At 42.3% G+C, this 72089-nt stretch overlaps 1 pseudogene; it reads right to left on the bottom strand.

The window, feature by feature from the left end:
• Positions 1-21921: 21921 nt before the first annotated feature.
• On the bottom strand, positions 21922-37528 carry LOC134574788 (zinc finger BED domain-containing protein 5-like; annotated as a pseudogene).
• Between the last annotated feature and the right edge of the window lie 34561 nt (positions 37529-72089).

The raw sequence follows: 72089 nt of genomic DNA, 5'->3' as shown, positions 1-72089 counted from the left end.
CAGACAAATTGAACCTCCCCACCCTATCCCAGAACGCCCGAGCCCCACTAGTGGAAGAGGTCACGGTAGAAGAAATGGCAGCAGCACTTAAATCCTTCAAACTCAACAAAAGCCCAGGCCCAGATGGCTACACAGGCATATATTATAAAGAATTCAGCCACATCCTACTACCACACCTCACACGGGTCTTTAACACCCTCTTACAGGGAGAGACGCTACCAACAGACATGACAACAGCCCACATATGCCTAATACCGAAACCTAACAAAGACCACACACGACCAGACCACTTCAGACCAATTTCCCTCCTCAATGTGGACCTTAAAATCCTCACCAAAGTAATGGCCAACAGACTGAACTACCACTTAGAACAGATAATACACCCAGATCAGGTGGGGTTCATCCCCAATAGACAAGCTCTAGACAACACACGCAGAGCCGTAGACCTAATCTGGGTAGCACAGCATAGACGGATCTCTATGACGGTCATGTCGCTTGACGCTGAGAAGGCGTTTGATCGCCTTCTCTGGCCATATCTCTACCACACTCTCATGCGCTACGATTTCCCAAATAACTTCATCACCTTTTTAAAAGCCATATACCACAAACCACAAGGCGCCCTTCTGCTCCCCAACATCACCCCACCACGCTTCACTTTTGCGAACAGAACAAGGCAGGGGTGCCCTCTCTCACCCCTCCTATTCGCGATCTTGCTGAACCCCTAATGCAGGCAATCCGTATCAACCCAGACATTAAAGGATTACAAATCAGGGGGGAAGTCTTCAAAGTAGCAGCGTATGCGGACGACGTCCTGCTAACGCTCACCGACCCCGAAACCTCAATAGAAGCCCTACTGACCCTCATACAAACATATTCTACATTCAGTGGCTATAGACTCAATATCACAAAGTCGGAACTCCTACCAATATACACGAAGCACGATTGGAACACTTACAAAATCTATTCCCATTACGGACCCGCCCGGACTCCATCACGTACCTGGGAATCCAACTTACAAATGACTTGACACACCTATACGAGGCGAATTATAAACCCATGCTTCAAAGGGCCCGTGAGGACCTGAGAAGATGGCAACCACTAGTGATATCATGGCTAGGCAGGGTAACCTCAATTAAAATGAATCTCCTGCCCAGATTCCTCTACATGTTTCAAACCCTGCCTATCCCCGTCCGCAAACAAGATCTTAAAACACTCCAGAGGGAGGTGGATTCCTTCGTCTGGAACGGCCAAAAACCAAGGGTACAAAAGACCACGCTATATGTCCCCAGACAGGCAGGCGGCCTAGGACTCCCGAATTTCACACACTACCTGACGGCAACATGCTTGGCCCAAATACAACAATGGCACCTCCCACCAAGCAATAAACGATGGGTAGACCTGGAACACTTGATATTTGGTTGGGACCATCCGTTCCTATACATGTGGCTACCCAAAGCACAAAGGCCATTGCCACCAACTACATCCCCCGCGATAACACACTCCATAGACTTATGGGACAAAACGAAAGATAAATATGACCTCTCCTCTTACTTATCCCCGATCTCCCCCATCTGGAGAAACAAACTGTTCCCACCAGGACTAACCCCGGCACACTTCGCAAGCTTTGATAACAGAAATATATGCAGATTACAACACCTATACGCAGCAGAGGCAATTATTGCATACAATGACTTACCAGACAAAGACACACTGACCACATTTGACCACTTCAGATATATCCAACTCAGAAGCTTTGCCTCTACACCCATCATCAAACAGGCAGGCACAGGCCCCCTCACACGATTTGAACAAGACAGTATGGAACACCCAATGAGAAAGGGCCAAATTTCAGACCTCTATGTCACCATAGCAACACATCCTACCCAGGTGAAGCTCCCCTACATTAGGGCATGGGGAAAAGATCTAGGCACACTGGAAGACCCCACAGAATGGTCTGATATATGGGAAGCAATAGCCACCACTTCAATATGTGTCACCCATAAGGAACAAGCATATAAAATGCTGTTCCAATGGTATCTAACGCCACAAAGACTAGCAGCTATGAGAGCAACTCACCCCAACCTTTGCTGGAAAGGATGCGGAGAGATAGGCACCTTCCTCCACTGCTGGTGGTCATGCCCTAAATTGAAACCATTATGGCAGAGCATCATAGCCCTGATCACTAGACTGTTCGACAGGCCATGCCCCATGGATCCCTGGCTACTATTGCTATCCAAACCCATTGACGCCTACACAAGAAGGGAAAACAAACTTATCGCAAGAATAACGCTCGCAGTCCGCAGAGCGATCGCAGAATAGTGGGCAACACCACACATTCCTTCGCAAACCACCATCACACACAAGATACAAGATAGCACAAACATGGACAGCCTCACAGCCCAAATACATGAGACAACCACACACTATCATAAGATCTGGGAGCCATGGCTAAACGGAGACACTTCACTACCCTGGTAATAACACTCAATACAAAACATCCCACAAGGGACCTAATCCTCCCAATACCGCACCAACAGAGACACACCCATGCAGCAGCACACCCGCAGCACCTATAGTATGCAAAGTAAGACCTGAAACCCCGACCAGGGTGGGGAGGGGGGACCGGGGGACCGGCCGATGCACCCCTACCTTACCCTACTCCAGACACACCCTGGCTTTTCATACCACTATCCTACAGTCGATAGTACACCCCACTTCCCTTCTCCTTCCATTCTGTACCCCTCCCCAACCCTTAGACCTAGAACAACAAAAAGATATATACAAAGTAAGAAGGTATAAGCAAACAATGTATAATGCAACCAAGAAACAAATACTGCATACCTGCTTAAAATGTATGAATTACACAAACGGCAAAAATATGCCGGACGAAATCTGTACCATTAAGCATACTCCCTTATTTTCTTCTGTACCCCAACCCCAACAACAACAAAATTCTAAATAAAGAATTTATAAAAAAAAAAAGTTATGAATAATGTGGAAAAACTGTATTTCTCTGCCTGTGATAATTACATTAACCCATTGTGTAAGGTAATTGTATCACAGGCAGAGGGGAGGATTTTGTGTGGGAGTGTATGAGTTTATTGTACGTGTTTATTGGTTGTTTTACAAAACCCTGTGGGTGGTACTAATGTGTAAGAATGTGTATATAAGAACAATAAAACCATAGCTCTGTCTGATCACTGCTTGACCCTCAACACGGAGCCTTGTCTTTATTGTATGCTGTTCCAGTTTAACTGCTAGGAGTGTAAACCTATTCGTATGGTTTTTCCTATTTTGCTGTTTACAGCATTTGTATGGTTCCGGTTCGGCCGTTTACGGCATTCATATGGTTTCCTGTTCGGCAGATTGGTGTCTTTGGTAGTTGCCTGTGTATCTGGAAGGGGAATATCCTCGAAACGGCGCTTAACCCCTTTTATGCCCGGGGTGCCGTTACAATGGGTATAGTAAAAAAGCCTAGTATCAGGTCCTACTGACACAAGCACTGCATCCTGCAGGTTAAGGCCCTGGGGAGATAGCGCAGCAAAGTGGACAAAGGCACATGTATGAGTGTGGGGATAGATGCGTGTGATTAGTTGTGTATGAATGTGTGGATGTGATTATGTGGTGTGTGAGTTTGGTGGGGGTGGTCTTACCTCAGTGCACATGGGATTCTGGCCAGCAAACAGCTTCCTGTCCTCCTGCTCCTGTTTCTCCTGGGCCTGTAGTCTGTCTGCTTGAGGGATGGAGGTTGAGGCTATCCTGGCTTCCCTCAGAGCTGCTGCTGCGCTGGATAGTGACAGCAACTCCACGAGCAATCTGCTCTCCTCACCTAAGGTACGGCTGCTGGCGTGGTCCCCCCCCCCCCGCGGCCAGTCTCCTTCAGAGGCCTCCCCTGCGGCCTCTACTGCTGGGGGCCGCACTAGCACCTTACGCCGTCCCCACCCGCCAGTTAGATTGTCCCCAGACACTGTACCTCGGGCCCGGTTAAGGAGTAGGAGCCAGAGGCATCACCAGGACCACGTGTCTGAGGCTCCAGACACACGCCTTCCTACCCGTTGATACGTGTCACAAGTCCTGCATCCTGATTAAAACTGGGCCAGAAGAAATTCTGAGTAATCCTATGGGCCGTGCGCTGGGACAATAGATGTCCTGCTGGGGGGACATCATGCCCGATTCGCAGAATCTCCAGCTGGTATTTCTAAGGTACTACCAGGTGTCTTTTCTGCGAAGGGGTTTTGCCTCTTGGGGATTTCTTGGGGATCCTATACAACCTACCCACTTACAGAGTTCCCCATCTGCTCCCCTCGCCTTGGCCCTATATTTCTGCAAGGTCGGATCTTCCCGGGTCCCCCTCCCAAAAGCCTCTGGGGTATCCCAGCCTAGGGGGTGCCTGTTCTAGTGTAATTGGTGGGGTAGGTGGTCTTACCTGGGTCTCTGCAGTAGGTGGGCCGGTTCCAGCAGCATGGGTATGGGCACGGGTGGTCACAGGTTTGGCCTCTGCGGGGTCCAGCGGGGCATTGGCAGAAACAAGGGGGCCAAATCATTCCCCAGTAAGACATCAAGCGGTAACTCTTTCATAATGCCAACATTCACGTGTCCTGAACCAACTCCCCAATCCAGATGAACGCGGGCAGTGGGTAGCCGGTAGATGGTTCCTCTGGCTACTCTAACGGCTACAGTTTCCCCCATGTGCTCACTTTCCAGGATCAAGTTGCGCTGTAGCAGGGTCAGAGTAGCTCCGGTGTCTCGCTGCCCACTGGCCATTTTCCCATTGACCAGGTTATCCCGGGCAGCTGCATGGACAAGGTCAGCCTCAAGTAAGATAGATGAAGTGTGAAGCAGGCATTGGTGCATGAGGGTTCCCTCCTCCAGGACTGAGACTGCCAGGCAGGATTCATATGGCAGTCTTGCTTCTTATGCCCAACTTGCTTGCACTGAAAAAATCGGAGTGGTTGTGAGTAGTCTTGCTGGGCATACCTGGGCTGCTGTTGGTAGACGGCAGCTGGAGGGGGTGCCACAGGTCGGTAATCCGCTCATGGAGTTGCCTTGACCACAAGGGGCGTCTTGCGTGTGGGCATCAGTGTATTCATCGTCCAACAAAGCTGCTTCAGGCAGGGTGAGAGGTCTGCTATGTCGTATCCACTCTCTAATCAATGGGTTCAGTTTTTCGTAGAAGTGCTCCAGCAACAATAACTGCAGCACCTCTTCCCCAGACACCGCCTGGCATCCATTGACCCAGTGGGATGCCGTGCGATGTAGGCGGCATGCACACTCTGTGTATGAGTCCCCACTTTGCTTGGCATTGTCCCGGAATCGCCTCCGGTATGCCTCAGGTGTTACGGCATACCTGGCTAATAGTGCTTCCTTCACTAGCCAATAATAGCCCGGAAGGCTTCACTGGCACGGCCGAACAGTTTCCAAGATAAAATTGTAACCCATTCGTCCATGGGTACTCTGTGCAGGGCACATTGCCGTTCAAAATCGGCAAGGTACCCGTCGATCTCTCCATCTGTTTCCACAAAGTTTTTAAATGCTGCAAAGTGCACTTTTCTTTTCTCCACTGGCACTGCTGTTAACTCTGCTGCTGCAGCACCTCTTTGCTGAGTCTGGCGCCGGTTAGCATCCACGGCCGCAATGACTTGCATTATAATATCCAGTGGGGGAGTCGGTCCATAGTGAGCCAATCTTATTTGAACGGGCCGGTCAAAACTCACCTCTTTGGGTGTCCTGTGTGGTTCGACAATCCGTTCAGCTCGATCCATCTCTAGCAATTCGGCAATGATCTCCCTCTTTTTGCAGTTACTAGCCGGTCGGGCCCGGTTCTCCAGCAAATCCTTGCGGGTAGAGCAATTTAGTTGCTCATAGTGTGCCTCCATTCGCGTGGGTCGCCTTGTAGCTGCCCTTCTGCCGCTTGCCACCAATTGTAACGGCACCCCGGGTATAGAAGGGGTTAACGCCGCCAAGCTGTTCCCTTTCCCGAATGCGAAGTCCACTACCAAACACTCCTAAGCGCCGAACAGGAAACATACGAATTATCCCCCCAAGTACGAGACAAAGCTCTGTATTGAGGGTCAAGCAGGATCTGTTTAATGTGGGCTACATGCCAGCCTTTTATGCAGGTCTTCCAGCAAGGGACACTCCCATAGGGACCTTGTGGAAGATTGAGACAGTTTTGTGCAGTAACCAATCACATATATTTACAGTAATAAACACTCACACATTAACATTACAACTCCTCCTCTCTATCCTGGAAATAATTGGGTTAAGTGCTAGAAGTAACTCAATTACCTCCAGGGATAGAGAATATCCTCCGTTTTATATCAACAGTAAAACCACATAAAAATATATATTTCCAAATTGTAACGAGTATATACCCCTACACGCAGGATCCAGCCAAACAGAAGACAGTACAGAGGAGAGATACGTCTACCGGACCTTAGAGTGGCCGGACTCGACGTAATAGGAGAAGTACAGAGTCAGGAACGATCCGAGGTCAAGGGCACAAAGAGACAGCATAAACGAAAACTAGCCGGGGTCTGGTACACAGGAATCAGCAAGCCGGCAAACAGTACAGACAAGGATAAAGCGAAAACGAAGTCAGAATACAAAGCCAAGGTCAAATACGGAGAAACACAACTGAACACAACAAGCACTAAAGGGAACTGTAGCAGAAACCACGATAGGGCAAGGAACTAAGGGAAAAGGGTGAGTATAAGTAGCCTTCAAACTAATGTGATTGGCTCCTGTCACTTCCACACCCCCAACAGGTAAGTGTATGGGGTGATTGGCATGACAGGAGCCAATGAGAGCCTTTTTGCAATTTAGGCTCCCACTGTCTCTTTAAGAGCGCGCCCTTAGCTACAGGCGGGACACGTGACCGCATCTCGCGGTCACTGCCCGTCTTCCTGTTAGGAGAGTCGGATGAGCCGCGCGCGGCTCGTGCAGACGCAGGACCGCGCGCGGCTTGAAGAGAGGACCGCGGCCGGCCCCCGGATAAGGTAAGTACCGCTACACAAATATACCGAACAGAATCCCCACATTCAACGTATCCCCAGATAGCTTAGATCTGAGCGATCAATATAACCGAACAGCGCTCAGATCCCATACATGTAGTTCAATCGCCATCGAGCTAAAGTCTTGTACAGGGTGCTTTCGATGAAACAAATGAGCTTCATGGGATGGCTATCTGGGGCAGTTCTGTTCATGCATTGTATGAACCTTGAACGGAACGATGAAGGGTTGGTGATTTCAGTGGTGTTCATGGGAAGCACGTGTCTGAAAGTAGTTCCACAAGTTTGTCGACGAACACCGCTGGGCGTTCAACTGTCCAAGATGGCCGCCGCCACATGTTCGTTCATACGAACGACGACCACCCAGCCGACCATTCGGGAGTTGGAAGTGTCTGCGGTTAACCACAATGTTAATGAGGGCAGAAAGGTTAACGAGCAGCACACTTCCCTGCTGGGTGGCCTGCCATTCAGTAGTTCATTCGTATTTATGTGAATGAAAGCAGAACCATACGAACAACCAGTAAATACCGAACAAACAGACAAAGCAGTGATAATCCAAAGGCAGAGAGGTCTGCCACAGGCAGTTTATGTCTTAACCGGAACAGATAGCAACACTATATCTGGTCATCGGCCTTAACCATTTTATCACAACACCAAAGGGCTAAATTGCCCTAATAAAAGGAGATTGGCCCTAACTGAAGCTAGGAAACTGAAGGCGCACATAGATTTCTATCAAGAAACACACTTCTCATCTAAACACTACCCTATGGGTTACCATGTGGGATACACAAAACTGAAAAGAGGTGTATCAATCTTGATTAGTAAGGATGTTGCCTTTACGTTGCATAAGAAAGTGGGAGACAGGGACGGCAAGTTCCTTCTTCTGCAATGTCAGATAAATAATGAATCTTACACACTTCTTAATATCTATGGCCCAAACAAAAACCAAATAGAATTTATTGACAAGATAATCTCACTTACCAAACACATGCATATGGTAAACTAATAGTGTGAGGTGACACAAACTTTCTAGTAGATAGCACTTTGGACACATCATCGGATACTACATTATCCCGCAAAACTGCCCAGAAACGCTCCAACACGGCAAGTCAAATTAGAAAACGCATACATGAGGCAAATCTCTTGGATGCCTGGTGAGTATTACACCTATCTGTCACGATTCGGGGAACCCAACACGCTAACACACACACAGACACACACACAGAAAGTGTGCAGTACCGGTCCTTAGAGTGGCCGGGCTAAGCACACACAGAATAGTCAGGAGACAAGCCGAGTAAGGGGAACCAGAAAACAGAATAACGAGAAACAAGCCGAGGTCAAAGGGTAGGAGAAAGTCACAAAGTCAGTATAACAAGCCAGAGAGTACGTAACCAGAAATCACACGTTCAGAATCAATACTATAAAGCAAAGACCACAACAGGGCAGGGAGGAACAGGAAAGGTAAGTATTTAAACCATCAGGTTAATTCTGATTGGATAATTTCCAATCAGAATTAACAATCACACGTGGGAGATATCTAAACCTCCCACTGTGATTGAGGCACTGTGCCTTTAATGCCGGGTCAGGTGACTGACCCCGGCGTGACATATCTTGGGCAGTCTTCCAGCGTGCAGCGTCATGCATGCTGCCGCTGGGGGGCGTGGAGGAAGACGCGGGCGGCATCCGAGGCTGGAGGGATGCCGCTCTCGAGCCCACGTGGAGAAGGGGACCGCGGACGGCTGGAGGGTGAGTGCCGCGAGCGGACTGCAGCCTCCCCTTGCACTATCAGAAAAAGATTTCACATTACACTCTCATGTTTACAATTCATACACCAGAATAGATAGAAAAAAAGTTCCCAGAAGAGGGAACCCGAGCTGTTGGATAGTCTTTTAATTACAGAGCTTAAGAGAAAATATAGGCCCAAAAAATAATTGATGATAACAAAAAAAAATAATAATAATAAACTAAAGGGCCAAGCCCCCACCTATAATCAATGCTGGGAAAGATCCTTTAATAATTGCTAGGTATATATATAGTGGGGCTTGTCCCCTAAATATCTATATAATAATAGTAACATCTCTTAATAATGTAGCAGAAATCTTAGAGGTATAGATTAAAGCATAATCAAAAAGTATGCAGAGTAATCATGCACACTGCACATATATCTCCTTATGTTGCTTAGCAGGTAAAGGCACCTTAACCCAGCTAATTACAAAAGCTGCTTAGTTTGGTCGGTGCACCGTACACACAATAATGCAGAGGAGACTTCATACCCATGTGGCTGAAAAAACCTAACAGACTAAAGATCCTCAATCCGTAGCCACTAACTGCTAACTGCCTCTCACTGAAGCTAACTAAACCTAAACAAGTGCTACATAAAATCACCCCACACTACACCAAATAAAATAAAGAAAAAGCGCTTAAAACGCCCGATGCGCGTTTCGGCGCAACTCAGTGCGCCTTCATCTGGGGCTAGCTGAAACGCGCGTCGGGCGTTTTAAACAATTTTTCTTTATTTTATTTGGTGGCTACGGATTGAGGATCTTTAGTCTATTTTAGTTTTTTTCAGCTTTAATCTATACCTCTAAGATGTCTGCTACATTAATAAGAGATGTTACTATTATTTATAACATCTTTTGGTCTATTGTGGACTTAAGGTAGATTCACCTTATCCACTCTTGATATAGAGACAAGTCTGCCGCTACTGTTAGATATTTAGGGGACAAGCCCCACTATATATATATACCTAGATATTATTAAAATATCTTTCCCAGCATTGGTTATAGGTGGGGGCTTGACCCTTTAGTTTATTGTTGTGGCGAAACCAACCTCGCCACTGTGAACTGGAGAAGCCTGGTTGCCCGCCTGCTCCCTTTGGACTATGGCCCTGGGAGATTGGGCCCATTAAAAACAGTGTTCGGTCCTAACAGAGTGCATGTCACTCATTCTGGCCCTTTAATTACTGTGGTAGAAGGATTGGCACTTTTTATATGGCACTTCGGATGCAGCCGAAGTGCCGAAGTTACCGAAGTTGTCGAAGTCGTCGAAGTGACCGGCATCGGACAAAGGACCATGTGGCGGCGGCCATTTTAATGTCGAACACCGCCGACCCTTACCATCGCCTCCACTTCGACACTTCGACTAAAGTTGAAGTACCGGCAACTCTTCGAATGGAACTGTTTTGGGCAAGAAAATGTGCTTGCAGTCGGTCATAAAAGAACTTCCGTCTAACTTTTGATATACTTGAGGGATTTGTATGGTTTTTGAGAATGTTTATGTTTAAAGTATGCTGAGTCTGTATATGTTATTTTTATGGAGATTGGATGTATGGTTTTAGAGTTATAAAAGTTGGGTAGAAAGTATGTTTTAACTGTATGTGTAATTGAGTTTCCTCTCAGGATAAGGGGAGGGATTATGTGGGATGTAACTGTGATATGATTGGTTGTTTTATCCCTCCCTGTGGGCGGTCCTGTATTTGCAACAACTGTAAAAAAAAACAGGCTGGGTGTCCCAGCACCTGTGTTTTTGCTTAACCCTCAAAGTGAAGTGTCGTCTCATTTTTGGGGGAATTGGATTGGATGCTGATTGCCAGGAGTGTAAGCGGATTGTATGCTTTTCCTGTTCAGCTATTCCAGTGTTCGTGTATTTCCAGTTCGGGAGATTGGGGAATTCAAGTGTGTGCAGTTCGGGAGTTGGAAGATTTGTGTAGTTTGGAGTTCGGGAGGTTGGTGATTGCAGTAGCTGCTGGTCTATGGGGAAGGGGATTATCGCCTAAACGGTTTTTATCCTCTTGTGAGCGAAACGGTCCGTTACAATTGGTGGCAAGCGGCGGGATCGTTCCTACAACCAGAAGGACAGCTACAGGTAACACCATCCCCTGGATTTACAAACTGAGGGCAACGTTAGTACCCATACAGCGACCCTATCTACAAAGGAACCAACGTTGTCAGAGCAAGCATGGCGCCCGGCTACACTCAGGAGGAGTTTGACAGAGAGGTTGCCATGCGGCTGGCTTACTTTGGACCCAACCCAGAGGAGAAGTACGTACAGTTTGTGAGGAAATTAACAGCAGAGTACCTGCAGTTCATGGCAGATCCAGCCAAAGGTAACGGCTGCCCTCTCCAGCTGCAGAGTGCGTTCCGGAGAGCCGGAGGTGCCGGCCTTCTGCCCCAGCGGCAGTGTGTACCCCAGGGAGCCGAAGGTGTAGTCCTTCCTCCCCAGCGGCAGTGTGTGCCCCAGGGAGCTCAAGGTGTTGTAACTCCTCCCCAGCGGCCGTGTGTATCCCAGGGAGCAGAAGGTGCCGTCCTTCCTCCCCAGCGGCAGTGTGTACCCCAGGGAGCTGAAGGTGCCGTCCTTCCTCCCCAGCGGCAGTGTGTACCCCAGTGAGCCGAAGGTGTAGTCCTTCCTCCCCAGCGGCAGTGTATGCCCCGGGGAGCTGAAGGTGTTGTCCTTCCTCCCCAGCGGCAGTGTGTGTCCCAGGGAGCAGAAGGTGCCGTCCTTCCTCCCCAGCGGCAGTGTGTACCCCAGGGAGCCGAAGGTGTAGTCCTTCCTCCCCAGCGGCAGTGTGTGCCCCAGGGAGCTGAAGGTGCCGTCCTTCCTCCCCAGTGGCAGTGTGTACCCAAGGGAGCTGAAGGTGCCGTCCTTCCTCCCCAGCGGCAGATTGCCCTGCAGGGAGCAGAGACCGTCAGTCTCGCACCCCAGCAGCAGGACAAAATAATGAAAGGGGAGACAGCTGGTCCCCCTCTCCACCAGCAGAGAGAGTGTCAGGGAGAGGAGCCTGTTACCCCCTCTCCCCAGCGGCAGTTTACAGTTCAGAGAGAGGAGCTTGTTACACCCTCTCTCCAGCGGCAGCCTAACCCACCAAGGGGAGATGTTACGCCCTCCAACGGTGCAGATGGGACCGTAGTCTCTGTACTTGCAGCACCAGGGGTAAGGACGGTCGGTCCTGTTCCCCAGCCACAGAGCGGTGTATCCAGAAGGGAGACAGTCGGTCTCCCCCTACCACAACCAGGCTCCAACCAGGCTACTTCTGTGGTAGCGCTGGCACCAGGGCAGAGTACCACTGGTCTCTGCCCACTCAGCAACCCACCAAGGCAGTCTACCAGCCCCCCGCCCAGCCGTGGTGAGGCACCTGAACATGGACAAAGTTCTCCTCTACCCAGGTGTAGTAACCAGTTATTGTGGGTGGGCTGTACTGCTGTTTCTGTTTTGTGGGTGGGTTGCTGGACTAACCAGGGCACTGACCGGCAGGAGGTCAGATACCGTTTTAGTCTAGTTGGTAAAGGGGAGAAGTGTGGCGAAACCAACCTCGCCACTGTGAACTGGAGAAGCCTGGTTGCCCGCCTGCTCCCTTTGGACTATGGATTAGACTTTAAAAAGGTTTATTTTCCCTGCAGAAAGGCTTATTCGTGCCTTTCTGCCAGGGTGTTCGGTAGATTTTATCTACCGAACAAACTACCGTACGAGGGACCACCTAGGAGCTGGAGTGTGCCGTCAATTGACCGCCCAGAAGCTGTGGTTAACCGCAGCTTAATTGACGAACGCTGGGTGGCCTTTGTTCGTCAAACGAACACATGGCGGCGGCCATTTTAACTCCCGAGTGGCCAGCGGTGTTCAGCGCTCAAACTTTGGAACTGAAAACGGACGCTTTATTGCGCGAACACCGCTGAGCCGCCAGCCTCCTTACCTCTGCATTTGGTAATGGAACCGACTGGCTGTTCATTCGGTAGTTTGACCATATGAACAGCCTCACCCCAGATAGCCATGCCATGGAGCCTATTCGTGTAACGAAAGACTGACTCCATGGCGATTGAACTGTATGTATATGATCTGAGTGCCACTCGGTAATAATGTGTGCTCAGATCCAAGCTATCTGGGGATATGTAGAATGTATGTTTTATGTCCTAAATGTATCAGTAGGTAATTATATGTCTTTTACTGTCTTTTGTATGCCATGTGTGTAATGGAGTTTGCCTCTGTCCTAGGAAATAATTGGATTTCTTCCCCAATTATCTCCAGGCCAGAGGGGAGGGATTGGAAGGCCTTGTGGGAGGTAACTCCTGTGTGATCTGTGTATTATGTAATTGTTGTAAATCCCTCCCTTGCATGGGAGAATCCTTTATAAGACAGTTGTGTGAATAAATCAGTGTTGTTGCTGCTTAACCCTCAAAGTGAAGTGTTGTCTCATTCTTGGGGGGGAATTTGACTGTATGCCGATTGCCAGGAGTGTAAGCTGTTCATAGGGCTTTTCCTGTTCGGCTGCTTCCAGGGTTCGTGTGTCTCTGGTTCGGGAGTTGGTGACTTCGTGCAGTTTGCAGTTCAGGAGCTTGGTGATTGCAGTAGCTGCTAGTCTATCTGGAAGGGGATTATCTCCTTAATGGTTTTTATCCTCTTGTGGGTGAAACGGTCCGTTACAATAAGTGTAACTAACTCTCATCTATAAGTTTTCTAGATAAGTATTATATGGCTAAAATTTGGACACCAGGGCACTATAGGGTTTACCACCGTGTCCACCGGCAATGAAGTGAGCTTACATTGCGGGTTCTATGTGATTGGACCATTTGAAAGTATTATTTGCATAATGGGACGTCGGTACTTTGGCACCCGATAATGGACACATACTAACCACTGATTGGCATATCAAGGCACCGAAACGGGCACCCTGTCACTATGTGTAGGCAACCAACAAGCTAAGTATGGTTCTGCACATTAGCACGATATAGTCCTATCTGTCCTTTTCCTCCTATAGGTATTGAACCTTGTTCAGGAGTGGAATATTTCATGCTGTTTGCAATTTATAGGAGGGGGAAAGATAATAGTGACTTGAGTTTTGAGAGATCCTATGACTTTACAGCTTAAAGTCAAATCGCTTGTCACAGGTTTAACCCTTAATTGCTACTAGTGGCAACATAGATACATTGTGTCAATTTTCCATTGGATGAGTTACAACAGTATGTAGTCTACAGCCACAAAACGTGTGGTCTTTTGATTTAAGTTTCCACATAGATGTATATTTCCATTCACCCCTTTGAGTAGCCCCTCTTTTCTTTAGCGATATTATGTAAGCTGCCTTACTTTTTTGAGGGTATACGGATTGCACTGGCTCTGTAGGAGTGGAATATTCCGTACTGTTTGCAATCTATAGGAGGGGTAACAATAATAGTGACTTGAGTTTGAGAAATTTTATGATTTTACAGCTCAAAGTCAAATCGCTTGTCACAGGTTTAGCCCCTTATTGCAAATAGTGGCAACATAGATACGTTGTGTCAATTTTGTATCGCATGAATAACAACAGTATCTAGTTTACAGCAACAAAAACATGTGGTCTTTTGATTTAAGCTTCCACACAGATGCATATTTCCACTCACCCCTATGGGTAAGCTTGTACCCCAGACTAACAAGGTAGCCTCTCTCTTCTTTGGAGATACATTATGTAAGCTGCCTTACTTTTCTGAGGGTATTCAGATTGCACTGGCTCTCTACAAGGCTCTAGGTCTATATTTATATATTCTTATTTTCTTTTCAGATGTTGACCTTGCTAATCAAATTAAAGTCTGGAGTCTGAACATCTCAGAGAGTTTTGGAGGCTAGCCATTTGACTCTAGTAATTTTCGATTAGTTTCTGACCTCTTAACTTGGGAGCACATTTATGGACTATCACTACTTTTTAATTTGTTTATTTATTTTTATGTATGACTAGTTTCAATTTATTTAATTTCCAGTTGATACTCTGGTGTGTGGATCTCCTATCCAGCAGTTTGAGTATATTTTTTTTGCGGCCACTCTTCATTCCTGCCTTATCTACAAACCTACAGCAAACCAAAATGAACTCCCTATATTCCTACTGAACATCCAACTAGCTAAAAAAAAAACACTGGCCTTTAATTTACTTTGTGGATATTTATTCACTCCTACAACGAATTTACTGATATTCCAAGCTATATTTGCATCTATCAAAAAGGACCTGCCACTACTATGTAACCTATATAATCATCCAAAGAGACTGAACAACTACAACCCTATTTAAGTATTCATTATATTTCTGTTTAGTTTCTTTATATCCTGTTATAGGGGGAAATTTGCCTAAATCCTGTTTTCTATTATCCCTCTATATTGTAGGTTTATCTTCAATAATCCTTCCAGCGGATGGTGGAAAATCTTATTCCATTTCAAGTGGCATGGTTGGATTATATGTGATAGCTTTAAATGAAATAGTAGCCATCTTCGAGGTGGAAGTAGCCATCTTGGTTGAGGCATTAGCATCCTGTGTAGTAATGGTGGGCATTTTGGTTGGGGCAATTGTTGATTCATAAGTGTCAGCCATCTTGGTGGTGGTAGTAATCTGTTTAATCCTCTGTTGCTGAGGAGCATATATTAATGTATTAGGAGCATCTTCCATTTCAAATTCGTCTGGGCTCTCTGCAGCCCTTTCTGTGTTTTTAAAATTGAGGGATTGGGTAGCCGGGGTCTGACAACCATGAGGCCAAGGACCATGACTGGGAGCGGGACCTCCTACCTCACGCCCCCTCATCATCAGCCCGGTTTTCTTTATATGTTAGGGACCGGGCTGCATTAGTAATGAGCGGCTTTATTTCAGCTGTGTGCCGCTTGCGGGAGCAGTCTTCACTTGCTCCAAGTGCTCGGAGCGATTACGGTCACCCTCCGGACTCATCCAGATGCTTTTCTGAAGCTGCAAGCAGGTCACATATGAGCGAGCGTGGGAAAGGCTGTGGGAAGGAGGGAGAGACTTCTCCACTGCCACCAATGCTGGTTTTGTGGCGAAATAAGCAGTGAGGAGGGAGAGTGAGCTGGCAGGCCCCTACTCACCCATGCAAAACCTCCTTTGATTTTTCTTCATAGCAGAAACAATCTTCTCCATTTGTTTCTGCATGCTGCTTGAAGGTTCTTAAAGCTGAAGTAATGTTCAGATACAATGTACTAGTCTTAAATGTCACTATTATAGCATTATTGCCCCCTTGGAGCCTCTCTAAAAGGTGACAATTCAAGATGGTGGCCAGTACATATGTTTCTGTATATGTTGCTAACTAAGAATATATGTGTATAGAAACGCCTGTCACCCTGACTGGGTACCGTCCATTGATGGATGCTAGCAGTGCTTCCCGAGGATTCCAAGCACTCGACCATACACCATAACCACCGCACACCCCACGAACCGCCGCAGCTTGGTTGGGGTCTCGCCATCTTCCACCCAGTCTGATCCCAAGACCAGGGTCCAGCTTCCAGTAGGTAGACCTCTCTTAGATCCAGAGCAGGAACAGGAACAAGATCTTATCAGAGCTTAGCGATTATACCCTGGGGAGTATAGTGATTATAGCAATCCCCAGAGTGTAGTTCTCCAATCCCCCAAACATGAGCCAAGACTTCACGAAGGTACAAGATGATCTGTTTAATGGTGGCCACAGCTTGGCCTTTGATGCAGGTCCTCCAGCAAAGGATACTCCCACAGGGATCTTGTGGAGGACTGGAATACAATTACAGTAGCCAATCAAATAATAAGACAATGTGAAACACTCCCACAGAAACAGTAAAATCCCTCCCTTTTATCAATATATCTGAACAGCGCTCAGATGTCACTAGTCAAATTGCCATGGGGTTCAAGTGTTTTCACCGACCGTTCGGCAGCAATCTCTCCATGATTAGGTCCATGGCTTTTAGCTATCAGGGCCGGTCTATTTTAAATGTCCAAGTTCTGTTCGAATGCACGAACGGGGCCCTTTCATGCAAATAGCCCAGGGTAAAGTGTAGTTTGTATTGTCAAACTCCGTTCGACTCCCGTTGAAGAGTCGAAGTTCCAGAGAAGGTAAAGTTCAGCGGTGTTCATGCCGTTGCGTGTCCGATTTGAGTTCCATGAACTCGACGACCAAACACCTCTGGACGCGTTCGACTAAACAAGATGGCCATCGCCACGTGTTTGGCAATACGAACTGCGACCACCCAGTCGTTCGTCAATTAGCTGCGGTTAACCACAGCTCTTGGGAGGTAAATGAGGGACACACCCCACTTGCGGGTGGTCTGGCTGTTTGACAATTTGTTCGGTAATCCGAAATACCGAACCATGTCAGGGAAAAGGCACGAACAACCCTTTCCATAGCCCTAAGACCCATGTTAACATATGGGCCATAGTCCTGGGATAAGAGGCTGGCAAGCAGGCCCCTCCAAACACCAGTGACAAAAGTGCTTTTGTCACAATATGACATATTCCTATTTTGGATATAGGAATACCTTGTAGCAATAACTATGTGTGTTTGTTGAACAAATACTTTTTAATTAAGATACTTGTCTTCACTCTTATCTTTTGTTTACCCAGGTGTATTTGCATTATCTGACTCTTTAAGCTAGGCAAAGCAAAACATTGAGAAATACATCTGGTTTTTCTTCATTTTAGGCACCTCATGGCATATTAGCTAAATTGTATTTTTGCCATTATGCAAGTATTAGTTTTATCCCACAATATATATGTATTTGCTTTCCTACACAATATCTCTGACAATTGCAAAAGCCCAGGGTTAGTGGAGTTATGGTCTTGCCAGATTTCATCAATTATTTCCATGCTGCCAATGCTGTAGTGCTGTGGCTGTCCCCACCTTAAAGACCACATTTTGCACACATGTTCCCATCCACAAAAAGCTACAATCAAAGCTATGTACAGGAAAATTAGACTATCTTCATTAAGGTCAAGTGCATCTCCAGTATCAGTGTTGAAAGTAGATGTTCCCAATTTTAATAGACTACTGGTTATCTCATTCAATAACGCACATTGAACCTCTAACACACACAAAACCCCATCCAATACACTTCACCTTCTTAGACATGAATGGGATATTAGAGAAAAAGACATCAGACAGAGGTACAACTGTGTACCAAAATGTTGTGTACCATAATATCCCATAATTGAGTTAATAATTTACTACTACCGGATAATTATCTATTACATTGCATATTTGTTTCATATTGATTATTCATTTTATTATAAATAAAAATTTCAATAAAAACTATTTGAAAAGATGCAGATACCCTTTGGATGATATTTGGGTATATTAAAAAACTCAGACTTTAATACAGTTACTAGACTTCTTAACTGTATTCTGTCTTAAATGTTGTCTGTCCATGAGTGTCACATGACACATTGCCCTGACTGGCATACTTTGAGTAAATCTTTTTCCCTTTTGTGTATTCGCTAAAGATAGCATTGTAGTGATCTGAAGAATAAAAAATGCCGAATTTTGAAAATGCAGATTGGAAGCCTTTTCCAAACAAGCAATAGTCACGGTTTAGGTATAATAGCCTAAATGTGGTGATTAGGATTTATCAGTTCACGAAAATACTATACTTAGTGAATAAATCTAAACAACCTAGTTATTATTGTTTTTTATAGAGCGCCAACTAATTCTGCAGCGCTTTACAATATTATGAAAGGGGGGGGGGGGGGATTTACAATAAATAAGACCATTACACAGTGACACAGGAACAATAGGTAGACGAGGACCCTGCTCAAACGACCTTGCAGTCTAGATAAGTTCCTGCTCTATACATGGATACCTTTCTAATCCACCTTACTCAACAATATAAAGGTGAAAATGCATTCTCTCTAAACATGACCTACCTCTGAAAAAAACATAATCCCACTGCATGCAGACTGGCCATACCTTGCTCATATTAATGGCTTTGCTGCATTGGAAAGTCTGTGATTGGACAGCCACAGAATGTCTGAGCTTGGGAGAAAGAGGATGGCTTTCAAACACTGCAAAAAATAGATCTGTAGCTTTTTAAAGCTATTTTTAGAGATATTCCCTTATTGAAAAAAAAATGTATACTAATATTAAATTAATATATTCATAGGGGATATCTGCTAAACAGCCTACCAATTGGGGTATATCTGCTAAACCCTTTAAGAATTGATATAAGATGTTCTAATGTTAGAGTGCACATTTAATGTGCAACTCTTTGTCTTTTTGATTCAGGTTATTAGACTGTTGCTAGCACTCACATATTTCAGCTTTATCCTGACCTCTGTACTGATAGCTATTTTTATAACACATCATAAAAATAAGGTAATGTTCTTTTTGAGCATTCCATGCACTTTGTTATCCATGAATATTATAAATAATTGCTACAAACATGGTTTTATTATATTTATATTGCTCATATTACTTAGATTGCTATGTATTTATATTGTCAATGTTTCATGCATTATATGGTTTTGAAACATATGTAGCACAAAGCTTTGTTAATTTTCTGTATGTTATGGTGCATCACATTTTTTTACATCTCTCCATGGAAATCATGCTATCTTCTCATGTAACATGATTTATCTAAGTAAATGTACATAACAGAACACGACTGGTTATAATAAAAATCAGAAGTAGTAAAGGGCTGCGCTAAGAGCAAAAAGCAGTAGTCTATAACAATAAAAACGGACCAAATGGTCTAAATGGATATACAACAACAGGTAGGCCTATAACAAAAGTCTCACTTCAAACAACAGAATGAAAATAGATGAAGGATCGTCCGGATAATAAAATCTATAAAGTCATATAAAAGTCCCACTGAAATATCTGGATAGGGTGGGGGTACAGTCCTCGGGAGTTCCGTCCGGATTGGTAAAATATCCGTATATGTGAAGACAAAAGGAAAACACGACAGGCAGCCGATAGTGTAATATGGTTAAAACCCAATGGTAAAGGGAGGTAATACACTCACATTTTGTGAGAGCTCTAACCAGCTCTGGGATGGAGGGTGTATAGCGGTATAATCCACACTAAAGGATGTACTGGAAAGGTGTGTCAGTCAGTCCGGCCTGGTTTGTTCAGTGCTCCAAAGGATATAAAAAACAGCAATTGTGCTCTCAATATATAAAAGATGAGAAATAAAATATACTCACAACTATAGAGCAGGAAGTACTGCTCTATCAATACAGCGTTGGTGGAATGATCCCCACCTAGGATTTCTTGAGTCAGGATACAATAAAAAATGCCAGGAAGAATAAAAATAAACAGTGCATATAAAATCCAATAAAATGAAAATTGGTCCTTTTAACCTCTTAAGGACACATGACATGTGTGACATGTCATGATTCCCTTTTATTCGAGAAGTTTGGTCCTTAAGGGGTTAAAAGGGTAACCAAAAGACTTTTATTGTTAAAATACACAATTTAAAACCATTAAAGCATTTCACTTTTAAGGCTTTATCAAAATGGTAGTATAGCATTATACCTGGCATAGAACATTTATATAAGGATACGTAAATTTAAAATTGGCGCCAAAACTTTGATCAGCCAATAGGAAACAGATATTTAAAAACATATTTATAACAACTAATATCTATATAGCTTTCTAGAGTAATCTGATATGGACTAGGTCAGGGCTTCCCAAACTTTTTTGGGCCGAGACCCACTTTTGAATATAGTTATTTTTCAGGACCCACTTGCTTGAAATTGAATATGGTAAAGCGCTACAGAATTTGTTGGCGCTATATAAATGCAAATAATAATAATAATGCATATTTTAAAGGGAGAGGGATGTTAAATTAAAAATATCAATTTACTACTTTTTAAATGTATTATTGAATACACTTAATATATAAATATGTGTTACGTTAAGAAACAAAATTCAAACAGGAGCTTACTTGTTTATGTCTTGGCAGACGTCTTGATTCAGCAGGAATACTTATGGTCAATCAAAAAAATAAAATATAAAAGTCCTTCATAACAAGAGAATTTAAGTGGTAAATCCAAAAAATAAATCTGTCTTTCTCCGCAGGAGGACTTAAGTGGTTAATACCAAAAGAAACATAAGTCTTTCTCAGCAGAAGAACTTAAGTGGTTAATCCAAAAGGACGTATAACAGTCTTTCTTAGCAGGAGGACTTAAATGGTTAATCCAAAAGGAAGTATAACAGTATTTCTCAGCAGGGGGATTTAAATGGTTAATCCAAAAGGAAGTATAACAGTCTTTCTTAGCAGGAGGACTGAAATGGTTAATCCAAAAGGAAGTATAACAGTATTTCTCAGCAGGGAGACTTAAATGGTTAATCCCAAAGAAAGTATAACAGTCTTTCTTAGCGGAAGGACTTAAATGGTTAATCCAAAAGAAAGTATAACAGTCTTTCTTAGCAGGAGGACTGAAATGGTTAATCCAAAAGGAAGTATAACAGTCTTTCTCAGCAGGGGGACTTAAATGGTTAATCCAAAAGGAAGTATAACAGTCTTTCTTAGCAGGAGGACTTAAATGGTTAATCCAAAATAAAGTATAACAGTCTTTCTTAGCGGGAGGACTGAAATGGTTAATCCAAAAAAGCATCATAACCGTCTTTCTTATCAGAAGAATTTAAATGGTTAATCCAGTGAAAATTAAACTATTCTTCCTTTGATAATTATGTAATATTTGCTTAATACAAATTAGTCAGAAAAAAGGCAATTAGTAGTACTTAGAATCAAGATATGAACAAGACAGCAATTTTATAGCAGAGATGGCTGAATAGTTTGTTTTTTTAACTGAAGACAAGGTATAAGGTTAAATTTTTTTTCCAGGTAGCAGTAAGTATGTCAGACTTCTTAGGTGGATCCATCTACTTCATATTAAGGACTTATGGTTACAAACTGTGGTGACATTTTTATAGAAGTTTTATAGCAGAGATGGCTGAATAGTTTGGCTTTCGACTGAAGACAAGTGTAGGATTAAAGTTTTTTTCCAGGTAGCAGTAAGTATGTCAGACTTCTTAGGTGGATCCATCTACTTCATATTAAGGACTTGTGGTTACAAACTGTGGTGACATTTATTTCTGCACAAAGCTGGGAACGCTGCCCTGTAGCGTTCCTTCAAGCCTCAATTGTATGTAATCTTTTTTCTTTTGCATCATCTTTTGAAGTGCAGTAGCATTCATTTTCCTAAATATTAAGCAGATACATAATGAGGTGTATGTGAAGAATGGGCTTGTTTTCTATTTTTACTGATGACGTCTTTGACATCTACATTGACATTTGTTATTTTTAGACGCAAGGTGTTTGATAATTGAAGTTGATTTCTAAACTTGTTTTTGATTGCTATCATTGCCGAAAATCCAATTTCAGACATGTACAAAGTAGTAACAAGAAGCAGCACTCTTAAAGCTGTGGTAGAAAGAGTAGGATAAGTGTTTTGAACTGACAGCCAAAACGGTATCAATTTTTTACGATCAAAATTCATTTTCAGGAAAATGTCTTCGGATAAATCAATTAGTTCTTCGTCTGCCATCGTAGATATACCAGTAGCCACATCATCACTCCAAAATGGATTCACAATCCAGATGTTTTTCTCACAATTCCTTATTTCTTCACTGAAATAATTATCAAAACTTTCTTTCAACCAGTCTAGATATGCAAGTATCACCAAGATTAAGTCGTCTGCTGGTGTCACTTGATTTTCAATTATAAAAGTTGCGAATGTTTCAAAACAATCATAGTTTTGGTGTTTAATATTTCTTTCCCATAAAGAATTTTTTTTTGGTAAAACCTCAAATTTTATCATGTACTGCAAATATGTCAGATCCATCCATTCCTTGTAAGTATAAATTTAGTTCATTTAATTTAGAAAATATATCTGCCAAATAAGTGAGCTTCAGAACAAACTTCTCATCTGTAATAAACGTTTAACTCACAAGTTGGAATAAACTTGGAATTAATAATAACATTAATAACTAAAAATAATAACTTAAAAACCGAGTGTAAAGTCAGAGTCCACACTCCTTGCTTTCGGCAATTCAATAATATTTATTAAGAGAGGCTAATTAAACAAATAAACAATACATATACATTTGAAATAGGCTAGTACATGTTGCTACTAAAACTAATCATTGACTGAATGGAAAGTAGGCTAAATTAACATAGTAAAACAGGCATAGACACATGATACAGTTACCACTCCATTGACCGTCAGCTGAGAGTAAGAGAGAGGGTGTGTATAGTGGGGAGCGGGGAGAGAGAGAAGGTGAAGAGAGGTAATTCAAAGAGAGGTAATTCAAAAAGAGAGAAAATGTGCTATTCACAGGGCTTTAAACAGGTTAGCCCCTCCTTCTGCTGGACACCCCTCCCTTAGTCAAGCTTAGGATGTAACAGAACCAAAGTGCCTCCTGGGGGAAGGGGGATTGCATTGGAAGGGAATGGAGGAGGAGTTTATCAACAACCCAACTGGTTTTGCCTGGTGAAAGGCCATGTGATTCACAGAGGACTCCATTATTGCCTAAGGGTAGAATGGGGGCTTGAATCCCTGTATTAGAACACAATAACACTTCATTGGCATACAGTTTGGCTGTTAATCACATCCCCCCACTTATTACATCCCTCCTATTGGCAATGAAGTGGATGAGACACTTAGACTCTATAAAACCCACCAGAGAGAGAGAGAGACAGAGAATGCATCCTGCAGTGTATCTACTTATGTGAATGCACAGCCCATTGTCTCAATAGAGCTCTTTCCATTTACACATCATATTGGAGATGATATACTCTGGCAATCAATGACTTCAAGTAACAACACATACCAACCTGATTAACAATGCATACTACAGAAAACACACAATACAATAAGAAATAGGCGAATAAATACATTTTCCACGGCAGTACCCCATGATGATTGGTTCAGAAATGAGTTGGGGATTTTTGGGGGTTTTTTTTTTTGTTTTTTTTTTCACCAGGTAGTACTAGCCATGTCAGTAAATAAATGTTCAGTTAGTTAAAGTTCTTGTTGTTGGTGAAAGAACTCAGTATAAATACATTCAGCACAGGTTTGTAAATGTTCTTCTAGTTTTCAATTACATTTACAAAACCCAACCCAGTGCCCACACCTCCCAGAACCGTACCCAAGACAACCCTCCTATTCCTAGTTCTACTTCTTGTCACCCATCTGACTAAAGCCTTATTAATAGTGGATGTGACCCTAGAACAGTTCTGAAAGTGTGATGAAACTAGCCAATCTGTTAGTCGAATCAATTGGAAAGTAACATTCCTGACTATAGGGGTAGGTCTCAGTGAACATATTTGGAAATTACCACTAGAGACCACTGTAATCTCCTGACACTTAGGTCTGCTCCCATTATCCATTCGTGAAGGAGTTGTATTAATATAGGTGAAAGGAGGAGTCAGGATTGTAGGCTCTATCTCTTCCTCTACATTCAACAAGACCTTCACTTCCCCACCCCTATTGTGTCCCAATTTATCCCCTTTACGATTAATGTATCCACTCTAATTTGTGTTATATGATACTCTCTAAGATTGCTGTAAACATTATAAATAGGGTTACTAACATTTCATAACATTTCATTTGATGTTAATATTTCCTCCCTCCAGATCTACAACCAATTTTCCCCATCCAGTCCATATACATTCCCATTTTCCTCAACCAGTCCATATACATTCCCAATGTTCTTAATTTCCCTTATTGTCTTTTCCAAAATCCCTTGAAAGAATAACGCTGCTTTAGCCAAACAATCTTGACCACCCACCCAAAAATAAATGTCACATCTACATATGGAACTTGTAGATTGTCACTGCTGTCCTCTGTTAAGTCTTTGGTAAATAGAGCTGCATTTGCATAGATAATGCTGTTGTTGCTTTGGCCTGTGACAAGCTGTTCCATCAATTTCCAGGTGAGTTTTAGCATGTTGAGTGACATTCATGTCTCGGTACTTTTGGAAAAATCTGTAAGAGATCAAGAAGGCGTATCGGTTATTTTGCCCAATGTTTCTAGGATTACATAGGGCTCTTCCCAATTTGCATCCCAGGGATAATTTTGCTAAAATTTTGAATCTTTATTAAGCCTACCCCCCTTTCTCAAACAGAGTTTGAGGAGTAGATAAAATGTTACAATTTGTTGGGACCATACATGAGACATGAGACAGTGTAAGTGCACCTATGAAATCATTCTGTATTGACTTCCAGGGGCTGCCTGCAACTGGCACTCTCTGATGCATAGGCCTTTGTTGCTTAGGGCATGGATATACTTTAACATAACAACCCTTCTTTTATAGAATAACCACTTTGAAGTGTTTGATGGTTCTGTAATAAAAGAGAAAGATTAGGATTCCTATTCAGTTCTGCTTTTAAATATGGCACTTCAGAACCTTGATCAACAATCTTGGCTATCAGTAATTAGTTCTTTGCATGTGAAGTGCTCCTCCCATGCTTGTTGTATCTCAGGGTCTTTTACATGTAAATGCCATTGATCTCCATCTAACACAGCCTCCTTTGCTAACAAATTCACTTGTACATAAGTGTTTACCTTTGCAATTAATGACTGGAGGGGGTGCTTTGATCCCCATCCAACCAGTTTCCCAAGATTCCATAGGGACAGATAGTTTGATCTGGTGGCATAAGCAATGTCACTATGGATACAAATAGGGCGTGTGTCAAATTGCTTTGAAAAATGTACAAGTCCAACAAAACTTTTTCAAGGATTGCTTGTTAAAAGGTCTGGAGACTTGTAAGATTGCTATCACTCTTTCTTTAATTGGGCAGTTGTGATAGCTACTCCCAAAAATGTTACCTTTTGTGTGAGCAACCTTTGAAGTGTTTAGCTTGACTCCAGAATTATGCAATTAAGTAAAAAAAAAATCCCTTAATAAATTCATATGTTGTTGTTTTGCCCCAGAAGGGGGACCTAGTGATCGGTCAGTAAGTGTCACTGAAGCTTCTGTGTTAGTACAAATCTTAGTCTGTTGTCTTGCCATAATTTCATTCACGTAAGGGCATCCTGCATGGTCATCCAGTGATAGTTATTTCAAAAATGAAATTACAGGAACTGCACACTCTTCATTCATTTTAGAATTGCTAGTCACTGTTCCCTGTACAGTCATCATTCTCAGAGCCTCCCGCGCAGGACCATATAGATTGGTCTTCGGCAGGGGGTGAGAATGGCGTCCCTGACCTGTTTTATCTGGGGGTTTATTTCGGTCAATCTTATCATGTACCTTTTGATCTATTCTTTCTTTGAAAGGCCCAAAGGGATAAGCATACAATCCCTTAGTCACCCTTTGGTCTATCTTTGCCTTTCTACACTCTTTCTGTCTATGACCACTTTTGGTGCAATAATAACAAGTCCCTCTGAATGGAATCTCTGGGAGAGCTTGCCTCCCTTCATTAGTAGCCATAATTGCAACCTTGTGATGTCCTGAGACACCTTTCCTAATAAAATTTTGCCTGGCTTTTCCTATAATTGTTTAAACTCCTTCCTGAGTGTCTTTTTCCTCTGCTATCATTTGCACTCCGGGATCTAAATAAGTGATTTTTTTTTATCAGGTATTGCAGTAAATCAGGAGGGGTTTGGTCTTGTGGTATAAGGTGGGTTAGTCTGTACACTTGTTCAAATTTAGACGCAAAACCCAAGGATCAACCTTGAAGGTTTACCTTCATTTCAGCGAGTGAATGACTGTCTAAATCTCTTTCTCCGGTAATAAATTTGGAGATAGCTCTAAGCCTGTCTCCTTCTGTCCCCCATTTGTCATCTTTGAACCAATCTTGATCCCGATTAATGTGCCCACTTATGGGTGAATTTAGTCTGCATGCAATGCTGCTTGGTGCCCACATTTTAAGCATAATACATGCCTCTTTAGGAGAGAGCATATATTGTTTGACTGCAGATTCAAAGTTGGACATGTTTGAAATCAACGAACCAGAAGAATGGGTAGTATACCAATTTAGGGGTACAGGGAGCGTATAGAAGGTATTATGGATTTTGATACCAAAATATACTGAAAAAAACAATCCAAGAAAGAATAATTAAAAAAAAAAATAATAAAGAATTTATTGAAAGAAAAGTATATATGTTAAAAATTGCCTGTCAACTTGGAAATCACCCGGAGTGTCCCACACTAATAAATAAAGTGAGAAAACCTTAAGTAATGAAAGTAAGGATAATGATGAATAAAAGAAAACGGCTTGATAACTCTGGATTCAGGGAGTTCCAAAGTTGCACTCAAATGAATATACGTAGAACACACGTCTGTGTTATATAATAATAAATATATGTAGAACACACGTCTGTGTAATATAATAATAAAATATTGAGAGGGGAAAATGGTGAGGTGCTAGAAGGAGTGTGGAAGGCTAGCAGAGCCTGTGTATGTATAGTAAAAAGGGTTGCCTCGATAGATAGAGAGATCTTGATACAGAGTCTGTGCACAACAGGCTCAGAGGATTGGCATGTGTACTAACATGTAACAATATATAACAATATATCAGAAAAAGTTGCCAATGTTGCGCACAGTCTGTTCGTTGTGGGTAATAAGTGTCGATAAAAATAGCCAGCACTGCAAGTAGCTGGCTAAATCGATTGGCATGTATTTTGCAGATATAATAATTCGTCAAAAGTGTATCGTACGTCCTATCTGTACACGGTGCATGTAGGCTAGCCGTGAATATGAATAACCACTGAGCACTGTGATTTGTTGCAATTCCCAATTCAGTATACGTAGGGACAGTGCATCAATGCGTACTATCAGTAATCCTGTCTATACTTGGTAGAAGCAGACTAGTAATGGATTACTGTAGCTGCAGGGTACACCTGTCACATTGCCCCATATAATAGGAAAAATGCTGGGCAGTATAGTAGTCTCTTGATGATTGAGGAGAATTGGATCTATAGTCAAAGTGCTGGGTAACTAGATATTAGCGCTGGAGCAATTGCCATTAAAGCACAGAATACAGAAAGAAAACACACTTGACGATTTTCCAGATATGGCAATTCGTCAAAAGGTGTTTATCAATCATACGCCCGTTCACGGTGCATGTGAGCTGGCCGTGAGTCTCCGTAACCAATGGACACTATAAGCACTATAGAATTTTGAGAACATATATTGTGGGTACGATGAGCCGCAAGGTAATTCCCTTGATGCGCGCGTTTCACCCGACCTGGCTCGTCAGAAGGGACGAGCCAGGTCGGGTAAAACGCGCGCGTCAAAGGAATTACCTTGCGGCTCATCGTACCCACAATATCTGTTCTCAAATTTTGCACTCTTTCCTTCTCGTACATTTATCCAGGGGGTTGGATTTAGGTGCCCTTGAAGGCACGGGGGGATTATCTACGGACTACTTACCTAGTAGCCTTGGCTCCTTATCATATTTCTCTCCATCTCCTTCTATTTCTCCCCTGCCTCCTTATGAGTATTTTACAAGTGTGGATTTCTCTGCATCCTGTGTTACCAGCAGTAATTCTCTTAGTCCTAATATCTAGCTAACCCCACCATCTGACAGGTTTTCTGCACCTTGCAGCTACAGTTATCCATCACTAGTCTGTCTCTGCCACGAACAGACAGGACTACTGATAGCATAAAGTGTTGCATTGTCTCTATGCATATGGAATGGGGAATTGTTACAATTCTATAGTGCTTATAGTGCCCATTGGTTACGGAGACTCACGGCCAGCTCACATGCATCGTGAACGGGCATATGATTGATAAACACCTTTTGACGAATTGCCATATCTGGAAAATCGTCAAGTGTGTTTTCTTTCTGTATTCTGTGCTTTAATGGCAATTGCTCCAGCGCTAATATCTAGTTACCCAGCACTTTGACTATAGATCCAATTCTCCTCAATCATCAAGAGACTACTATACTGCCCAGCATTTTTCCTATTATATGGGGCAATGTGACAGGTGTACCCTGCAGCTACAGTAATCCATTACTAGTCTGCTTCTACCAAGTATAGACAGGATTACTGATAGTACGCATTGATGCACTGTCCCTACGTATACTGAATTGGGAATTGCAACAAATCACAGTGCTCAGTGGTTATTCATATTCACGGCTAGCCTACATGCACCGTGTACAGATAGGACGTACGATACACTTTTGACGAATTATTATATCTGCAAAATACATGCCAATCGATTTAGCCAGCTACTTGCAGTGCTGGCTATTTTTATCGACACTTATTACCCACAACGAACAGACTGTGCGCAACATTGGCAACTTTTTCTGATATATTTTAACATGTTAATACACATGCCAATCCTCTGATCCTGTTGTGCACAGACTCTGTATCAAGATCTCTCTATCTATCGAGGCAACCCTTTTTACTATACATACACAGGCTCTGCTAGCCTTCCACACTCCTTCTAGCACCTCACAATTTTCCCCTCTCAATATTTATTATTATATTTTTTAACACAGACGTGTGTTCTACATATATTCATTTGAGTGCAACTTTGGAACTCCCTGAATCCAGAGTTATCAAGCCATTTTATTTTATTCATCATTATCCTTACTTTCATTACTTTAGGTTTTCTCACTTTATTTATTAGTGTGGGACACTCCAGGTGATTGCCAAGTTGACAGGCAATTTTTAACATATATACTTTTCTTTCAATAAATTCTTTATTATTTTTATTTTTTAATTATTCTTTCTTGGATTGTTTTTTTCAATATATTTTGGTATTAAAATCCATAATACCTTCTATACGCTCCCTGTACCCCTACATTGGTATACTACCCATTCTTCTGGTTCGTTCACTTCTACCAAGGGTTACCCCCTCAGCATGTTTGAAATTACATCTATTTTGCAGTCATATGGGGGGAAAATGGATCTTAAAGGACCACTCTAGGCATCCAGACCACTTCAGCTTAATGAAGTGGTCTGGGTGCCAGGTCCAGCTAGGGTTAATCCATTTTTTTTTTTTTAAACATAGCGGTTTCAGAAAAACTGCTATGTTTATAAATGGGTTAATCCAGCCTCCAAATCCTCTAGTGGCTATCTCACTGACAGCCACTAGAGGCGCTTGCGTGATTCTCACTGTGAAAATCACAGCTAGAGCACGCAAGCGTCCATAGGAAAGCATTGATCATGCTTTCCTATGAGACCGGCTGAATGCGCGCACAGCTCTTGCCGCGCATGCGCATTCAGCCGAATGGGAGGAGAGGAGGAGAGGAGGAGGATCGGAGGAGGAGAGCTCCCCACCCGGCGAATGAAGGTAAGTTTTAACCCTTTACTCTCCATCCAGCCCGGCGGGAGGGGGTCCCTGAGGGTGGGGGCACCCTCAGGGCACTATAGTGCCAGGAAAACAAGTGTTTTCCTGGCACTATAGTGGTCCTTTAATTTGACAAGCTGTTTCATTACTTTATCCCTATCTTGCTGCTGTAGAATTTACGCAGTCTGCAGGGTGGCAGATGCCCTGCTTTTAACACCCGGTGTAATGGACAAAGGGTCCCTAAAAGGTGATGTTGTTGGCTTAGTTATATGGGGGGTTAATACCGGAATACCACTAATATCAAACCCATCCATTACAAGGTTTCCCCTGTTTACCCCTTGGTCCTCATTTTCTGCAATACCAGATGCCTCTTCTTCCTCTGCACACATATCCCCATGGCCACATACAGCAACTGGAATTTGTGCAGCTAAACCTGTTCTAAGCGATGAAATTAGCTCTCCTCTCGCTTCATAATTGTCCTCCAATGTACTTACATAGTCCGCATTTAACCCCTTAAGGACCAAACTTCTGGAATAAAAGGGAATCATGACATGTCACACACGTCATGTGTCCTTAAGGGGTTAAGCCACATGTTAGACAATCACTATATTTCTGATTACTACTTTGTATACAGACCACAGTAGTGTGCCCCAAAAGAATCCTATTTAACTGGTTTCTTAATAACATCAACAATTTCATGCAATTTTGGAGTTTCTGCTTATCCTTATTCAAACACAAATTTTTGTTGTCTACTCTCATGTTCTCTTTTCACATTGTAACCACATGCTATGCATTTTCTTAAATTCATTTTCAAACATTAGTGGATCAAAACTGCTAGATGCTGCATACTCTGCTACAATTTCCATTCTTACTTAAAATAAAGCTAAAAGTACTTGCACGAGTTGTGTCTTTAGACTGCAGGCAAATCAAATGGTGTGCACCCCACTTTGAATCCTTGGTCTGGCTATCTCCGATCCTCCAGAAGTGATGGCCGGCTTACAAACTGCGTCTCACTCTGGTTGCCTCTGTAGGATCACGCACGTCCTGGCCCTGGACTTATTGCCGAAAACGCTCACAAAAAATAAAACAAAAATTGGTTCGGTTATTTTGTCCCCTTTTATAGCTCACATGTATCTGGAGAAGACTGGATTTTTCCCCCCTTGCAAGTGATCTTAAAAGGTGGTAGAAAATAATAACATGGCTCGCCAAATGTAATAAACGTTTAACTCATAAGTTGGAATAAACTTGGAATTAATAATAACATTAATAACTAAAAATAATAACTTAAAATAATAACTTAAAAACCGAGTGTAAAGTCAGAGTCCACACTCCTTGCTTTCGGCAATTCAATAATATTTATTAAGAGAGGCTAATTAAACAAATAAACAATACATATACATTTGAAATAGGCTAGTATATGTTGCTACTAAAACTAATCATTGACTGAATGGAAAGTAGGCTAAATTAACATAGTAAAACAGGCATAGACACATGATACAGTTACCACTCCATTGATCGTCAGCTGAGAGTAAGAGAGAGGGTGTGTATATTGGGGAGAGGGGAGAGAGAGAGGGAAGGTGAAGAGAGGTAATTCAAAGAGAGGTAATTCAAAAAGAGAGAAAATGTGCTATTCACAGGGCTTTAAACAGGTTAGCCCCTCCTTCTGCTGGACACACCTCCCTTAGTCAATCCCTTAGGATATAAAAGAACCAGAGTGCCTCCTGGGGGAAGGGGTATTGCATTGGAAGGGAATGGAGGAGGAGTTTATCAACAACCCAACTGGTTTTGCCTGGTGAAAGGACATGTGATTCACATAGGACTCCATTATTGCCTAAGGGTAGAATGGGGGCTTGAATCCCTGTATTAGAACACAATAACACTTCATTGGCATACAGTTTGGCTGTTAATCACATCCCCCCCCCACTTATTACATCATCATACAAAGATTTTGTGTAATAGTTTTGTCCATCCAGAAACATTGCGACTTCTTCTCAGAGTTCAACAAGTCTTGTTAGTACTTTGCCCCTTTGATGTTGACTCATCTAATTGCAGGGAAAAAAATCTGCTTGCTTTAACTCTGTTGATAAGTTAATCTTCTACCCACTCAGACATTTCATCAATTCTGCGTTTAACAGTGTTATTGGAAACTGGAATTAATTCAACTTCTTTTAAACTCTTGTCACCAAACATAACTCCAACAGCATCTTTTATCGCTGGTAGAACCAATGACTCGCCAATGTTGTGAGGCTTACCTGATAGAAAAGTAAATACAAGGTGTAATGAATAACAAATAATAAAAACTGGCAGCTACATACGTTCACAAGCGACTAAAATTGAGTGATAGCTCAAAAAATAAAAAAGTATGTGCGCTCAGAAATAGATATTAAGAAAATATATAAGCTGTATTTATTGAGGTAAAACTCATATACAATAAATATAGTTAAGATAAATCAAAACAAAACACTAAATAAATAAAAATAAAAATCACAGTGAATACATGAACCCACTAATGTTAATGATGTACCAATGAACTGTATATTATAGGTATAACTATAGGAACCTACTATTATAAAGGGTATACCAATGAACTGTGTATTACAAGTACATGGTAAACAAGAGAGTATCAACACTGCTGCCTAAAAGGTGACACAGTATAAGTGAAAAAAGAAATCACAAAAGATATATGTAAAACACAAAAAAATTATATAAAAAACAATGATAATAGTACCTGCCTCGGTGTGGGCCCCCCACCGAGGTATATGTAAATGGAGATCGATACTTGAAGAGAGAACAAAAAGAAAAATATAAAATATGTAAAGGAGGGTGGGAATTCTGTGCAGCAAGCCTCCGACCTACTCCAAAGGGGATCCGTCGGAACTGATGATATGCACCGCGGTCGGGATCTTCAAAAAAGACCGCGGTGTAATTAAGGCAGACCACCCACAGATACGGCTGGTAGATCACACACGAGCTGGAAACATATACCGCGGTCGGAATCTTCTCAAAAGACCGCAGTACAGTTAGATGGAACAGCTGAAAGGTATCCGAAAGTCCTCTACTCCCTCACTCACCGAAAAGTCAAAGACACAACAAAAATAAAAATAAAAAATAAAAAATGGAAAACGGCACTCAAAGGCAGTCGAAGGATACCAAGTGGGTCCAGTAGCAAAGTGCAGACACGTCTACGCGTTTCGTCCCGCCCACGGGACTTTCTCAAGACTAGATAGCTGCAGGACAACCTGATTTAAATACCTCCAAGGTAATGAATCAATTAAACATGTGAGGGGAAAAAAAACACATAAATTAGGTAAATCAATCAAATATACTTAACAAAATTGCAAAAAATAATAATATAATACACATCTGTGAGTGAAAGGTAAAAACACTTTCCTCAAAAACAAATTAATGATATATAACAGTTATGCACTGAAATGTAATTAACTTAAACAAAATAATAAGCAAAAAATACAAAATTATATATAATGCATAAATGGTCGATCACAACACCATTTAAAGGGACAGACCTCATTTTTCCAAAATATAATAGGAGACCCTTAATATAATAGGAGACCCTTAGTAGAACTTGGGAGGTCACTAAGAAATTATTAAACTTGATATGAGAGATTATATAAGATAATAATTTCCCCACTAGACATAAATGAAAAAGAAACTCAGGGTGGACTTGGGTACTTGTCACTCATTGGAGCAAGGGAGTAAAAAGAGCATGGGTACTTCTGGAATATCGCTACCAGTAACCAAAAAACAATATATATATGTTGATAAAATAAATTAAATATTAATAACATAAAAGAGAGAACAGATATCCCCACCAAACATAAATGTGAAGAGAGCCCAGAGTAGACTAGGGTACTTATCACCTAAAAGGAAAAAAAGAAGAAGGGTGAACATGGATATATCAGAAGAGCTCTAACTCTTCGTTCAAACCATTAGGTGTCATGGTATCAAGCCTGAAAATCCAAACTGACTCGGATTTCACCAATTCTCTTTTCCTTTTGGCCTCATCTTGGTAGGGGGGAATATGGGTTATCCCCATGAGCTGTATACCAGATGGATTACTCTCGTGGAAAATAGAGAAATGGCTGGCTACTGAAGACCTAGTATCGTTACGAATGATGGCTGTTCTATGCTCACGAAATCTACATTTTAGGGATCTTGTGGTTTGGCCCACATATTGACGCCCACACGGGCAAGTTAATAGATACACCACAAACGAAGTGTTACAAGTGATTTCAGATTGAACTGAAAAAATTACATCAGAATTCTTAAAAGGGCTAAACGTGGAGCTCTGATAGCAAATAAACTTGCATGTAAGACATATATTACGACCACAACATTTATTGGGAACACCTTCTTTATACACCGCTTTGTTTATTTCACTGATATGGTGTGACTCATCTTTATGTACCCCTTTATTTTTCTCACTAGAATGATGTAATTTGGAGGGGGCCAGAATATTCTTTAGACTTGGGGCCTTTCTGAAAGTGACCTTTGGGACTTCAGAGATACAAAACGATAGCCAGGGGTCCTTAGTTAGAATAGGCCAATACATATAAAAGATATTAATGATATCGTCAAAACCTTTATTAAACGTGGTAGAGAATATAGGTGTAGAACCTTTTCCCACCTCTTTGGTACTGATATTGTACTTAGGTCTTTTCAATGTGGAGACATGGGATTTTCCCAATAGTTCAAGGATCATATAATGCTCATTTGTGTGGAATATATGTTCAGGGGTCGATGACGCTGTCAGGGTCACATTTGAGTGGCTCAAAACTTGAGACCTAGGCTCAAGTATATGGGTAGAACTAAGCACTTTCATATAGGCCTTCACGATCTTATTGGGTGGATAAGATTTTTCTATAAAGCGCTGACACAGCGCTTACCTGATTTTGCAATTCGCAAACGAGGTATGAGGCATGCATAGCTTTTTCATTAATACTGGTGAAATGAGAAAGCGTATTTTTAGACGCATTACATTTTTTTTGCTTGCTTTTAAAAAAATTAAGTGGCTTGTTTTTCAAATGTACATGCTTTGTCTCAATATTGTCTTTGTCTCAATATGTCGAAGTAATTTGTTTGGTTGCATACTCTCATTTGCGAGAATTTCACCACAAATCACACATTGCGGACGTGGATCTCCTTTGTCACCATTCCATGTAAATCCAAATTTAACCCCTTCAGGACGGAGTCAATAGTGCACGTTCTGATCAAAACAAAACGTAAACAAAAACTGGAATTTGCGCTATATGTCTGTTCACCCGTAGTTCCCCTCTTTCATATTATATGCACCCACACTTATTATATATCATTTTGTTCAGGAGAAACAGGGCTTTAATTTACCATTAACTATTCATATATGGAATATAATTTATTATGAATAAAATAAAAAAAACTGTGAGAAATGTATTTATTTTTTAAAAATGTGTAGTTCCGCCTCACATTTTAGCTGTAAATGTCATAATACTGTTAGGTTTTACTGCAACAAAATGCACATATTTGTAATCAGCGATGTCTCACAAGTACAACAGTACCCCCCATTAACAGGTTTTATGTTGTTTTGGAAAGTTACAGGGTCAAATATAGAACGTTCCATTTTCAAATTGAAATTTGCCAGATTAGTAATGTTACCTTTGAGACGGTGTGGTAGCCCAGGAATGATAATTACCCCCATAATGGCATACCATTTGAAAAAGTAGACAAGCCAAGGTATTGAAAGTGGGGTATGTTTAGTCTTTTTTAGTAGCCACTTAGTCACAAACACTGGCCAAAGTTAGCGTTCATATTTGTTTTTGTGTGAAAAAAGCAAAAAACTAATATTTGGCCAGTGTTTGTGACTAAGTGGCTACTAAGAAAGACTGGACATACCCCACTTGCAATACCTCGGGTTGTCTACTTTTGCAAATGGTATGCCATCATGGGGGTAATTCTCATTCCTGGGCTACCATACGCTCTCAAAGGCAACATAACCAATCTAGCAAATTTCAATGTGAAAAAAATGAAACGCAAGCCTTATATGTGACTCTCTAACTTTCCAAAACGCCATAAAACCTGTACATGGGGGGTACTGTTATTCTCGGGAGACTTCACTAAACACAAATATTAGTGTTTTAAAACAGTAAAACATATTACAACAATAATATAGTCCATAAAAGTGCCGTTCGTTTGTAAAAAAATGCGAAAAAAGTCACTTTTACTTAAAATATCATCGTTGTAATACAATTTACCAGTTTGAAACACTAATATTTGAGTTCAGCGAAGTCTCCCGAGTAAAACAGTACCCCCTATGTACAGGTTTTATGGTGTCGTGGAGAATTACAGGGTCAAATATAGTGCTTGCAAATTAAATTCTCTGCACTTTCTCCCTGTGTTGTCAGGCATGTCAATCAAATTGTAATTAATCAAATCACATAATTATGTTAAAAGATTACTTAGATATACATGTAGAATTTTAATATATATACATATATATGTATTTAAATTCTACGTGTATACTAATGTAATCTTTTATGTAATATGTATTTATCTATATATATATATTTGCGGTTATTTGTATTTTATATATAGATAGATATATATAGAATGTCATTCTAAGTGTATTTTGTTACCAATATATATATATATTAATAACAAAATACAGTTAGAATGAAATTACATATGAATATATAATTTATATTAAATTTTGTTTCAATATTTTAATTATTTTATTTATTTATTATTTTAATTATACGTATATATATATAATATATATATGTACATCTATTATATATATAATATATATACATATATATATGTAACATCATTCTAAGTGTATTTTAATGCTAATATATATACTTATATTAGTATTAAAATACACTTTGTATGACGTTACATATATATAATATGTATATATATTATATATATAATATATATACATATTATATATATATAAAAATATTTTCAATTTATTTTTTAACATGTTTAATTTCTTTTTTTATACTTTCTTACCAGCAGGGGGACTGTCTGATATTTTAGACAGTCCCCCTGCTGGCAGATCCATAGCCAGCTATAGGGGGCCATGTGATCGCTCTTTGAGAGCGATCACATGGCCCCCGGGGGCCTCATTTGCCGTGGGAGGGCTGCCTAGGCTGTCAGGCAGCCCCCCAGAAGAGGACTGCGGCGGAGGTAAGTATAACTTACCTCCTGGGGCTCAAAGCCGTTACAGCGTTCCATGCCGCCGCAACGGCTTTAAAGCCCATTATAATGGGGACGGCATGGAACACCGTAACGGCGTTAACGGGTTAAATAGTCAGAATCATATTTTCTTACTAATTTTCGTCATTTTGATAATTGAAAACTTGAAGGATTTTCATCATTTTTTCTTCTATTGTCAACTTGAAAACTTGATGGATTTTCATCCATTTTTCTTCTATTGTCAACTTGAAAACTTGTTGAAGGATTTTCAAAAATGTTTCCTCCTTTGTCATTTTGGACAGAAGATCCTTCTTTTGGGGTTTTCTTTTCACCAACTGGTGTTTTTGCTGGTTTTCTTATTAACCATGCATGCATTACTAAGGTAGATATTAAAAAATGGCAAATTGGATTTAGGGAGGTGCAACAGAAAATGAATAATGAACAGATTATACTTATATTCAGTGAATCCTGATTTCAACCTAGAATTCAAGAAAAAAGCATAGTATAATACTGTTACACTTAAAAAGCAGAGTGAAAACAGAGGTAATGGGTCACTCACGATCTGCAGAGCCTTAGGAAGCAGGCTCTGGCTGTAAAAGCATGTGAATAATGAGCTTATTCAAGCTATCTCCACTGGTTCTTGGTGATAAGGCACTTTCTCTCCCCACAAAGGACAACAGCAGAATAAAATAAAGTAAAAAAGTTTTACTGGTTAAAAAACAATAAGAGCTCTTATTTGTTTTTTGCTCTTATTGTTTTTTAACCAGTAAAACTTTTTTACTTTATTTTATTCTGCTGTTGTCCTTTGTGGGGAGAGAAAGTGCCTTATCACCAAGAACCAGTGGAGATAGCTTGAATAAGCTCATTATTCACATGCTTTTACAGCCAGAGCCTGCTTCCTAAGGCTCTGCAGATCGTGAGTGACCCATTACCTCTGTTTTCACTCTGCTTTTTAAGTGTAACAGTATTATACTATGCTTTTTTCTTGAATTCTAGGTTGAAATCAGGATTCACTGAATATAAGTATAATCTGTTCATTATTCATTTTCTGTTGCACCTCCCTAAATCCAATTTGCTATTTTCTATGTATGTCTATTGTGCTTTTTTGGTGATTCTGTAGCACTTGGGAGTAGCTGCATCTTCTCTGAATAGCGCCAATCCACCCATTTATTTTTCCTGGTTTACCAGGAATTATATCTTTGTTTCTTTTTACTAGATATTAAAAAATAATGAAACACTTATTCATTGCATAAAAAAACAATTATTAAATTCAGAACAAATATCCTGCATATGAATAGATAACTAGACTGTTAATCGAGATACATTTATAAAGACAAGGTTTAATGATCCAAATCTAGGACAGACACAACAAATAAAATAAATCAGGGCATGGTAGCCATTCATAAGTATGCCATACATAAAGTATTTACTTGTATGGCCACCATGTCCTAAGTGAGGGCAATAAACTTTAGGGGCATATAATTGGCACAACATGGCACTAAAAAAGGGCAAAACATTGCATAGAAATGGTTACTCACGGACTCGTGTAGAGTCTGACAGGAGTGCTGTGTCCCACTCTTTTATTCACCGGGCACAATGTGGCAATCAGCTTTAGGGACAAACAATTGCAATCAGCTTTAGATGCAGAGGATTGGCATCACATGGCAATAAACTTTAGGGGCATACAATTGGCACAACATGGCAATAAGCTTTAAGGGCATACATTGGCACAACATGGCACTAAAAAAGGGCAAAACATTGCATAGAAACGGTTACTCACTGACTCGTGTAGAGTCTGACAGGCAGAAGTGCTGTGTCCCACTCTTTTATTCACCAGGAACAATGTGGCAATCAGCTTTAGGGACAAACAATTGCAATCAGCTTTAGATGAAGAGGATTGGCATCACATGGTAATAAACTTTAGGGGCATACAATTGGCACAACGTGGCAATAAGGTTTAAGGGCATACATTGGCACAACATGGCACAAAAAAGGGCAAAACATTGCATAGAAATGGTTACTCACTGACTCGTGTAGAGTCTGACAGGTAGAAGTGCTGTGTCCCACTCTTTTATTCACCAGGCACAATGTGGCAATCCGCTTTAGGGACAAAAAATTGGCACAAAATTGCAATCAGCTTTAGATGGAGAGGATTGGCATCACATGGCAAAAATCTTTAGGGGCATACAATTGGCACAACGTGGCAATAAGCTTTCAGGGCATACATTGGCACAACATGGCACTTTAAAAAGGGCAAAAAATTGGCGAAACATTGCATAGAAACGGTTACTCACTGACTCGTGTAGAGTCTGACAGGTAGAAGTGCTGTGTCCCGCTCTTATATTCACCAGGCACAATGTGGCAATCAGCCTTAGGGACAACAAAATTGCAATCAGCTTCAGATGAAGAGGATTGGCATCACATGGCAATAAACTTTAGGGGCATACGATTGGCACAACATGGCAATAAGCTTTAAGGGCATACAATTGGCACAACATGGCAATATGCTTTAAGGGCATACATTGGCACAACATGGCACTAAAAAGGTGGCATAAAATTGGCACAACGTGGCAATACGTTTTTAAGGCATAAAATTGGTATAACATGGCAATAAGCTTTAGGGGAATAGATTGCACCACATGGCACTAAAATGGCATAAAATTGGCACACAAGGGCAATAAGCTTTAGGGGCATAGAATTGGCACAACATGGCCCTAAATAAAGGGCATAAAATTGGCACAATGTGGCAATAAGCTTAGGGGAATAGATTGCACCACATGGCACTAAAATGGCATAAAATTGGCACACAAGGGCAATAAGCTTTAGGGGCATAGAATTTGCACAACATGGCCCTAAATAAAGGGCATAAAATTGACACAACGTGGCAATAAGCTTAGGGGAATAGAGGAGCAGGAGGAGCCTGAGTCCTTTCTGGGTTTTTGAGCTGCTTACTCCACAGCAGCCCGTGCTTTGCATGTAGATGCCTGGTCAGGCAGGTTGTGCTCAGGTTTAGCATGTTTATGCCTCGCTTCAGGCTCTGATTGCACAGCGTGCAAACCACTCGTGTGTTGTCGTCAGCACATTGTCTGAAGAACTGCCACGCCAGGGAACTCCTTGGGTGCAGTGGGCAGTAGCAGGCGTACTATCTAGGGGATGGCCGCTCCACTTTTGCACCCTGCTCCCTCTTATGCTGTGCTGGTGCCTCTGTGCGACCACCGCCTCTTCCTCCAAACTGCACATGTCACTAACATGACCTTCATTCCATGTGGGGTCTAGGACCTCATCATCCTCCACATAATCTTCAACCCACTCCTCAACCCTGCCCTCCTTGCCGGTCTGCACACTGCAGAAAGCCACAGCAGTTGGCACCTGTGTTTCGTCATCATCAGAGACGTGCTGTGGTGGTCCACGACGACCAGGGCCACGTCACTTATTTGACGCTCTCCTCATTCTTTGCATTCACCCACCAAACTAACAGATGGTTTATGTCAGGCGACAATGTAACCGCCAATAGTCAACAATTTTTTTTTTATTTTTGTTTTGTTTATTGGACTGCAAGAAATGCACTGCAGGCTGCAAATGTACTATTTAGCACCCAAAAAATTTGAATTTTTTAAAGTGCGATGTAACCACAGTATTTGACGGTTCTATTTGACTCTCAGATATGAAGTGCACAGCCCAAATGTACTATTTAGCACCAATAAATATAGAATTTTTAAAACTGCGATGTCACAGCAGTATTTGACGGTTCTATTTGACTCTCAGTTATGAAGTGCAGGCCCCAAATGTACTATTTAGCACCAAAAAAAATAGAATTTTTAAAACTGCGATGTAACTTGACGGTTCTATTTGACTCTCAGATAAGAAGTGCACACACCAAATGTATTATTTATCACCAAAGAAATTTGAGTTAAAGTCAAATCTTAGGCATGTGGAGTGTGATGAGAAAAATGTGGAAGCTTTATGGGTAGATATCTGCTTGGGGCAAACAAAGGGAAATACATTATTGGTTGGAATAGGTTATAAGCCACCAAATTTAAATATTAATGAGGAAAAACTGCTGGTCGAGAAAATTGGGAAAGTGGCAAATCGGGGTAACACGTTAATTATTGGAGATTTTAATAACCTGGACATAAATTGGGATAGAGGGAATAGTACTTCAGCAAGGGGAATCCGGGTTTTGAATGTGTTAAATGACACCTTTATTTCACAACTGGTACAAGCACCAACTAGAAAGGATCTCGTTATAACAAACAATGTTGATCTTTTAACCAACATTCAAGTAGGGGAGCATTTGGGAAATAGTGATCACAATATGGTAACTTTTGAAATAAACTCAAAAAAGCAAAAGCATGTGGGGTATATTAAAACGTATAATTTTAAAAAAGCCAATTTTAATAAGATTAGGGTAGCTCTTCAACATATTGACTGGCATGAACTCCTCAGTGATAAAAACACTGAGGAAAAATGGAAACTATTCAAACAAATATTAGAAAGGTACATTTCACAGCATGTACCATTGGGTAATAAATATAAAAGAAACAAATTAAAACCAATGTGGCTTAGTAGAGAAGTAAAACAAGAGATTAAAAATAAGAAAAGGGCATTTAAAGCATTTAAATTGGACAAATCAGAGGCATCCTATATAAGATATACGGAAGCTAATAATACTTGAAAAAGGGCAATTAAAGTGGTTAAACTAGAAAATGAGAAAGTGATAGCCAAAGAATGCAAAACCAACCCCAAATTTTTTTTCAAGTACATCAATTCTAAAAAAACAAAAAATTAAAGTGTAGGTACACTGAAAACAGAGTTGGTTCTGTTAGTCAATGAAGACCAGGAAAAGGCAGAACTTTTAAATAACAATTTTTCTTCAGTATATATTAATGATGGTCCTATGGCAACTTGTGATTGGATAACTCAAGACAAGGTGCTACAGCTATAAAAGAAAATTAATGTAAATAAAGCTCCAGGGCCTGACGGTATCCACCCACGAGTACTTAAGGAGCTAAGTGGGGAAATAAGTGTACCTCTGTATTTAATTTTTCAAGATTTTGTTTTGTTTTGTGTATAGATCATTCCCCTGCAATTTCACTGCTCAATTCACTGTCATTTAGGAGTTAAATCACTTTGTTTCTGTTTATGCAGCCCTAGCCACACCTCCCCTGGCTATGATTGACAGAGCCTGCATGAAAAAAAAAACTGGTTTCACTTTCAACCAGATGTAATTTACCTTAAATAATTGTATCTCAATCTGTAAATTGAACTTTAATCACATACAGGAGGCTCTCGCAGGGTCTAGCTATTAACATAGCAGGGGATAAGAAAATCTTAATTAAACAGAACTTGCAATAAAGAAAGCCTAAATAGGGCTCTCTTTACAGGAAGTGTTTATGGAAGGCTGTGCAAGTCACATGCAGGGAGGTGTGACTAGGGTTCATAAACAAAGGGATTTAACTCCTAAATGGCAGAGGATTGAGCAGTGAGGCTGCAGGGGCATGTTATATACACCAAAACTGCTTCATTAAGCTAAAGTTGTTCAGGTGACTATAGTGTCCCTTTAAGGATAGAGTACAACGAGTTGTCATTAATGGTACATTTTCAAGCTGGACAAAAGTGGTAAGTGGTGTCCCTCAGGGTCCTGTTTTGGGACTGCTTCTATTTAACATATTTATAAAAGATCTTGAAATGGGCATTAAAAGCCATGTATCAGTGTTTGCAGATGACACAAAACTTTGTAAAGTAATAAAATGTTAGCAGGATATTGCCTTGCTGCAGAGGGATTTGGATAGATTGGGGGACTGGGCACTAAAATGGCAGATGAAATTTAACATAGAGAAATGCAAAGTTATGCACTTCGGGGTTAAGAATGCACATGCATGAGGACGTCCAGCGACGCTCTAGCACAGGTTTTCTGTGCTGTGGACAAGGAAGTGCCCTCTAGTGGCTGTCTACTAGACAGCCACTAGAGGTGGAGTTAACCCTGCAATGTAATTATTGCAGTTTATAAAAAACTGCAATAATTACACTTGCAGGGTTAAGAATAGTGGGAGTTGGCACCCAGACCACTCCAATGGGCAGAAGTGTTCTGGGTGCCTGGAGTGTCCCTTTAATGTATTTATCAACTCATCATGATGAGGCTCATTTTCATTTATAATGGCTTCCTCAATAACCAAATTGTTATTTCAGGGATACAGAAAAGCAATGGATAATTCAACAGCGCCAATTGCACTCTATCAATTGCACCATCTGGCACTGAGCTCTAGAGCCTTAGACCATCTGGCACTGAGCTCTAGAGCAGGCATAGGCAACCTTCAGCACTGCAGATGTTTTGGACTACACATCCCATGGTGCTTGGCCAGCATTATGGGTGTAAGAGCATTATGGGGGATGTAGTCCACAACATCTGGAGTGCTAAACGTTGCCTATCCCTGCTCTAGAGCCTCAAATACTAACCAATGTTATGAACAATGCAATTAAAAGTGTCCAACTTTTCAAGGCAGCACATGGAGTTATGTCATGTCATGTTGCATACCTGATGTCATGTTGATGTCATGTTGTGTACCTCAAAGAAATATAAATATCTTTAGCATGCTTTGTATGTGATATAACTTAAACTGCTTTGTATGTGATATAACTTAAACTGGTTCATTAACAAATAGACTCCTCGAATCATATTTAACATTTCTAATGTGCACTCAGTAACATATTCTGTTATCAAAATAAAAAAGGATGTCCATTCCAATTGACACAAGGTGCACTGAAGCTGGATCAGCAAATCTAATCTAAATCATACCCTCCTGAACATGTCATCATGTCAGCCTCTCTGTCATTTTAAGATGGAGCAGCGTCTGTCTCCAAGTCTCTAATCTGTCTCTTAACATTTAAAAGTGCACCTATTTATATCTTAGGTGTCTTCATTTTAGGGTCACTGTAGTTAATATATGAAAAAGTACTTATTTTACTTTATTCATTTTAGGACCTCCCTTAACTTGGCAAAAATACAAGACCATAACTAAAAGGTGCACAAGTCATGGAAATTTTCTTGACTTAGGTCAAGATGGCATCTTAAAGTCTGAACATCTATATCTACTTAGGGTTACCACAGTATATTCTTTACTGAAAGAGTCGTAGCATAGCCTTGAAGCTTGTTTATGCATTATTGTTATTGTAATTCGTCTGGGACAAAATGGTGTAAACATATTATGCACTGAAGGTAAGTAAGGGGTTATTGCTTAACCCCTTAAGGACACATGACATGTGTGACATGGGCAGGTAGCCCACATTAAACCAGATTCCTGCTGACCCTCAATACGGAGCCTTGTCTCGTACTTGGGGGGATTATTCGTATGTGTAACGGCACCCCCAGGCATAAAAGAGGTTAAAAGCCATTTAGAAGATATTCCCTTCCAGATTCACAGGCAGCTACTGCAGGAAACCAATCTCCCGAACTGGAAACACACGAATGCTTCAAACTCCCGAATCGGAACCATACGAATGCTTTAAACTCCCGAATCGGAACCATATGAATACTGCAAACAGGAAAAACCATACAAACAGTTTACACTCCTGGCAATCAGTCTGAAGCAGCATACAGTAAATTCCCCCCAAGAACGAGACAAGACTCCGTGTTGAGGGTCAAGCAGTGGTCTGATTTATTGGGGCTACCTGCCCTGTATTATGCAGGTCTTCCACCTGGTGGACACTCCCCTAGGGGAACAGATGGAAGACTGGGACACAAATGGTAAAATGACCAATCACAGGCATACAGGGTTAAAACATTCCCACAGTACATTACAATCCTTCCCCTCTATCCTGGAGATAATTGGGAAGTAATCAAATTATCTCCAAATACAGAGGCAAAACTCCATTAACCACATGGCAGTAAAAAGACATAAAAATATGTAACTGTGCAGCCATTGCATAAAACAGGTACATTACCGAATGGCGCTCAGATCACATACATCCAGTTCAATTGCCATGGAGCCAAAGTCTTTCACATTGTCTTTTGGTATACGAATAGGCTCCATGGCATAGCTATCTGGGGTAACACTATTCACACATTAAAATACCAAATGGACCGGCGTTCTGCTAAACGACTGAAGGCAGGAGAAGGGAGGTCGGCGGCTTAGCGGTGTTCGTGCGTTTAGTCCATTTTGAGTTCCACAGGTTTGGAGCTGAACACCGCTAGCCATTCGGGAGTTTAAGATGGCCGCTGCCACGTGTTCGGCTATACGAACAGCGGCCACCCAGTGTTCATCCATATTAAGCTGCGGTTAACTGCAACTTCTGGGAGGTAAATCACTGGCACACTCCTTACCCAGGTGGTCCGTTCATTCGTGAGTTGGTTCAGTAGATTCAATCTACCGAACACCCAGGCACAAAGGCACAAACAAGCCTTTCTGCAGAGGAAAATATAAGCTTTTAACATGGGGCCATAGTCCAGAGGCAGCAGGCGAGCAACCAGGCTTCTCCAGAACATAGTGGCGAGGTTGGTTCCGCCACAGTATGGTTTTCTCCTGTTCAGCTGTCTGGAGTGTGGATGATTCGTATGATTCCTGTTCGGCTGTTTGGAGTGATTGGTAGCTGCCTCTGCATTCGGGAAGGTAACATCTTATACAGCTTTAACCCCTTTCCTACCTGGGGTGCCGTTACAACACCCTTGTATATGATTTAGATACATAAGGATAAAAGCAGCAAAGTATTTACCACCTTTGTTCACAATGTTATGTAAAATGACATAATCTTTAAATGTTAAAATACTAATTTATTCAAAATCTCTCAATCTATTTAGAATAGTTGATAATTGGAAACATGACATTATTCAACTTTCTTTGTCCTGTTAGGGAGAAGACAACTTATTCCCCAAGTTATAATTAGTAAATATAATAACTACAGTTATTAGTGGCTTAAAATACCAGAAACACCCAAACAATGTTTTATATACATTTGTTACCAAGATCTGACAGCCATTGTGGAAAGTCACATTTGTGAAATTGGATGCTTAACAATAAAAATATTATTTGTTTAAGTATATTTTCCAGCGGCTGTTGGGTGTAGCTTAAGATGATTTGAATTATTATTTCTTAAAAGTGAGTTAAGAAAGTACTTGGATACAGTATTGAATGTATTTATATTTTAACTCTACTTTTGTATAAGTGGTTTTAACACTTCCATAACAATAGATATCAGAATCTGCTGTAACTATAACTGGTTGGAGTGGGGGTATGTTTCAATCAGAATATGAATTAATAATCATATGTATGATGTATTGGTTAAACAATCAATAGATGTGACAGGATCATTACCACAAGGCAATGGTCTTTAATCATCACAAACCAAATAACATTTTCTTGGTATTTGAAAAAGAGATAAAATATTTGATCACATGTATTTTAATATATATACATATAGTGATCTGGATGTTTAAATTATATCTTTGACATCTTATTACCAGTTTGCAATAGGTGACCTAAGTAATTAATTTCCAAATTCATCATTACTCTTTTACCTTCCATTGACTGACCTTAGCTCTGGCAGACTGAACATCTTTATCAGTATAAATAAAGGTTTGTGATAAGTGAAGTAAAGTTTCTACCTAACTTTCAGTTAAATTTTAACAGTTGAAGTACTTCACTTATATGAATTAATTATATTAATTATACCACTTTGCAAACTTAAACAAATATCGAGTAATTTCTGATTTAATAAAAACATTTTACATTTTCTTTTAAGGTTAAAACATTATTCATTATTGCAGTTGTTAGTGTAATCATATGATCTTTAACTATCATGATTCAATTATGTAAAGATACATTGTTAAAATCAAATAATCTGGCCAGTGCTTGGATTTAATCAACAAGTAAATGTCCAGTAGATATAAAGGAATCTGCATTGCTTAGCTATTTCCTTTTGCTGCAAGACACAGGCATTATTGTACATTCATCTGGATAATAAGCTGTTATGCTCTTATACTTTATGTCTAATATATTTGTTTGTAGGCCAGGCCACAGCTGCATATAGCATTTTAGCAATATTTTTCAATGACATTTCGGATACAAAGTCTATCCACCTTTGTAATTAACACGTGTTTATTTTATACCATTAATTATAGTAACTGTATTGTGACGAGACCAAACTCTCCACTGTGCATGGAGGAGCCTGGTTGCCTGCCTACTTCCGTTGGATTATGGACCGGCAGTTAAACAGTTCATTTTACTGTGCAGAAAGGTTTATTCATGCCTTTCTGCACAGCCATTCGGTAGATTTAGTCTACTGCACAAACAGCCTTCTATTAGCCTCCCCAGAGCCATGGGGAGCCGTGGAGAGCCGGCAGGCGCTGTTAATTGGCCGCCCAGAAGCTGGCGTGCGCCGCCAATCTACCCCCCCAGAAGCCGCGGTTAACCGCAGCATAACGAGCGTGTGCCATCAATTGACCACCCAGTAGCTGCGTGTCAGGGTTCCGCGGGCGGCTGTTAGGGGAGGCTGCAAGCCACTCGCAGCACTCACCCTTGGTTCTTTGCCGCCCGCGGTCTCCTCCTCCTGTGTATGTCGGCGAGCGGCGTCCTCACTGCCTCGCACGTCGCTCGCATCCTCCTTATCGTCCCCCGGCGGCAGCGTGTATAACGCTGCACGCTGGGAGACAGCACATTTATGCAAACACCGGGGTCAGCCACGTGACCCGGCGTTAAAGTCACAGTATGACAATCACAGTGGGAGGTGTAGATATCTCCCACGTGTGATTGTTAATTCTGATTGGAAGTTATCCAATCAGAATTAACCACAGGGTTTATATACTTACCTTCCCTGCCCCTCAGTGCCCTGTTGTGGTCTTTGATACCTGTATTGCTGTTTGCTTGTAGTTCTCTCTGGTTACCGATTATTTGGCTTGTTTCTCCGACTCTCCTGTATTCTCCATCCCTTTGACCTCGGCTTGTTTCTCGTTCTCCCGTTTTCTGGCTCCCCTTACTCGGCTTGTCTCCTGACTATTCTGTGTGTGCTTAGCCCGGCCACTCTAAGGTCCGGTACTGCACCTTTTCTGTGTCTGTGTGTGTGTGTTAGCGTGTTGGGTTCCCCGAATCGTGACATTACAACAGGGCCATAATGGAACCTGCTGACATTCCACAGCTATTAGTAAATCAGGAGGCTAGAATGGATGGTTTAGACCACCGTATGGATCAGTTTGCCCAGGCTTTACAAACCATACTGGCTCGTACTGCACACTTGCAACCTGCCGTTCAGGAGGCTGCTGCTGCTGTGCCTGAACCCATTACCACTCCGCTACCCGTTCCTGCTCATGTAGTTCATATGACGCCGCCACGGCACTATAGCGGTGATCCAGCATTGTGTCGTGGTTTCCTCAACCAAATTGATATCCATTTGGTGATGAATCCACGTTCCTATCCCACTGACAGATCCAAAATTGCCTTTTTGATAAACCACTTGTCTGGGAAAGCTTTGTGGGACCCCAACCCCATGTGGGAGAATCTGTCTCCTATGTCCTTTGCAGATTTTCTGACGTCTTTCAAACGCACGTTTGATCAACCTGGTAGGGTTGCCTCTGCTGGCAAAGCTCTGCTAAGGGTTCGACAGGGTAACAGGTCCGTAGCGAATTATACTATCGAATTCCATACTCTAGCAGCTGAAGTGGTTTGGAATAATGATGCCCTCGTAACAGCCTTTCAGGAGGGTTTGGCTGCCTACATACTGGATGAAATAGCATCCAGGGAATTGCCTGTTCTTCTGGATGATGTTATAGACTATATAATTCTTATAGACAACAGTATAAGAGAGAGGCGTAGTCAAAGACGGATGAATACTCAGGTGTTACCTGCTCTCCCCAGTACTGCATTACTAGCTTTACCCGCTCCTAGACAACCATCCCCCGAACCCATGCAATTGGGTGCTACGGGGTTAACTGAGGCTGAAAGAGCTTATCGTAGAAGGGAGGGGTTATGTCTTTATTGTGGAAAGAGTGGGCATCACTGTAATGCCTGCCCTAAATTACAGGGAAAATCCAGCACCTAAGGCCTAGAGAGGGGTCGGCAGGCCCGGACTGGCCATCGGGCACACCGGGCAAATGCCCGGTGGGCCGCGGTGGCCATGGGCCGAGGCCGGCAGGGGAAGTCCCAGGATCTCCCCTGCCGGTCTATGCAGGGCCGGCACTATCTGAGCGCCGGCCCCGCTGTTTTCAATGAAGGGCCGGTGAGGAGATCAAAGATCTCCCTCACCGGCCCACTTGGAGAGACATGCGGCTGGGGAGGGAGGGAGAGGACCCGGCGGAGCTCTATCTTGCAGCTCCGCCGGGTTCCTCTCGCGAGATCCGGCGCGTTGCCATGGCAACGACCGGATCTCGCGAGAGTGAACTCTAGCCTCGCAGGCTAGAGTTCACTCACCCACTGGACCACCAGGGAAGATACCAGCGTGCCGGTCCCCCCCTCTCACTCACCAACGTGCCGCCCCCCCCCCCCACCTCCCAGGCTACAGGTAAGAAGGGAGGGGGGGCATAATGCTACATTTTATTTTGCCCCCCAACACTCAATCCCTTCTAACATGCACACACAGCACTATCACACACAGCACTATCACTCCCATCACACACAGCACTCTCACTCCCATCACACACAGCACTCTCACTCCCATCACACACAGCACTCTCACTCCCATCACTCTCACTCCCATCACACACAGCACTCTCACTCCCATCACACACAGCACTCTCACTCCCATCACTATCACTCCCATCACACACAGCACTCTCACTCCCATCACACACATCACTCTCACTCCCATCATACACAGCACTCTCACTCCCATCACTCTCACTCCCATCACACACAGCACTCTCATTCCCATCACTCTCATCACACACAGCACTCTCACTCCCATCACTCTCACTCCCATCACACACAGCACTCTCACTCCCATCACGCTCACTCCCATCACACACAGCACTCTCACTCCCATCATTCTCACTACTATCACACACAGCACTCTCAAACCCATCACAGCACTTTCACACACAGCACTCTCACACACATCACACTCAGCACTCACACACATCATCCACAGCACTATCACACTCAGCACTCTCACACACAGCACTCTCACACACATCACTCTCAGGACTCACACACACATCACACTCAGCACTATCACAAAACACATCATACACAGCACTCTCACACACATCACACTCAGCACTCACGCACATCATCCACAGCACGATCACACTCGGCACTCTCACACGCATTAACCTCAGCACTCACACACATCATCCACAGCACTATCACACTCGGCACTCTCACACGCATTAACCTCAGCACTCACACACATCATCCACAGTACTATCACACTCAGGACTCACACACATCACACTCAGCATCCATCATACACACATACTGCACCCTTCACATACACACAGAACCTCCCCAACACACATACACAATACTTCCAAACATACATACACACACACACACATATATATATATATATATATATATACACACACTCTGGATCCCCTATACACACACTAGATTCCTTGTAAGCAAACGCATACTACATCCCTAAACACACACTCTCTACAAACACTACATCACATATATACACACACCCACACACACACACTATAGCCTGTATGCACACACTTGCTACATCCCCTATACACACATTCTCTACAGCCCCTAGCCACATATGCATTACATTACACCACAAACACAACACGACTAAAACCGACCTTATTACACAATACCACACCGCAATCAGCTCACACTATACACACACACAATCCCACAAGCAAGCTCCAAACACATGCACAATACTCTTTCCTGGCATTTTTGTCTCCTGGTATCCATTTATAGAGACACCAGAGACAAGTTGCAAGGAAACACAGTGCAAGCATGTTATTAAATTTGCTTGCACTGTGCAGAACAAATACAGGGCTTTTTTCTCATGCTAGAGATCTTTAGCAGAGCTCTGCGCATGGTCTGCCCTGGCCTGCACTTTGAGAAGGGGGCGTGTTTGTCGTTAGTGACGACAAAACACACCCTCTCTGCCCCGCCCCTTCTTAGTGGGCCGCTCTGATAAAAAAATGCCCGGGCCGAATTTTTATCCCAGTCCGGCCCTGGGGGTCGGCCTCGGGTGTTATGACTTTGTCCCCTCACGTGTCCATCTCCAGACCGTTTATTAGTGAAACACAACTCAGTACTGGATTGGGGTTGTTTAGATATACTCTCCTGGGGGGAATCTTGTCAACAAGACTGTATGGCCCATGTACGTCCTGTTTGTTTACTCAATGTGCCCACGGCTAAACCACTTTCTGTTTCTGTCCCTTCTGTGTATGCAGACCTTGCATTGGTTTTTGAAAAAAGGGAGGCAGATAAGCTACCTCCACACCGTGACTATGACTGTGCCATAAACCTGTTACCGGGCACTATGCCACCTAGGGGTAAGGTCTACCCTCTTTCAGAAAAAGAAAATCAGGTTATGGAGGAGTATATAAGGGAATCCTTGAGGAAAGGTTTTATCAGAAGGTCCTCCTCTCCTGCTGGTGCGGGTTTCTTTTTCGTTGCCAAGAAAGAGGGTGACTTACGGCCATGCATAGATTACAGGGGTTTAAACAATATAACGATCAAGAACGCTTATCCTATCCCTCTCATCACTGAGTTGTTTGATCGTGTCAAAGGTTCTAGATATTTTACTAAACTAGACCTCAGGGGGGCTTATAACCTTGTTCGTATAAAGGAAAATGATGAGTGGAAGACAGCGTTCAATACACGTAGTGGACATTATGAGTATCTAGTCATGCCTTTTGGACTGTGTAATGATCCTGCTGTGTTTCAGGACCTCATAAATGATGTCCTTAGGGACCTACTGCATGTCTGTGCCGTGGTATACCTTGATGACATACTTGTATATTCTCCTGATTTAAAGTCACACCATACTCATGTGAGGATGGTGCTTAAGAGATTGTTGCAGAATGGTCTGTATTGCAAGTTAGAAAAATGTTTGTTCGACCAGACTTCTGTGCAATTCCTAGGGTATGTCATTTCCGAACAGGGATTCAGCATGGATCCTTCTAAATTGGAAGCCATACTGTCCTGGTCTCTTCCCCAAGGACTTAAAGCTATACAGCGCTTTATAGGGTTTGCCAACTATTATCGGAAGTTTATTAAAAACTTTTCATCACTTGTTACCCCTATTACAAAACTAACAAAAAAAGGTTTGCACCCCAGGGTTTGGACTCCTGAAGCCCTTGAGGCCTTCGAGACTCTCAAAAAGGCATTTGCCACTGCCCCTGTGCTACACCATCCTGATCCTTCCCTTCCCTTTGTTATGGAAGTGGACGCTTCTGAATCAGGTGTAGGAGCAGTGTTGTCCCAAAGGTTATCGTATGACGAACCCCTCCATCCCTGTGGTTACTTTTCTAAAAGGCTGTCTGATTCAGAAAATAATTACGATGTCGGGAACAGGGAACTATTGGCTATTGTGATGGCTTTTAAAGAATGGAGGTACTTATTAGAGGGATCTAGACACAAAATTTTGGTTTTAACTGATCACAAGAATCTCTCCTATATAGCAGATGCCAAAAGATTGTCCTCTCGGCAGGCTCGATGGTCTTTATTTCTTTCACGCTTTCAGTACGTTATTACATATAGGCCTGGTTACCGTAATGTCAAAGCTGATGCTATCTCCCGACAGTACGAACCTTTAGGGTCTATAGCTCCCGCTCCCGAACCCATTGTACCAGCGTCTCAGATTATAGCTGCTACTCATTTGGCTATTTCGTCTCCTTTCCTTGATGGTATCAAGACATACCAAACCCAAGCACCCTCTGAGACACCCGTTGGTAGACTATACGTGAAAGTAAAAGACAGAAAAAAGTTGTTAGCTTTATTTCACACCGCCAAAACTGCTGTTCATCCGGGGATTACCAAGACGTACAAGGGTCTCCTTCAACAGTTCTGGTGGCCTTCACTTAAACAAGATGTGGTGGATTATGTGCAGGCTTTTCGTGTCTGTACACAGTGTAAGTCGCCTAATGTTAAACCCCGGGGACTCCTGATGCCCCTGTCTGTACCCAAGAAACCCTAGACCCACTTATCCATGGATTTTATTGTGGATCTTCCTTCCTCTGATGGACAGACAGTAATTTTGACTGTGACAGATAGGTTCTCTAAAATGGCGCACTTTATTCCGCTTCAGAAACTTCCTTCTGCGGTTCAGTTGGCTCAGGTGTTTGCCAAAGAGGTGTTCCGGTTGCATGGTATACCATTGGATATCGTATCCGACAGGGGTTCTCAATTTGTCTCTCGGTTTTGGAAAGGCTTTTGTGCTGAGATGGGGATCTCCTTGTCGCTTACGTCCTCCTATCATCCTCAATCTAATGGAGCTGCTGAGCGGGCGAATCAGTCTGTGGAGTTGTATTTACGCTGCTTCACGAATGCGCACCAGGACAACTGGTCTCATCTTCTTCCCTGGGCTGAGTTCGCCAGGAACACTGTGACACATTCGTCTACTGGCTTAAGTCCTTTTATGGTTGCTTATGGGTTCCAACCCTCTGTCCTTCCCGGTGTATTCTCCGACAAGGGAATGCCCGCTTTGGACGAGCACCTCACCTCCTTACGGAAGATGTGGGATCAGGTCCATGTTGCTCTCTCTCGTTCAGCGGTTGCTCAGAAGAGATTCGCTGATCGCCGTAGGTGTGCGGCTCCTACTTATGCTCCAGGTGATAGGGTTTGGTTGTCCTCTAGGAATCTCCGCCTCAGGGTCCCCTCGATGAAGTTTGCGCCCAGGTTCCTTGGCCCCTATAGGGTATTGCGTAGGGTCAATCCTGTGTCCTACTCCCTGGCCTTGCCTCCTTCCATGCATATACCTAACACCTTTCACACCTCCCTATTGAAGCCCTTGCTCTGTAATCGGTTCTCTGGCCCTCTCGGGCGACCCGATTCCCTCCGCGCAGTCTCTAGTGACGTGTACGAGGTGGCTGCTCTCCTCGATTCTCGTTTTTCTCGGGGTCGGTTGCAGTACCTGGTGGATTGGAAGGGTTACGGTCCTGAGGAGCGGTCTTGGGTCTCTGTTTCTGATTTGCACGCGCCCTCTTTGGTTCGCTCCTTCCATGCGCGTTTTCCTTTGAAGCCCTCTGCTTCCCGCCCTCTGGGCGGTCTTCGAGGGGGGGGGGTAATGTCAGGGTTCCGCGGGCGGCTGTTAGGGGAGGCTGCAAGCTGCTCGCAGCACTCACCCTTGGTTCTTTGCTGCCCACGGTCTCCTCCTCCTGTGTATGTCGGCGAGCGGCGTCCTCACTGCCTCGCACGCATCCTCCTTCTCGTCCCCCGGCGGCAGCGTGTATAACGCTGCATGCTGGGAGACAGCACATTTATGCAAACGCCGGGGTCAGCCACATGACCCGGCGTTAAAGTCACAGTATGACAATCACAGTGGGAGGTGTAGATATCTCCCACGTGTGATTGTTAATTCTGATTGGAAGTTATCCAATCAGAATTAACCACAGGGTTTATATACTTACCTTCCCTGCCCCTCAGTGCCCTGTTGTGGTCTTTGATACCTGTATTGCTGTTTGCTTGTAGTTCTCTCTGGTTACCGATTATTTGGCTTGTTTCTCCGACTCTCCTGTATTCTCCATCCCTTTGACCTCGGCTTGTTTCTCGTTCTCCCGTTTTCTGGCTCCCCTTACTCGGCTTGTCTCCTGACTATTCTGTGTGTGCTTAGCCCGGCCACTCTAAGGTCCGGTACTGCACCTTTTCTGTGTCTGTGTGTGTGTGTTAGCGTGTTGGGTTCCCCGAATCGTGACACTGCGGTTAACTGCAGCTTAATTGACTGTTACTGGGTGGCCGCGCTTACACTTAGCGGCCGCTAGGTGGCGGTGTTGTGGAGCTCCCCGGATGGCCAGCGTTGCTCAGCCCGGATTCAGTGCACTAAAAGTGGATATTTTTACATGCAGGCACCGCTGAGCCTCCAGCCTTCCCTGCATCTATTTTGGTTGTTTAAACGAACACTGGATTGATCGGGACTTTACTTAAGTGAAAGATAGCTATGCCATGGAGCCTATTCGTGTAATTAAAGACTTTGACTCCATGGCAATTGAACTGTATGTGTGGGTTCTGACGCTATTCGGTAGTTATGTGCGCTCAGATCTAAGATATCTGGGGATATGTGACATGTATGGATTTTGTGTAATAAATGTAATGTTATATGTTTTAATGTATTTTACTGACTTTTTGTCCCCACGTGTATAATGGCGATTTGCCTCTGTCCTGGGAGATAATTGGATTACTTCCAAATTATCTCCAGGATAGAGGGAGGGAAATTAGGATGCATTGTGAGGATGTTTTACTTCTGTGTGTCTGAATGTGATACATGTCTGTCTGTGTTAAAGTCTTCCATCTGGTCCCCTAGGGGAGTGTCCACCAGGTGGGGGACCTGCATAAATACTGGGCAGGTAGCCCTCAATAAACCAGATCACTGCTTGACACTCAACATGGAGCCTTGTCTCATTTTTGGGAGGGGATTTACTGTATGCTGTTAGAGACTGATTGCCAGGAGCGCTTGGGTGCTTTTCCTGTTCGTCTGCTAGCAGCTATTCGTATGGTTCCAATTCGGGAGTTTGGAGCATTCCCTTGTATCCAGTTCAGGAGATTGGTGTTCTGCAGTAGCTGTGCCTGTGTTTCTGGAAGGGAAGAACTACTAAATGGCGGTTTAACCCTTTTATGCCTGGGGTGCCGTTACATGTATTATATTACATATTGTCACTGACACATTTCTGATACAGGGAAAAAATAGCATGGTTTCTTTAGTAATTATAAATTTTTCAGTCCATGCACCACATTCCAGGAAGTCCAGAATATAGCAAGAATCCTTTGTCTATGGTCCTAGGTAGTGATGTACCAAACTGTTCGCTGGCGAATAGTTCCTGGCGAACATAGCGTGTTCGCGTTCGCCACCGCGGGAGAACACATGCGCGGTTCGATCCGCCCCCTATTCGTCATCATTGAGCAAACTTTGACCCTGTGCCTCACGGTCAGCAGACACATTCCAGCAAATTAGCAGCAGACCCTCCCTTCCAGACCCTCCCACCTCCCTCCCAGCATCCATTTTAAGATTCATTCGGAAGCTGCATTCTTAGTGAGAGGAGGGAAAGTGCAGCTGCTGCTCATTAGATAGGGAAATTGATAGCTAGGCTAGGGTATTCAGTGTCCACTACAGTCCTGAAGGACTCATCTGATCTCTGCTGTAAGAACAGCACCCCAAAAAGTCCTTTTTAGGGCTAGAACATCAGCCTGCTTTTTTTTGTGTGTAATGTAATTGCAGTTGCCTGCCTGCCAGCTTCTGTGTCAGGCTCACAGTGGATACTGTGCCCATTTGCCCAGTGCCACCACTCATATCTGGTGTCACAATAGCTTAAGCTTGACATTTAAAAATATTTTATTTTTTTCACTGTAATAGATTGAATAGCAGTTAGTTGCCTGCCAGCTTCTGTGTCAGGCTCACAGTGGATACTGTGCCCATTTGCCCAGTGCCACCACTCATATCTGGTGTCACAATAGCCTAAGCTTGACATTTAAAAGGAACATTTTTTTTCACTGTAAGAGATTGAATAGCAGTTACTTGTCTGCCAGCTTCTGTGTCAGGTTCACAGTGGATACTGTGCCCACTTGCCCAGTGCCACGACTCATATCTGGTATCACAATAGCTTAAGCTTGACATTTAAAAAGAAAAAAAATATTTTTCACTGCAATAGATTGAATAGCAGTTAGTTGTCTGCAAGCATCTGGGTGTCAGGCCTTCAGCGTGTACTCTGCCAACCTCTGCCAGTGTACTTTGCCACTGATATCTGGTGTCTCTATAGCGTGCCTTTACAAAGAAAAAAAGTTTTTCACTGTAAGCTAATAGCAGTCAGTGTCCTTAAAGCAGGTGTCAGGCCTTCAGCATGTGCTCTGCCAACCTCAGCAAGTGTAATTTGCCACTCATATCTGGTGTCTGTATAGCATGCTTTTACAAAGAAAAACAGTTTTTCATTGTAAGCTAATAGCAGTCACTGTCCTTAAAGCGGGTGTCAGGCCTTCAGCGTGTGCTCTGCCAACCTCAGCAAGTGTAATTTGCCACTCATATCTGGTGTCTGTATAGCGTGCTTTTACAAAGAAAAAAGTTTTTCAGTGTAAGCTAATAGCAGTCAGTGTCCTTAAAGCGGGTGTCAGGCCTTCAGCGTGTGCTCTGCCAACCTCAGCAAGTGTAATTTGCCACTCATATCTGGTGTCTGTATAGCGTGCTTTTACAAAGAAAAACAGTTTTTCAGTGTAAGCTAATAGCAGTCAGTGTCCTTAAAGCGGGTGTCATGCCTTCAGCGTGTGCTCTGCCAACCTCAGCAAGTGTACTTTGCCACTCATATCTGGTGTCTCTATAGCGTGCCTTTACAAAGAAAAAACTTTTTTCACTGTTATAGATTGAATAGCAGTTAGTTGTCTTCAAGCGGGTGTGTCAGGCCTACAGCGTGTACTCTGCAGACCTCTGCCATTGCACATTGCCACTCATATCTGGTGTCACACTAGCGTGCATTGAAAACCAAAAAAACTTTTTTCACTGTTATAGATTGAATAGCAGTTAGTTGTCTTCAAGCGGGTGTGTCAGGCCTACAGATTGTACTCTGCAGACCTCTGCCATTGCACATTGCCACTCATATCTGGTGTCACAATAGCATGCATTTAAAACTCAAAAACTTTTTTCACTGTTATAGATTGAATAGCAGTTAGTTGTCTTCAAGCGGGTGTCAGACCTACAGCGTGTACTCTGCACACCTCTGCCAGTGCACATTGCCACTCATATCTGGTGTCACAATAGCGTGCATTTAAAACTCAAAAACTTTTTTCACTGTTATAGATTGAATAGCAGTTAGTTGTCTTCAAGCTGGTGTCAGGCCTACAGCGTGTACTCTGCAGACCTCTGCCAGTGCACATTGCCACTCATATCTGGTGTCACAATAGCATGCATTTAAAACCCAAAAACTTTTTTCACTGTTATAGATTGAATAGCAGTTAGTTGTCTTCAAGCGGGTTTCAGGCCTACAGCGTGTACTCTGCAGACCTCTGCCAGTGCACATTGCCACTCATATCTGGTGTCAAAATAGCGTGCATTTAAAACCCAAAAACTTTTTTCACAGTTTTAGATTGAATAGCAGTTAGTTGTCTTCAAGCGGGTGTCAGGCCTACAGCGTGTGCTCTGCAGACCGGTGCCAGTGCACATTTGCACTCATATCTGGTGTCACAATAGCGTGCATTTAAAAACAAAAAACCTTTTTCACTGTTATAGATTGCATAGCAGTTAGTTGTCTGCAAGCGTCAGAAACTCACCCCGTTGCCCGGTGTCTGACACCTGGCTTGTCTGAACTATTAGCCCGCCAGCTTTTACCATACAAGCTGGTGGAGTCTGAGGCGTTCAAAAAATTTGTAGCAATTGGGACACCGCAGTGGAAGGTACCCGCCCAAAATTTATTTGCACAAAAGGCAATCCCCAACCTGTACTCGTCTGTGCAAAAGGAAGTAATGGCGTGTCTGGCACACAGTGTTGGGGCAAGGGTCCACCTGACCACTGATACCTGGTCTGCAAAGCATGGTCAGGGCAGGTATATCACCCACACTGCGCATTGGGTAAACCTGCTGACGGCTGCCAAGCATGGAATGAGTGGCTCTGCAGAGGAGTTGGTGACACCGCCACGACTTGCAGGCAGGCCTGCTGCCACCTCCTTTACTCCTCCTACTCCATCCTCTTCCATAACCTCCTCGGCTGAGTCCTCTTCTGCTGCTGCATCTTGCTCCACTTCAACGGCACCCCCCCAGCTCCCTAGGTACTATTCCACATCCCTATTCTGCTCTGTGTCAGTTTGTATCAGGGATCCTTAGGATAGGTGTCAATCCATACCTGCCAAGTGACCCTATGTAGGGGGAACAGTCCCTATTCTGCTCTGTGTCAGTGTGTATCAGGGGCTTTGAGGACAGGTTTCAATCCATATCTGCCAAGTTATCCTATGTAGGGGGAACAGTCTCTATTCTGCTCTGTGTCAGTGTGTATCATGGTCTCTGAGGACAGGTGTCAATCCATACCTGCAAAGAGCAGTCTCTATTCTGCTCTTTGTCAGTGTGTATCAGGGATCCTTAGGATAGATGTCAATCCATATCTGCCAAGTGACCCTATGTAGGGGGAACAGTCTCTATTCAGCTCTTTGTCAGTGTGTATCAGGGATCCTTAGGATAGGTGTCAATCCATATCTGCCAAGTGATCCTATGTAGGGGGAACAGTCCCTATTCTGCTCTGTGTCAGTGTGTATCAGGGGCTTTGAGGACAGGTGTCAATCCATATCTGCCAAGTGACCCTATGTAGGGGGAACAGTCCCTATTCTGCTCTGTGTCAGTGTGTATCATGGTCTCTGAGGACAGGTGTCAATCCATAGCTGCCAAGTGACCCTATGTAGGGGTAACAGTATCTATTCTGCTCTGTGTCAGTGTGTATCAGGAGCTTTGAGGACAGGTGTCAATCCATATCTGCCAAGTGACCCTATGTAGGGGGAACAGTCTCTATTGTGCTCTGTGTCAGTGTGTAACAGGGATCCTTAGGATAGGTGTCAATCCATATCTGCCAAGTGACCCTATGTAGGGGGAACAGTCCCTATTCTGCTTTGTGTCAGTGTGTATCATGGTCTATGAGGACAGGTGTCAATCCATACCTGCCAAGTGACCCTATGTAGGGGGAACAGTCACTATTCTGCTCTGTGTCAGTGTGTATTAGGGTCCCTGAGGACAGGTGTCAATCCATACCTGCCAAGTGACCCTATGTAGGGGGAACAGTCTCTATTCTGCTCTGTGTCAGTGTGTATCAGGGGCTTTGAGGACAGGTGTCAATCCATATCTGCCAAGTGACCCTATGTAGGGGGAACAGTCCCTATTCTGCTCTGTGTGAGTGTAGCGGTACTTACCCTCTCCAGGGGCCGGCCGGGGTCCTCTCTTCTCGCCGCGCGCGGTCCTGCTCCTGCACGAGCCGCGCGCGGCTCAGCCAACGAGATGATCAGTCGGGCGGGCAGTGACCGCGAGAAGCGGTCACGTGTCCCGCCCGACACTAAGAGCGCGCCGCGCGTCTCGGGCGCGCTCTTAAAGGGACAGTGGGAGACTAAATTAGAATCAGTCTCCCATTGGCCCCTGTCAGGCCACATTCCCCATACACTCACATTTTGGGGGCGTGGATATGACAGGGGCCAATCAAAGTGAACCTTAGGGTATTTATACTCACCTGTTTCCCTTGCTCCTTGCCCTATCGTGGTTTCTGTCCAGTTTCCCTTTAGTGCTTGTATCGTTCAGTTGGTTTTTTGGTGCTTGACCTTGGCTTTGTTCCTGACTCCGCTCTCTCTTTATCCTTGCTTGCTTATCCGCTATTTTGTCCTCTGTGTACCAGTCCTCGGCTTGTTCTACGTTACGTTGTCTCTCGGTTCCCTTGACCTCGGCTTGTTCTAGACTCTGTCTTGCTTTTCTCGTCAAGTCCGGCCATTCTAAGGTCCGGTAAGACGAACCCTGGTTTCTTGTCTCCTGACTATCTGTACTATTCCTGCGTGTTGGGGTATATTACCGTGACATTACGATAGGGCCATGGACCCCGCAGGTTTAGGTCAACAGATGGCCACTCATGAGGCTAGATTCGCAGAACAGGATCACCGTATGGATCAAATGGCTCAAGCCATCCAGACACTGTTATCCAGATCAGCTCCGGTACCTGTACCTACGCCCCCTGTAAACCCTATACCGGACACAGCTAATATGCCTAATGCTTCTGCACATCTAACCCCGCCACCTAGGTATGGAGGGGACGCTAAGACATGTAGGGGATTCCTTAATCAAGTGGAATTCCACTTTGAAATGTACCCACGTTCATTTCCCACTGATAGATCTAAGGTGGGTTTTCTTATGCACCAGCTTACGGATAAGGCACTAGAATGGGCAAATCCTATTTGGGAGGCTAATGGGCCTATGGTACACGACTTCAATAGCTTCCTCACAGCGTTCCGTAGAACATTTGACACGACTAAAAGGTCAAAAAATGCCGCCAGGGCATTAATGAGAATAAAGCAAGGATCTAAATCTGTAGCCGATTATGCTATTCAGTTCCGTACCCTTGCCTCACAGGTAGATTGGACTAATAATGGGCTTACTACCGCGTTTATGGAAGGTCTGTCTGATACTATGTTGGATGAGGTAGCAGCTAAGGACCTCCCTGTACCCCTGGAGGACCTGATTGACTATCTTATCGATATAGATAACAGGATCCGTGACAGGTTATATACCAGGTCCAGAAATAGACATTTTGTTCCCTTTAACTCCCCTAGAGCTGAGACTCCCGAGGGATCTAAGGGTTCTGAGGAGGAACCTATGCAGTTAGGGGTTGCCAAACTTACTGACGCTGAAAAGCTTTATAGGAGAAAGGAGGGACTTTGTCTTTATTGTGGTAGGAGGGGTCATATGAGACAAGACTGTCCCGTGCGTCCGGGAAACTATCGCACCTAAGACCGTATAGAGGACTGGCCTTGGGTGTGACATCACAGTCCTCACATTTGCCTCTTAATAAACTACTTCTTCCTGTTTCCCTGCACCTTGATAATAACTGCATAGCAGGGAATATACTAGCCCTGGTTGATTCCGGAGCGGCCGAAAACTTTATTGATTCCAGTTTTGTCAAGGAGAATAACATACCCACCAGAGAGAAGGAGACACCCTTGGCCGTTGAGGCCATAGATGGTAGACCATTATGCTCTCCAGTTATCACACATGAAACTGTTCCACTACATATGTCTACATGGGTGTTACACTCTGAGACCATTCGGTTTCAGATCATTACTTCTCCTTCCTCTCACCTCGTCTTAGGGTATCCTTGGTTACGTACTCATAATCCCACCATTGATTGGGAGTCAGGACAAATAGTTTCTTGGAGTGATTCTTGCCAAGAGTCTTGTATTGTTAAAGTCACCCCTTTGAATTCTACTAATATTCCTCCCGTGCCTACGGTCATACCCTCTCAGTACCTGTCTCTTAAATCTGTTTTTGATAAAAGGGAGGCTGAAAGATTGCCACCTCACAGGCCTTACGATTGTGCTATTAATTTATTACCTGGTACTATGCCTCCCAAAGGGAGAATATATCCTTTATCTCCTCAGGAGAATCTGGTTATGGAGGAATATATTAAGGAATCTCTAGAGAAGGGATTTATTAGAAGATCCTCTTCCCCGGCAGGGGCGGGTTTCTTCTTTGTATCTAAGAAAGATGGCGAATTAAGGCCTTGTATTGACTATAGGGGCCTAAATAAAATCACCGTCAAAAATGCGTACCCCATACCGTTGATCACAGAACTATTTGATAGGCTTAAACAGGCCACAGTTTTTACTAAATTGGACCTTAGGGGTGCTTACAATCTCATACGTATCAAAAAGGATCACGAGTGGAAGACCGCTTTCAATACCAGGAGTGGCCACTACGAGTACACTGTGATGCCCTTTGGTCTTTGTAACGCCCCAGCAGTTTTTCAGGAATTTATTAATGATGTCCTACGTCAATTTATACATACATTCGTTATAGTATACTTGGACGACATATTGATTTATTCTACTGATTTACAGACTCATCACATGCATGTTAAATTAGTGTTGAGAACTCTTCTGGTTAACGGTCTCTATTGCAAACTCGAAAAATGTTCATTTGATCAATCTGAAGTCCAATTCTTGGGTTATATAATCTCGGCCAAGGGTTTTCGTATGGATCCCAAGAAACTGTCTGCCATTATGGAATGGCCTCTACCCCAGGGGTTGAAAGCCATTCAGCGTTTTCTGGGGTTCTCTAATTATTATAGGCGTTTTATTAAAGGGTTTTCTGCCATTGTTGCGCCTATAACCAGAATGACCAAGAAGGATGGTAATACTCATGTCTGGAAACCAGAAGCACTCGAGGCCTTTGAATTCTTGAAGGCTACATTTGCCTCTGCTCCTGTTTTACAGCATCCTGTCCCTTCACTGCCCTTTATTCTTGAAGTTGATGCTTCTGAGATAGGGGTAGGTGCTATCTTGTCTCAAAGAGATTCACCTGAAAAGCCGTTACACCCTTGTGGCTTCTTTTCCAGACAGATGTCCAAAGCAGAGAGGAATTATGATGTAGGCAATCGTGAACTCCTTGCTATCATTTTGGCGCTCAAGGAATGGAGACATCTGCTAGAGGGTACTAGGGATCCCATCCTCATTTTAACGGATCACAAAAACCTCTCTTACCTTAGTGAAGCAAAAAGATTGTCTTCCAGGCAGGCCAGGTGGTCTCTGTTTTTGTCTCGTTTTAATTACATAATCACTTACAGACCGGGTGACCGTAATACTAAAGCTGACGCTCTGTCCAGACAATTCGAGACTACTGACAAACTCGAGGTCGATGTTACCCCTGTCATTCCGCCTGACAGAATAATAGCGACTACTGTTCTTTCCATTTCGTCTTCTCTCTTACAAGCTATTCAGGCTAAACAACACTTGGCTCCTGGGGAGAGGCCTGCTGATAAGCTATTCGTTGATATACCGGAGAGACGAGACATCTTGTCATTATATCATGACACTAGAACTGCTGGACACCCTGGCATTTCTAAGACATTCTCAGCAGTTTCTAGATATTTCTGGTGGGCTTCCTTGCGCAAGGACGTCACCGATTACGTTAATGCCTGTAGCACTTGTGCCAGTATGAAGTCCTCCCACAGAGTTCCTTGTGGGTTGTTACATCCGTTGCCCATACCCGAGAGACCGTGGTCCAATATATCCATGGATTTCATTGTTGAATTACCTCCCTCTAATGGTAAAACTGTCATCCTAATGATTGTGGATCGTTTTTCTAAGATGGCTCATTTTGTGTCTCTTGTCAAATTACCATCATCCAAGGAACTTGCCTCTATCTTTGCCAGGGAGGTGTTTCGGTTGCATGGTATTCCCACTTCGATCGTGTCCGATAGGGGTAGCCAGTTTATCTCCAGATTCTGGAGAACGTTTTGTACAGAGATGGGTATCTCCCTCTCGTTTTCCTCAGCCTACCACCCCCAGTCTAATGGAGCTGCTGAACGTGCCAACCAATCTCTAGAGCAGTATCTTCATTGTTTCGTGTCCCACCATCAGAACAATTGGGCTGACCTTCTTCCTTGGGCTGAGTTTGCTCGTAATAATGCTGCTCATGAATCCTCCGCTAACAGCCCTTTTTACGTTGTTTATGGCCGGCATCCCGTGGTTCTTCCAGCTGCATTCTCCTTACAGGGCATGCCAGCTCTGGACGAACATTTGGCTAGTCTACGTAATACTTGGGAGCAGGTTCAGTGTTCTTTGGTGGCCTCAGCTGCTCGTCAGAAGGTTCAGGCAGACAAGCATCGCAGGGCGGCTCCATCCTATGCTGTGGGAGACCGGGTTTGGCTTTCTACTCGCAATATTCGTCTTCGTGTGCCTTCTATGAAGTTGGCCCCTCGTTTTATTGGTCCTTTTCGTATCTTGCATGTGGTTAATCCTGTCTCGTATGCATTGGATCTTCCAAAAAATTTACGCATTCCTAACGTGTTTCATACCTCCTTGTTAAAACCCCTCCTGTGCAACCGTTATACTCGGCATGTCCCTCCTCCTCCTCCGGTTTCTGTGGAGGGCCATGAGGAGTTTGAAGTGGCGGCTGTAATTGACTCTCGTTTGCTTCGGGGTCGCCTCCAATATCTGGTACATTGGAAGGGCCAGGGGCGGACTGACCGGTCGGGCACTTCGGACATGGTCCGAGGGCCCGGCCGGGAGGGGGGCCCGCCATCAGGGGGCCCGGCCGCCCCTTTAAATGCTGCAGCCGCCTGAGCGCTCTCTTAAGAGCGCTCAGGCGGCTGCAGCTTCTCACCTCCCCTCCCCGTAGCGTGGCCGAGCTGCTCTGCGTCCGCGGTGCCGGCCGGAGTGATAGGAAGGTGCACACACACGGAGTGTGCACCTTCCTGTCAGTCCGGCCGGGTACAGGAAACAGAAACAGTACCATGTTCCATCTTGGCAGTTGACAGTTATCAGCTTTTATTTCTTTTTCCGTCTAGAAACATAATAGCAATGTCCAGAATTCAGAAAAATAAATAAGTGCGCTAAATATTTATAAAGTGCAAATTTATAATCAATCATTTTAATATTCAGTAAAAAACCATAGGATTCAGGTAAACAGGGTTAATTAATCAATTATTTCTTAATGATTGAAATTCCCTCCCCAAGCTACCATTGGTCAGAATCCTGAAAATCTCCCAATCAAATAAGAGCTTATGATTAAAATACTCCTATACTTGCCTGTATCTGGTTCCCCTCTGATGAGCTTCACTGGCGAAACGTGCACGTCAGGGGCTCTGGACACATACTGACACATTACTGGTGTCGGCACCTAACTCTCTGCTTATCAATTGCTAAATTACCGACATCAAGTTCATTCATGTCCAGCATCTCAGGAGTGCATATTGGAGACTCTTAACACTAATTTTGTGTACTCTGTACACACTTTATTTCTCTTTATTTTTCCTTTATTACATTTATGGGGGGAGATTGATAAGACCAGGCATTTTATTAAGGGGTGCCCTCAAAGGCACAAGACTCAGGAATCTTTATTCCATATGCCTTCCTCTGTCACTGTCTGTATATTTTCTACTACCTAGGCAACCTGTTCAAAAACTGTAAACCCTCTCTTTATACTTTGCCCTATTATTTAGATGCAGCTAGCACTTAGGCAACTTGTGTGACTTTTAACCGGTTAACTGCTGCCTGTCAGGAGTCCTTCACAGCTGAGCTACTACTTTGTGCTCCGCTGTGGTCAAGCATAAGATAACATTGTAACGGACCGTTTAACTTACAAGAGGATAAAACCCAGTTTAGGCGATATCCCCCTTTTCCATAGACCAGCAGCTACTGCAATCACCAATTCTCCCGAACTCCAAACTGTACGTATCTTCCAACTCCCGAACTGGAAACACACGAACTCTGGAATCAGCTGAACAGGAAAAGCATACCATCCGCTTACACTCCTGGCAGTCAGCATACAATCCAATTCCCCCAAAGAACGAGACGACACATCGCTTTGAGGGTTAAGAAGGAACTCTGGACTGGCACATCCAGCCTGGCTTTTATTACAAGAGTACACATACAGGCCACACCCAGGGGGAGGCATAAAATAACCAATGACATAGATGTTACCTCCCACACATCCCCTCCCCTTAGTGTGACACATAATCCCATTATTCATACAGTTTAAAATATACTTTTTACACAATATTTATAACTTCAAAACCATACATCACATTCACACAAAATTACATATCCACAATCCATTCAGGGGAACAACATATTAAAAAATGGCATGGATCAGACCAGGGGTTCAAAAGTTACTAAAAGTATATTTTGTCCCTTACTAGCCGCATGGCAAACCGGTTTAGACAGGTTTTACATAGGCCTCTATCCTGGAGACAAAGAGGAAAGTAATCCAATTATCCAGGGCTAGAAGCAGACTCCATTAACCACATGGTTACAGAAAGACATAAAACACTTTAAAATACAGATAACACATAACACACAGACATTTCACATATCCCCAGATAGCTGGGATCTGAGCGCACAAAACTACCGAATAGCGCGCAGATCCTATTCACACAGTTCAATTGCCATGGAGCTAAAGTCTTTCCCATAGTCTTTCATTATATGAATAGGCTCCATGGCATAGCTATCTGGGTTACCACAGTTCACATAGAAATACCGAATTGCGGTGTTCGGTTAACCTTGTACGATTAGGACCCAGGCGACGGACGGCTTAGCGGTGTTCGTGCAATTAAGTGTCCGTTTACAGTTCCATAGTTTGAGCGCTGAACACCGCTGGCCGTTCGGGAGTTAAAATGGCCGCTGCCACGTGTTCGGTAAACGAACAAAGGCCACCCAGCATTCATCAATTAAGCTGCGGTTAACCGCAGCTTCTGGGCGGTCAATTGACGGCACACTCCAGCTCCCAGGTGGTCCCGCATTCGTTAGTTTGTTCGGTAGATAAAATCTACCGAACACCCCGGCAGAAAAGGCACGAATAAGCCTTTCTGCGGGGAAAATAAGCTTTTTAAAGTCTGGTCCTTAGTCCAAAGGAAGCAGGCGAGCAACCAGGCTTCTCCAGTTCACAGTGGCGAAGTTGGTTTCGCCAAAAACATCATTCAGTGCAGGCAGCCGTTGTTACACTAGAATATACTTATAGGTATTTTGCAGAAAAAACTAAGCCAGTTCAGTAACCCCTTATTTTACACTTTACTGCTTGACAGCAACCTTTAATGTATTATCCATACGCTGCTATGATCTAGGCAGCTTTTGTGATATTTAACTGGCTAATCACCGTCTGTCAGAAATCTGTCTCAGCTGAACCATTATCTTTGATCTTTCTGAGGTTAAGCACCATAGAACATTATCAATTGTTGTATGTGGAGTTAACCCATGTCGTTAGTTGTACTATCATGTAGGGATTTACTTATCCATAAATCTTTTAACTATTGACAGCACTGGTTTAACAGTCCTCTTATCTCCCCCCTCTTGTTACAGCTATTAGTGAAATATAATACAGTATCACTTCTATTTCTTGGGAATACACTGATGTTATATTGTAGCAAAACAGTATTGCTTCAGCATTAGTGTTATAATGTATACACTTTTACAGCTTATATAAGTAGTTACAGAGTTTTACTCGCTGTATAGTCTCCACTCATTCCTGCTGTTCATATTATTTTTATTTTCTATATTTTTATTCTAAATTTATTTATTAAAAGTTACTTTTTAAGCAAACCATACACAGGTCGAATGGCATTTTTTTGTTTTTTTGTTTTGTTTATTCTCTATGATATTCACCATTTATTTCACCATTTTATTCTATATGATATTCACCATTTAGGGGTTACACCCCCTTTTTTGTGCCCTCTACCTTGTGATATCTAAATTTTGGCCCTAGGTTAATTTTTTTTTCATTTTTTTTAATTTTCTTTGTATAATAAAGTACAAATTGAACTCACTATATCAATAAAGTGAGGTAGTGCAGACAATTTAAACAATATTGAACTAATAGAAACGGTGTGATAAATATCAAATGAATAAGTGGGCATCAACATACGTCTACAAGCGTCTCAAATTGAGTGTAAGCTCAAAATTCAGAAGAGTATGTGCGCTCCTAAATGTACTGAAATAACTGTAAAATATGTAAATATGTATTTATTGGTAAAAAAAAACTCATATAAATTTGTAAATCAATTAAATCTTTAAATTAAAAAACATGACTAAGTAGATCTGTTGCGAACGGTACACAATGATTAAAAAACAAAATAAAATGAAATAAATGTATCCTGACAAATATAAATACCAAAGTAGATACTTGACAGACACTATGTATACAAGGTTTTAGCATAGAGTATTAAACTCTGGGCATGAGAGTCCATAGGAGAATCAGCCCATAAGTTAAAGTCTCCCAAAATAATGGAGGAGGTAAACTTAAGACTTATAGTAGTTAGCAGTTCAGATATCTCCTCCATAAAGACGGGGGTACTAGTATTAGGCGGATGATAAATAAGAGCTAGACCTGCCGTTTCCCTCTCAGTGCGCTGCCATAGGAGAGAGAGATATTCAAATGTGGTGAAGAATGTCACCTCCATCTCAATTTCACTGATTTTAAGATGTTTTTTAAAAATAATCGCAATCCCCCCGCCTCTTCTTGTGGCCCGATTACACATAAGTATGTGATATCCAGGGGGGGCCAGTTCATCAAGACGAGGTGGGGTTGAGGGAGAAAACCATGTTTCTGTTAAAAACAAAAAATCAAGGTTGTTATCCTTAATTACAATATTGATGACAAATATAGCCACATGTGAGACATTTGGTACGACCACAACACTTGTTAGTGAGACTCTCTTTATTTGCTACCATTATTCTCTCTTTAGAGCACTGTAACTTGGAAGGGGCTAGAATGTTTTTCAGGCGGGGGGCCTTCCTAAACGTGACTCTAGGAAACTCCGAAATGCAAAAAGATAACCAAGGATCTTTGGTCAAAATAGGCCAATACCTATAAAAAAATCTCAATTATATCATCATAGGCTTTATTAAAAGTAGTTGAGAAAATGGGTGTTGTACCTGTACCCACCTCTTTGGTACTGATATTATGCTTTGCTTTGCAGACAATTTATACCACTTTCTCATAAAGTGCAAAAATGCAAGTGCTACATCCAAACACTTATACCACTCTTTTTTTATTTTTTTATTTTGTAATCTGTTTTTATTTTTTTCCATTAGTTAGGGATACAAAAGAGATCAAATAGAATAGGTTCGCATCATATAAGTCATTACAATACAGATACAAAAACGTATCAAAACACAAAAGAAGGGGAAAAAAATAAATATATATATATATAAAATATGATAATATATAATAATAATAAGGCACATCCCAATATCTTCTGTCACTTAATTCCAACTAAAGCATTTAAAGAAATATTATCAATACACAACAATAGATACTAATAGATACTAATTGCATTAACATTACCTTAATACTCCGATTTAATCACGTATAAGTTAAGTTCACATTACATATGTTATACCACTCTTTATAAGTGCAAAATTAAAAAATCCTTAATGCCAAGATTGTAAAGTGATCTAATGCATTAAAAGACCAAATATGGTACACTTACTAGAATCATATGCTTGAAGTAAACCTCAGTTTCAAATAGTGTTACATAAAAAATAAATACAATACAAAGCATATATAGTGAAGTATTGCTTTTTTTTTCAAATTTGAATTTTTATTTTTTTCAAAAGAAAAAAGGGAGGGGAGTTGGGTTACAGAAAGAAAGAAGAAGGATGCTTTTTAAAAAAATAATACAGAGTGTATGTAAAAGTTTCACTCACAAGCAGAGAGCAGATGAGCCTGCTCTACTTTTGACAGCTCCAAATGCAGAAAGATCCACTGCAGCCAATAAAGTAAAACGGTTTATTTCCAAAGTTTAAAAAAACACAGCATCCATTCACATATTCCGGATCCCTGTAAAAGACTGTCCTTTTTGTGGGTTCGTGCATCCGCCAGCTAAAACAATCAGTCCGTGCACCCTCATGATCGGCAAAATCCACAGGACGATGATGTCACGTAGCCAATCAGATAACGCGTTTCGGCGAGAGGTCGCTTCTTCAGATCTGACTCACTCCTATCATAGCAGTCTTTTTATACCGCCCATCAGGGCGTGATTTGCTACAGGGCGTGATTTGCTCTTAGAACATATAATAAGCATAAAATTAACAAAAAAACGGATGATATTTTCGGCATTGCTAATATTCATATGGTTTAATCCATTACCTCTATAGGCTGCCCTATATACCCATATTATATTATATTGCTATACCAATACCCAAAATTCTTAAAATTAATACTAAGTGCTGTCATTATATAGCACTTTATATTTTAAAATGACAGTGGACATTAAATAACCACACTAACTTGCATTCAATATATATACAGAGATATACATAAAAATTATACATACATATTGAAAGGAATTTAAAAATCAAAATAAGGATACAGAGGTAAACAAATTAAGAATATTTCATATAGGAAAAACCTAAAAATATTCTAGGAGAAATTGATGACCAGCATAATCCCCTCCTCTTAAAGTGACAGACACAGCCCGAATGACCATAACACCTATAATTTAGAGAACATCACAGATGCATGTAGAGACATATGATAAAATACATTATGAGAATTACCTCATATTAAAAAGAATGTTCTCATATTAAAAATACCTCATGTTAAAAAAATATATAACCTGCTTAGGAAGAAAAAAATATATAATTACCATAAAAATAATTATAAAAATACGTATAAGAAGTTAAAAAGATCAAATTCTATGTTGAGTCCTCTTGGCTCCAGAGTATCCAATTTATAAACACATTTCATCTCTTCTCTTCCTATATCATGGATTCCCTCCTCGCCATGATTTATTAACTATTTTAATCCCTAAAAAAAAAGTTAGTCCTTCTGGATTCTGATTATGGTATTTTTTAAAATGGGCTGATACGCTATGATTTTCATGGCCCTTTCGAATATTATTTACATGCTCGTATATTCTTTTATGTCTGATAGTGCGCCCTACATATTGTAGGCCGCAAGGACAAATTAAAAGATATATTACATTTTTAATAAAATCTTTTATAGTGTGCTCTTTATCCTTATATTTTGTCCTAAATTTACTTATACCTTTTAGGGTCCTATTTTTGCTGCATTTACAGCCCATACATAAACCGCATGAATAAAAGACATTCTTTTCGTTTAAAAAGGTTTTTAAGGTTCTCTTTTAGGGTGATTAAAACTTAAAACATCTGTTTAAAATTTGGCGCTCCTCTAAAGGTGATAAAAGGTTCATCCAGAAAAAGTTTACATAGTCCATTATCTTTTTTAAATATATGCCAATGCTTTTTCACTATGGATTTCATCTTATTACAATCTCTATTGAAATCAAAAAGCAAAGGGATTTTATTCCTTTTGTCATCTCCATTTCTTTCAGTGCCTCTAATTAAATCTTCTTGGTCTTGTTCTAGAGTTTCCTCATACGCCTCTATGAGTTCAATGGGATATTCCTTATCCAAAAACGTTATTTTTAAAATATCTGCTTGGTTTTTAAATATGTCCACCTCTGTACAGTTTCTTCGAACTCTTCTAAATTGTCAAGCCAAGCTGTGTAATGTCCGCTATTGTACATTACATAGCTATTGGCGTCTACTTTCTTAAAAAATTCTTGGTTTTTAAAACCTCATTCTCTACATAAATATTTAAATCTAAAAAATTAATATTTGAGGTACTAAAATCACTTGCTAGGCATATTC

The sequence above is a fragment of the Pelobates fuscus genome, chromosome 10 (assembly GCF_036172605.1).
Source record: "Pelobates fuscus isolate aPelFus1 chromosome 10, aPelFus1.pri, whole genome shotgun sequence".
In the NCBI taxonomy this organism is placed as follows: domain Eukaryota; kingdom Metazoa; phylum Chordata; class Amphibia; order Anura; family Pelobatidae; genus Pelobates; species Pelobates fuscus.
The sequence above is the reverse complement of the archived record's forward strand: the minus strand, read 5'-3'. Positions and strand labels throughout refer to the sequence as shown.